General features: G+C 46.7%; 2 protein-coding genes across 4 annotated transcripts in view; one reads left to right on the top strand and one right to left on the bottom strand.

Moving 5' to 3' along the window:
* Nucleotides 1-7,633, top strand: part of LOC146220292 (putative flavin-containing monoamine oxidase A) — an 18,981-nt gene extending 11,348 nt beyond the window's left edge. For all 3 annotated transcript variants that reach the window (XM_084694210.1, XM_084694212.1, XM_084694211.1), the window contains 4 exons: nucleotides 1,474-1,632; nucleotides 3,234-3,320; nucleotides 4,486-4,586; nucleotides 7,107-7,633. In XM_084694210.1, coding sequence (XP_084550336.1) covers nucleotides 1,474-1,632; nucleotides 3,234-3,320; nucleotides 4,486-4,586; nucleotides 7,107-7,440 — 681 coding nt within the window. In that variant the 3' untranslated portion in view covers nucleotides 7,441-7,633. The remainder of the gene's footprint in view (nucleotides 1-1,473; nucleotides 1,633-3,233; nucleotides 3,321-4,485; nucleotides 4,587-7,106) is intronic.
* A 7,925-nt stretch (nucleotides 7,634-15,558) lies between these two features.
* lrrtm4l1 (leucine rich repeat transmembrane neuronal 4 like 1) lies at nucleotides 15,559-38,564 on the bottom strand. The gene is made up of 3 exons (XM_084694252.1): nucleotides 38,561-38,564; nucleotides 30,225-31,870; nucleotides 15,559-15,624 (listed from the first exon to the last, which is right to left on the bottom strand). Exons 1-3 carry the CDS (start codon nucleotides 38,562-38,564, stop codon nucleotides 15,559-15,561), a joined length of 1,716 nt encoding a protein of 571 aa, XP_084550378.1.
* Nucleotides 38,565-64,030: the final 25,466 nt, after the last annotated feature.

The raw sequence follows: 64,030 nt of genomic DNA on the forward strand, positions 1-64,030 counted from the left end.
TCTGGTTTATCGTCCTCTGTCCTCAATGTCACTGGATTTGTGGCGGGTCCCTTTCCCCCGGGCTGCCCAGATGGAAATGTGACTTTATAGATCTGACTCCCTTGTCTTACCGAGAACAGTTTCCCGCCAGTTCCCTCACTTCCTTTCAGAGCTCAAACGTTTCCTTGTTAATGAGAGCACTCGCCTTGATACAACAGCGAGCGCTCTCAGCACCTGTCGGTGGGATTGAATGAACGACATGACCGACATGAAAGACATGATGAACGACAGCCATATCCTCAGACTGAACCTCCAGCAACAGCCTGCCCAGCGATGCCATCCACCAAGATGTGTCGTTTATTTTTAATTTTTTTAAAAAATCTTGGCGTGCTCTAATTGTTCTGGCTGTGTAGGGGAAGCCATTTCTCTCCATTACAGTCACTTTTGATTACATGGAGCGCTACAGCTGGGAGACCACATATTCATGAGGCGGATGGTTATTTAATGAGACGTTTGCGGTGTATGTGCTGTGTTTTGTAAAGGAGCGGACAGTACAAGGAAGCTGCTGCCAGGATGAGTTAGCGAGTACGGACAATATCTTTTCTCGTACTTCCTGTAGAGTACGCCAGGGACGTCAACAACAAGGACACTGTTCTGATGCTCGTGTTTGGTATCGACCCGCACATTAACAGGGTTAGTGTTTACACTCTTACGCATAGGACAGTTGGATGACTGCACTTACAGCATCAATATTGGATATTCGGTACTTCGTGGCGCATGCAGTGCCCTGAGCTCCCTGGATCAGGTGCACCTGGAGGGCTTTTGCTGGGGGATCCACCCCAGTGAACCTCCTCCTGGGCTCAGATGATGGGAGGAGGGGTCCGATGATGTGAGGAGGGCTCAGATGATGTGAGGAGGGGTCAGATGATGTGAGGAGGGGTCTGATGATGTGAGGAGGGCTCAGATGATGTGAGGAGGGGTCAGATGATGTGAGGAGGGGTCAGATGATGTGAGGAGGGGTCAGATGATGTGAGGAGGGCTCAGATGATGTGAGGAGGGGTCAGATGATGTGAGGAGGGGTCAGATGATGTGAGGAGGGGTCAGATGATGTGAGGAGGGCTCAGATGATGTGAGGAGGGCTCAGATGATGTGAGGAGGGCTCAGATGATGTGAGGAGGGGTCAGATGATGTGAGGAGGGGTCAGATGATGTGAGGAGGGGTCTGATGATGTGAGGAGGGGTCTGATGATGTGAGGAGGGGTCAGATGATGTGAGGAGGGGTCAGATGATGTGAGGAGGGCTCAGATGATGTGAGGAGGGGTCAGATGATGTGAGGAGGGGTCAGATGATGTGAGGAGGGGTCAGATGATGTGAGGAGGGCTCAGTGGGGTGTAAGAGCTCCTGTGGGGATTCTGCTGCGGGGTGCTTTTTTGCAAGGCTGTGTCTTTTGCTGATTCAGCTGTCAGACTCTGTTTTTGTCTCTGTGTGTGTGTAGGCTTTTTGGCGGAAGAAGGGCTTCTCCGGGGAGATTGTGGCCCAGCCCTCGGAGGTCTGTCCTCTCTGCGTCACCTTCGACGGCACCACGCCCCGCGGAAGCCCTGCCCTGGTGGGGTTCATCGCCGGCCTGCAGGCCTATCACTGGAGCAGCAGAGAGGTAGGAGGGAGGGAGGGAGGGAGGGAGGGAGGGAGGGAGGGAGGGAGGGAGGGAGGGAGGGAGGGAGGGAGGGAGGGAGGGAGGGAGGGAGGGAGGGAGGGAGGGAGGGAGGGAGGGAGGGAGGGAGGGACTGTTCGAGTTGGGGGACATCGTCCTGTCTGTGTGCTCAGTGGATCATCCTATATTCTGCTTGTCAGTCTTCCTGGTGTTGACTGACCTCATCAAACATCCTCTTCTCCTATCCGTATGCACATACTGCCTGGCCACACACACACACACACTCCAGTCAGCCCTCACACTAACACAGGCCCGTCCGTGATGTGTGTGAGGGGTGAGAACGAGGTGAGGAAATGAGTGTTGAGAAGTCGGGAAGACTATTAAATTCCAGAAGAATAGCAAGTCTCTCTCTATATTAGAAGCTGATACCGTCCCCCAAGGCAACAGCTTCATCACAACCTTCTGCCTCCTGATGAAAGCCTTCATTTTGGAAGAAAACATCAAAATGCTTTTAAACTGAGATTTAAAAAAAAAAACGACTTGAGTCTTTTCTATGACCTAGAATAAAGAACAGAGGGAAGACAGAGAGAGGTCGTTCACACTTTCATGCAATGTACAGTTAAAACATTTAAACCCTGCTTGTGTGTGTGTATAGTTAAGCACAGAAGCTGCACAGCCACACTCTTCCAGGTCATTTTAACTGTGAATTGAATAAAACGTACATGGTAGCTCGTCGTCATCAATTATTCAAAAGGAACCTCGCAGATTTCTCTCCCTAATGAAAGTGGAGTTGTCTGTGGCTGGAAGTGATGCATTGTGGGCCTTCCATGACCTGGAGTGTCATATCAAACATTCACGTAGCTTGAAAGTGCCAACAGAACACAAGAAGATTAGGAAGAACACATTAAAGACGTGAGCGAAGCTAAACTATTCCACGCCGTGGCAATCCAGGCATCTCCTTCCTGCCTCTCAGTTTCGATACTGGAGTTTGTCCTCCATAGACAGTGGGACTGCACAGCCTTGTACAGTCCTGTGATGCATGGGATTTTTATGAGATGTCCCTAGCAGTTAGGCCAAAGGGGGCATTACATATTCCCTCATTTGGGGTTGGAGCCTGGCTCAGCAGTGTCCACTCCTCCACCCCAATCTCCTCTCCAGCTCCGGGCTTCCAGTAATTGCGATGCCCCCAGGCTACGGCTACACCTACCTCTGAATTATTGCTCAGGGCTCAGTAATCGCTGAGAGGGTGTGGAAGGAAGCACATGCAGATGGAAGGATCTGATAAAAACTGGCGAACATCTGTCATTCAGCTGCTATGGTAACTGTGAGCGAGTGACCCTACACACGGACTCCTACCTCCCCCCCATCCCCCCCCCCCCCTCCACCGTCCATAATTTACAGAGAGCGCTCACTTAGCGAACGGGAAGACCAGCGTCCTGGCGAGAGTGATTCCCATCGATCGGGCCGGTCGGACCACGCCGCAAGCCCGTTTCTCAGACACGCATCCATATTTTAGCAGCCCAGGTGAGCCCCCCCCCCAGATGGAGATGAATGAGGGCGATGTGAGGGCCGGATGAATGCCGGAATGTTCCCTGTGTCCCCAGGCGGAGGAAAGGAGGGAGGCGGTGGTGTCCAGCCTGGTGAGGTACCTGGGTCCTGAGGCGTCCAGCTACATCCACTACCGGGAGAAGGTAAGACATCTGATCGGTCCATCTGCTTGTGTTACGCTGGTCTTGTGGTAAATGGTAAACCTGCACTTCATATAGTGATTTTTCGACCTTCACGGTACGCAAAGAGCTTGTTAAAATTTTGGGTGGGAGGGGGGAAGGGGGGTGGTTTGGAGGTCAGTGTCATGCTCAAGGACACATGCAAAGAAGGTGCAGGGAATCGAACCTCCGACCTTGAGCTTAGCGGTTAGCTACTCCTGAGCTGCACCAGATCTGTCACACGGCTCAGCGGCGCGCGCGCCAGCTCCTTAAACACCTCGCTGAACCACTTCCTCTCCAGACAGAAACAGACACTCAGCCCTGCAGCTCTCTCCGTTCCGCCCCATCATTGTGCCGTGACAAGTCTGAGAAAACTGTGGTGCCGTGGGGAAGCAATAATCTGCATGTTAGGCTTTTGTGTACAGCGCCCAGGTATCATTTTCATCAACCGGTGCCTACATAATGACACCCATCAGAGTCTCTCTTACCTATGATTGGATGATGATTTCCCATGTGGATAAAATCACTAGGTGTCGCTCAACCGTGGCGCGTCATTCTAACTCCATTACAAGCAGTTGTCAATTGTGCCCTGGAGGTCTCCAGTCGACGGGCCAACACACACATATGTCGTTTACCCGCCTTGCTCCACTCCACAAAGGAGATTGACAAAGAAGCACATTGGTCTGACAGGCATAAGCTGGGGCAATATGTTAGCATCCAGCTCCCCGGGCGGTCCGGAGGAGCGCTGAGGAGAAACAGGCCTGGGGGGAGGCAGGCAGAGCGAGTGATGACGATCTCTTCTGCTCCACTCAGCTCCAGCCTCTGGAGGAACCGAGGGGGTGGAATCAACAAGTGTGAACTTGTTGGGGAGGGAGGGAGGGAAGGAGGGAAGGAGGGAGGGAGGGAAGGAGGGAGGGAGGGAGGTGATAGAGAGATCTACAACACTGGGGGTGTGGAATGGTTTGCCTTGCCCTGACCGGGTTTGTGTCACTCTGCGGTGTGTGTGTGTGTGGGGGGGGGCTTGTTGTGGTGCAGGAGACAGGCAGGTGGAGCTGACTGTGTTCTGGGTGGTGTTGGCGGGTGGAGCTGACTGTGTTCTGGCTGGTGTTGGTGGGTGGAGCTAACTGTGTTCTGGGTGGTGTTGGTGCAGGACTGGGCCACAGAGGAGTTCAGTGGAGGCTGTCCTGTCAGTGTCATGACCCCCGGCCTGCTGTCCTACCACCACCCCAGCCTGCGGAGACCCTGCGGCAGGTAGGCTGGTCCCCGAGGACCCATCACCTCTCTTCCACCACCTCCACCCCCTCCTTTGCACAGGCCTCTCCATCACCACCATCCTCCCCCATACCTCCCCTCTGCACAGGCCTCTCCATCAGCCTCCCATCTTAACAACCCCCTCCACTTCCTCCGACTCAGACCTCTTCATCAGCCCTGCTACCACCCTCGTCTCCCGCCCTCCACATCCATCCATCCACCCCCTCCCCTCACCTCCCCCTCACAATCCCCAACCTCTTCCCTGCGTCCAGGCCCCTTCATCACCTCCAACCCCCCACTCACCTCCCCTCTCCCCCTCCCCCCATCCAGGCATCTTCACCACCCACCCTCCCCCTCTCACGACCCCCCTCACAAGCCTCTTCATCAACCTCCCCCCCTTCCCCCACCACCACGGTCCTGTCTCTCTCTCTCCCCCAACACTCTGCCAACACTCGCCCGCTAAAAACACCCCTCCTGTGGGCGCTGCCTCCGCGCTGTTCACCACCATGTCTCCTGTGTGGCTCCTCGCTCCGCTGTGCTGCGTGATCAGCCCTCCCTCAGCCCCGCGCCTCCTGCTGGCGCCCCGGCCTCCAGCCCCCGGCCTCCAGCCCCCGTCGCTCCTGCGAGCCTGCACAGCTGCTCTCACCCCCTCCTTGCGCATTAGTCCGGAAATGGTCAAGTGAACGAGAGGTCGAAGGGACAGCGGTCTCATGGGAGCACGGTCACCTAATGTATTTGTAATGGCCTGTTAGCAGAAGCACACAGCTAAAGCAGACAGACAGGGAGGGAGACAGGGAGGGAGACAGGGAGACAGGGAGGGAGACAGGGAGACAGGGAGACAGGGAGAGAGGGAGACAGGGAGACAGGGAGGGAGACAGGGAGAGAGGGAGACAGGGAGGGAGGGAGGGAGGGAGGGAGGGAGGGAGGGAGGGAGGGAGGGAGGGAGGGAGGGAGGGAGGGAGGGAGGGAGGGAGGGAGGGAGGGAGGGAGGGAGGGAGGGAGGGAGGGAGGGAGGGAGGGAAATAATAGGGAGGGAGGAGAGAGGGAAGGTAGAGAGAGACAGTATGGAGGGAGGGGAAGAGAGAGGGAAGAAGGTAGAGAAACAGAGAGAGAGAGGGAAAGAGGGAGAGAGAGGGAGAGAGGGAAAAGGAGAGATGTGCTCAGGTAATGCATTTCCATAATGGCCTAATTCCATAGGGACCAAGGAGAGCTCATTACGTAACACAGCGAGGAAAGACAGTTCCCTTCTCGTTCTGTGTTTCATCTAGCAGATGGATCCTCAAGGACGCGACCTTGACATACATCCAGCACATGTAGGCAGCACAAGCCCACAGCTGGTACAGGAGCAGACCACCAGGTTTTAGACAACAACAACAGCATCACGTCACCCCCTACGCACGGCGCACATCTCGCCATGGCTGGGCTTGTTAGATCATGTGGAATACGTCTAATGAAACGTCTGTTATAATTCAGCCTAATTAATATAACAAGGCCCCTCAGGGGTCAAGCCCATTGTGAAGCACAAGTGGCGTGCTGTTTGTGGTGGAACGCTGGCTTCTGTGTGTTCTCCTTTCGTACGACCACACTGCGCGATAGACGGAAAACATATGTTCAGAAGCCAACAAGACAGCCAGGCCATCAAATCAAAATCAGATCCTTTTATTGTCACTCATACACACACACACACACACACACAAGTGCAACAGTGGGTGAAAGGTTGCTGCTGTGCAGACGTAGCAGTCTTGGCAAACCAGGAGACTGGAGGTGTTGGACCTCACACCAGTCATGGTGGTTTGTGGCGGCTGGGTTTCCCAGCAACCACAGAGTCTTGGGACTTTGTGTGTCCTGTCCCTCCTGTCCGTCTGACACACACGGCCATGGTGCAATGCACTCTGGGTAAAGCCACCTCAGGGAACACATGCATAAGTAAAGGCCGGGCATCCATAATGTATGAAATATAAACATTGCAAAGAAAACAGAGTGGTACTCACAAAAAAAAAACATAAAATAAAAATCAGCATAAACATTTTAAGTTTTTTCTCCGAAAGAACATCATCATGTAATGTCTTATTTATAGAGCTTTGAAGTTGAAAGCGGTTTGATCGTCGCCCTAACCCTATCCGTTCACAGTTGTCTTTTAGATCCATGTCCCTGTGTTTAGTGAGAGGACACGCCCTCAGGAAGTAGAATGCTCTCGACAAGACCCCTCCCTCCCCCCCCCCCCACTTCACTATACAACTGTTTTCACGTGCTGTTCTCCTCGATACTGCTTTGAACCTTCATTTACAGTATATATTAACTAGCGCTGAACCACAAACGGCGTTCCTTTGTCTGATGTTGCTTTGATGGAGGGGATAATCACTGCTTGTTAGCTGCCAGCACGTTAATGACTGGTGTCTGCTCTCGTATCTCAGCCCTTCTCCTCCAGACAGAAGCTATCACTTAGCCGCTGATAGCTTCGCGCTAATGTGCCAGACATCCTGTCAGCTCCCAGTGTTGACTGTCAACTGTCCCCTCCAGGATCCACTGGGCCGGTACTGAGACTGCTACCCAGTGGAATGGCTACATGAGTGGGGCAATTCAAGCGGGCCAGCGGGCAGCTCTGGAGGTCCTGGCGGAGCTCAGCCCCTCCTCCCTGACGAAGGAGGAGCTGGAGGCCGTCCACAAGGCCCTGGCCTCGCCCCAACACCTCCAGCCTCCGCCCTCCTCCTCCTCCGCCCTCCTCCGCCGAGCTCTGCTCTTCACCACCACCGTCAGCCTGGCCGCTGCTCTCCTATTGGCTCGTCCGCAGCTCTGCCGGCGGTTGATTGGCCAGGCTCTGGACGCGCTGCAGAGGGTGGGACTAAGAATGTAGCAGTCGTGTTAGTCAAGCTCTGTTCCTACACGTGCAATCATATACGTGTTCATTTGAATGTTTGTTTGTTTTTAACGTTGCGTTATATAATCTTTTTTTTTTTCTAACATTGTCGGGTTATGTAATGACAAACCTTTGTTAGTTCAATTTACCGTAAAACATTTGTTTTAATTACAGTACTTGTTTAGATGAAGTGCACCAGTGTTGTTATTATGCATCGTTACTAGGATGAATCCGACCCGCCAGATGTTATGTTACACATATCCATCTGGGAAGTCGTCCTTGGAAACAGTTTGGAAAACAGGGTAGGCACTTTCAATACATAGACAGACACACAGAGACAAAACATACTTGGCAGGTGATTGGATGAACCATCTGTCTATCACCTTCTATCATGGTCTAACTTCAACCACCTGTAGCTTCCAGTAGTTCCTCATAGGACGCTGACTGGTCCAATCCACTGTGGTTTGGGCACAAACGGATAAATCGGAACCTGCCAAGACATATTTTCACTTTGTCCAGCTGTCTGTAACAGCTGTCTGTAACTGAAAATATTAAGGTTATATCCAGACTTGTTATAGAGCCATGTGAGAAATAAACAACTTCACAAATAACACCAAATAACCAACCTCACTGGAAGATCATATAGGTAGTTTCAAATCTCCCTCAGATTGAGTCGTCTGACCGAGCGAAGGGGATAGCCCCAGTGGTGTTTAGCAGGTGAAAGAGCCGAGCGGTGAGTCTAATCCCGCCACGCTTCCCTGGTCCTGCAGCGGCGTGTGTCGTCGAGCAGGAAATAACTTAAGACGGCCGTGGAATTCAATTGGGTCGACTGTATTTTCAATTTGGTGAAATGGAGGAGTCAGTTGGGCTGTCAGTGTGTGTACTTCCTCCTAGGCGTGTAGTGCTGACAGGAGAAACACAGCAGGAGGGCGGGGCCTGGACACACACTCATCTGAGATCACGCTCTCCTAACACACACATTCTTCCGCCCACATGTGCACGCTCACACATAGTTACACACACACACACACACACCTCCCCCCTCCCATACCCAGATGGGTAAAAGACAGATGAGCCAGCCATACAACAACCACATCCCAGAGAAAGTGATTGAATCGTTATCGCTCCGTTGCACAGTTGATCGAGAGGCTTTTTGTCAGGCCAAAGCACCCTCCTGGGGGAGGGGGCTCCTGTACGCCTCACGGCCCCCCGGCTGCCTATCCGGTCCTCTCGCCTGTGGCCCGGCCTGTTATTTGTCTTTGTTATCACTGCCTTGCAGTGGATCAAGCGCTCGTTCTAGCCGGTCTACTTCAAACCAGTCCAGATTACATCGAGTCCGGTGACAGGCGGCAGCAATCAGCTCTAACGTCTTTTTACGTTTCGGTATCGCGGCGCCCTAGAAGAGGGGGAGAGGCCGCAGCCGACCGCTCGCTGGTTTGCTGGTTTTGGATGGTGGCCCACGCAGGACATTCTGGGCCCCCGGTGGCACTGATCATCTGGCAGCCTCTCTCTCTCCTACTCAGGCTGCGTTCCTGTTGAGGCTCGCCCAGTGGCGGCCTCCACAGAGAGGTAGAGAGGCAATGAGAGGTAGAGAGAGGCAATGAGAGGTAGAGAGAGGCAATGAGAGGTAGAGAGAGGCAATGAGAGGTAGAGAGAGGCAATGAGAGGTAGAGAGAGGCAATGAGAGGTAGAGAGAGGCAATGAGAGGTAAAGAGAGGCAATGAGAGGTAGAGAGAGGCAATGAGAGGTAGAAAGAGGCAATGAGAGGTACAGAGAGGCAATGAGAGGTAGAGAGAGGCAATGAGAGGTAGAGAGAGGCAATGAGAGGTAGAGAGAGGCAATGAGAGGTAGAGAGGCAATGAGAGGTAGAGAGAGGCAATGAGAGGTAGAGAGAGGCAATGAGAGGTAGAGAGAGGCAATGAGAGGTAGAGAGAGGCAATGAGAGGTAGAGAGAGGCAATGAGAGGTAGAGAGAGGCAATGAGAGGTAGAGAGAGGCAATGAGAGGTAGAGAGAGGCAATGAGAGGTAGAGAGAGGCAATGAGAGGTAGAAAGAGGCAATGAGAGGTAGAAAGAGGCAATGAGAGGTAGAGAGGCAATGAGAGGTAGAGAGGCAATGAGAGGTAGAGAGAGGCAATGAGAGGTAGAGAGAGGCAATGAGAGGTAGAAAGAGGCAATGAGAGGTACAGAGAGGCAATGAGAGGTAGAGAGAGGCAATACGAGGTAGAGAGAGGCAATGAGAGGTAGAGAGAGGCAATGAGAGGTAGAGAGAGGCAATGAGAGATAGAGAGAGGCAATGAGAGGCAGAGAGAGGCAATGAGAGGCTGTGGGCCATTCCACCAAATGGGTGACATTTGCCTGTAGTAATTTTAAAAAATTAAAACATTTTTTATCTTTTTTTGAACACTGAATCTAATAACACACCGATTCACTGTTCAAAATGTATATTGGTCAATCTCAGGTAACGTTATTTCATTTTCTACAAGGTTTCAAAGTGGGACGTAAAGAGAGTCAGAGAGGCAGTGAGACTCAGCGGTAGAGAGGTCTGTTCAACGTTCTATTTCTGTGGTTCTCTGCGGCGTTCTGAGGTTGATCTGCTACTGACGGTATATATGTCAGACCCAGCTTAAGGCTTGCCTGTGGTAATGCACCGTGTGACAGATTGGCAGCTTGCCTCCCTCGCTATTGGCTTGTGGTCATTTAATGCAAAGTGATTCATGGACCCTGTGCTGGGTGATCCACTCTCAAGCCACGGGCAGATCTCTGTGGCCTGTCGCTGACGAGACGGAGGAAGCTCTGGTGCTTTCTGTCGGTTTCTGTTACTCGTTCCCAGCCTGTCTTCTGTTAGTGTTTGTGGGAGAGGAAAGCTGCGTCGCTACATGGTCCCTCGTACGACAGAGTGCGGACCCAACCGTGAAAATAGCTTTCGAGACTGTTCACCCAGTGCACCCTCTGATGTAGGTAATGGTTCCGATCGCTCCTCACCTTGCAGTAGTGCCCATAATGGCTCAATGCAACTCACTGAAGTATAAGACCCCGCTGAGTGAGTTTCCACCGAAAACCGACTTTTGTGTCATTTTGTTCCACTCTTAAGGGGGATGTGATTCATGACATCGTTAATATCCTTTCAGCTGCTACAAGAGATTCATTTCATCCGTCCAATCGTGTGTTTTTTTTTGTTGCTGCAGTTTTTTGGAGGCTCGTTGCCGACTGTGGAGGCTAGAATCTGACCCAAATGAAATGTCTTTCTTTATGCAGTTAAGGGTGTGAATGAGTGTGTTTGTTATGGAAATTCATTCAAATGAGCACTCTACTTAGCTTTCGGTGCTTTGCTTTTGCATTTATCCCTACAGTCATAGGGATAAATGGCAATATTTGTCAGGTTTGTCAGACACTGTTAATGGGGTAGTTAGCTAGCAGCAGTGCTGCAGTAACCAGCCCACAAACCCAGTCATGGACGCTTGTCAGGGTGCCATTGACCTGAGGTAAAATGCCTGGATCAACATGCAAGACTGGTCCCCAGGACTGCAGACAAATAATATGAAATGAATCAGAATGAATGTATACACTTTAGCAGGTTCAGACGGGAGACAACTGACTGCACAATCAACTCTCCTTCATTACCTCTCTCTCTCTCTCTCTCTCTCTTTCTCCCTCTCTCTCTCTCTCTCTCTCTCTCTCTCTCTCTCTCTCTCTCTCTGTCCCTCCCTATCTCTTTTCTTGATCACAGCCTCTCCTCTCTCTCACTCAATATCAGCCCCCTCTCTCTCTCTGTATCTCACCCTCTCTCTTTGTGACAAGTCCTATCAGATTGAAATTACAGTCATCGGTATTTCACTTCAGTACTTGACGTTTAGCACCTGAGAATATACATTTAGCATCATTATGTTCTTTCACATTTCAGAAAACACACACTGATTTAGATGGAGGCAGAATTCAATGTATTATTTCACAGCACATGGAGAGACTGTAGAATAGCTATTCACGAAATAACACACACTGTGTGTTTCACCTGTTTCTCTGTGTCATCACAGGGTTAATAAAACACACACTGTGTGTTTCACCTGTTTCTCTGTGTCATCACAGGGTTAATAAAACACACACTGTGTGTTTCACCTGTTTCTCTGTGTCATCACAGGGTTAATAAAACACACACTGTGTGTTTCACCTGTTTCTCTGTGTCATCACAGGGTTAATAAAACACACACTGTGTGTTTCACCTGTTTCTCTGTGTCATCACAGGGTTAATAAAACACACACTGTGTGTTTTCCTCCAATTGAAGGCGTCCCCCCCAGGGCCTTCTTGGGGAAATGCTACAGCCTGTTAGATGTCTGCAACCTGGTCAGCACAGGGCAGAACCCGGCATGAATTATTAACGCTGTGTGTCTGGTAGGAATACTGCTGCTCTCTGTGTGTCTGGTAGGACTACTGCTGCTCTCTGTGTGTCTGGTAGGACTGCTGCTGCTCTCTGTGTGTCTGGTAGGACTGCTGCTGCTCTCTGTGTGTCTGATAGGACTACTGCTGCTCTCTGTGTGTCTGGTAGGACTCCTGCTGCTCTCTGTGTGTCTGGTAGGACTGCTGCTGCTCTCTGTGTGTCTGGTAGGACTACTGCTGCTCTCTGTGTGTCTGGTAGGACTCCTGCTGCTCTCTGTGTGTCTGGTAGGACTGCTGCTGCTCTCTGTTTGTCTGGTAGGACTACTGCTGCTCTCTGTGTGTCTGGTAGGACTCCTGCTGCTCTCTGTGTGTCTGGTAGGACTGCTGCTGCTCTCTGTGTGTCTGGTAGGACTACTGCTGCTCTCTGTGTGTCTGGTAGGACTCCTGCTGCTCTCTGTGTGTCTGGTAGGACTGCTGCTGCTCTCTGTGTGTCTGGTAGGACTGCTGCTGCTCTCTGTGTGTCTGGTAGGACTACTGCTGCTCTCTGTGTGTCTGGTAGGACTGCTGCTGCTCTCTGTATGTCTGGTAGGACTCCTGCTGCTCTCTGTGTGTCTGGTAGGAATACTGCTGCTCTCTGTGTGTCTGGTAGGACTGCTGCTGCTCTCTGTGTGTCTGGTAGGACTGCTGCTGCTCTCTGTATGTCGACACCACCACAGGTCGGAGGGAGTATGGCTAGGTGAGAGAGGGGAAGGGGTGGAGGGATGGGTGGAGGGAGGGAGGGAAGGGTGGAGGAACTGATTATCTCAAGGATAAACTCCTTGAGATAAACCCCATCTTTGTTTCAAAGTTGTCCTTAACACAAAAATGCTAAAAATACAAGACATTCATAACATGTAGATGTATTACAGGCAAAACGACACACATACATCCAGACACACACAGAAGCTCTCCCGGGAGAGGATGAGGCAGGCAGGCAGAGAGAACGAGAGGGAGGGAGAGAGAAGAGAGTTAGACAAGCAGGGAGAAAGACTGGGACAGAGGCAGAGGAACAGACAGGGAGAGAGAGACAGGGAGGGAGGGAGAGACAGGGAGAGAGACAGGGAGAGAGAGAGACAGGGAGGGAGAGAGAGACAGGGAGGGAGGGAGAGAGACAGGGAGAGAGAGAGAGAGACAGGGAGAGAGACAGGAGTAGGCACCGAGGGGATGACCAGACTGATTTACCATCTGGACCTCTGAGCAGACAGCTTGACACGTTCCAAGAGCAGCGAATGAATGCAGAGCAAATTCACTTACTGGGCTCCCTCTTGAGAGATGCAAGGCGCCGTATGAGGAGGGTAATTAGAGGGGAGGGTGCAGCGAAGCGTTGCCCATGGCGAGTGTCACCATGCAACTGTACGCTTGGACAGAGATCAATGCTCCGTCCTCTGAATTAATGGAGCTAATGTGAACGTGGCAGAGACATCAGGGAAACGGTGGGGGAACCAGACCCTCTGCATGCACTCACACACGGAGCAGATGTATACAAACAAACACATCAGTAAACACCCAACAACACACACGGTCTCTGACTCTTGTCATGCACAAACCCCTCTCTTTTTCTCTCTCCCGCACAATCTATCTCTTTAGCGCTGTCTCTCCCTCCCTCGCTCTCTTTCTCTCTGTCTCTCTCTCTCCCTCGCTCGCTCTCTCTCTCTCTCTCTCTCTCTCTGTGTCAATACCTCCCACTCAATCACTTTTTATCTTTCTCTACACATCGATGTCTCTCAGAGATCACACAGACTGTCCTTCGGTGTGCTCATGCTCATGTTCATTGATTTTATTTTGTTCATGTACACCCTGAAAATATGTTATAAATTGAAACGATATCCTTCGAAATATGATAAAAAATATGACAAATTCATATTGCTCACTATTCATTTAGACACTCCTTTTTTTTTTATAAAACAGAATTTACTTTTTTTTTGTCAACATAAAATAGTATATAATTAGAAAAATGCAGTTGCTTTAGGGGGAAAGCAGAATTATCCAGTATAAAATAGTCCTCTTTTTCATTAGTATAGAAATCCAATAGTAATTTAAAGCAAGCATTCACTGTTTAAACTCTTATTTATAGTACCTAGACCTTTACTTTAATATATTTCTTTAAAAGTACTTCCCACAACCATTCTTCCCAACTAACCACCATAAAATGTACCTGTATAACTAGAAATATGAGTTTAAACAGGGAATGACCCCAAATACCTGTTTTGCTGTTTAGAGACACACATGCTCACAAAACCTTTTGTACAGAAGTACTCACTACTAAGATGTTTCATTTCAATGGTGTTTGACCCTTGTGTATTCAGCACACGCGTCTCTCAACACTTTAAAAAGTAATACGGAATACAGTCATCCTCCTGCACAAACACACAGACTCGGCAAACGAGCAGTCTAGTTCTGAGGACAGAGTTCAGGCAGAGTCGAGTCCAGGTTGAAAAGCAAAGGGAACTAAAGTAGATTGAAGGTATCCTCTATGGAGAAGCTGGAACTCTTACACACTTGACCACAACAAACAAACACACACACACACAAACACACACAAACAGCCAGAGATGAAGCTGTGAAGTTATCCAGCTCCTTCCTTTGTCCCCGTGGCAACAGGCACTGTCTCATGTCTCAGAATTGTCCCCAAGGCAACCGCTCCGCCTTCAAAGCATCCTTCAGTAAAGAGCCCCTGGTCCTGCAGTCCTCTTCCCAGTACACAAACACCACCACAGCTTCCAACACTGTCTTGGTACTAGAGACCCCAAACACCATCCTAAACAGCCCATCTTATTTGGCGTTGGAGATGGTCGGAAACAAATAGCACATATTCAAAACATACAATTTAGAAACAACCGAACAGTTACATCATTGTGTCCAGGTGTCCCTTTTGTTTCCTCCTGTTGTGATAACGCAGTGTTTTCGTCTTGCCACAGCAAAGGAGAAATGGGTGAGTTTCTTTTAAGATTGGTTTCCTTGAAGAGAAGCCTGAGGAATACTTCAGACAGGTGATTGGGTTTAAGGACATCTCCAGCTGTTAAACCAAATCCTCTGAAGCTTCCAGAAAAAAAGGTATAAAAATTGTTGTCCCCCCCCACCCCTACCAGCAAGTACAGGGTGATGGCATAAGGAAATGAAAGTCAGAGTTTTTTAAATTACACAAAGTTGTAAACAACGTTTACCAGGCAAGTCATTTCTACCTGTTGGAGGAGAGATTATCATGTTTACCACCCTGGTTCACTGGTCCTCAGCGGGTTGTGGGTTTATGACTGTGATTCTGTCTGTGATTCTGTCTGTAATTCTGTTTGTGATTCTGTCTGTTCCTTCTAGCACTAGCTCATCCCGCCCACCGCTTCTCTCAGGTGACTGACAGCCGTCCCCATGACAGCCGTCCCCATGACACCGAGCCCCATCACCATGGCAGCCGGCAGAAAGGAAGCGAGGAAGTCCGTTCCCAGCCCGAGTCTCAGAGGTGTCGAACGAGGGCCGCTTTTGGCGCCGCCGTTAGCAGCCAAGTCTAAAAGCATCACACGGAGAGAGAGAACGAAAAAGACAAAGAAAACACACGACGACGACGAGAGCGAAGGAGAGTTTGTGGGAGTCTCTCGAGCGCCCCTCTCCGATGGTCTCCGGACCTGTGGAGGGGTACGAGTCCAGTCTCATGTCCACTGGGGGATCGGGAGGAGAGAGGCTGCGGAGGGGATCCTGCTGGGCTGGTGCTCTAGTGGATGGTTGGGATGTCTCCGGGCCAGGCTCCAGGCAGGGGACGGGGGCATATGTATTCATTCTGAAGGAGGGGGGGGAAAATGAAGATGGGTGAGTTAGGACAATGTGACAGCTGGCCCACGCGGCACAAGCAGTGGTGATTACGACGTCGACTGTAATTACGGTGCCTGGTAATCTGATCATGCTACAATGGGGCCGCGACAATGCAAGCAAAGCAAATTAGGGTGGGCAATTAAGCAGACAATGAAAACCCTGGGCCTGGATGGTTCTGAAGTTTGAAAAGCTTCTTTAACGTCGGTGCAAACGGAAGCAAAACTCCTGTAAATTGAAATACTGATTTTCTGTCCGTGTTCATTTGGGAAAAGAAGAAAAAATTAATAATGTTGTGAATCAAATCAGTAAATCCCATTGTGTTCAACTGACCTTGCCTACACTTTAATGTTAACTAAATCAAAAGTCCTTCCAGGATAATAATGGCTTTGTGTCTTGTTGTCAATGATTGTTATCTCTGTTATCTCAGTTGCCATGCAGTTCAAGTAAGAAAGAATTGAAAATTAGAGCAAGCACAGACCTGTGCTATCCTGTTTCTCACGACCGTGGTAATTATATGACAAATCAGAGAAGGCAGGTATTTTTTTCTGAGAGAATATTAATAAATTAGACAATTTTCCTTAACCACGGTGCCGCTTTTTACATTACCGTGTGACTTGGGGGTTGAACGCTCCTCTAAAGTGTTGCTGAATAAAGCTGTAGTCAGGTTTATAATGAAGTAGGCAAACTTTAACTGGCACCAGTTGTGAATTAATCTCAACACGTTAAGTAGTAACGGACGGAGACTACATCACGGATGAAGGGGTGCCTCTTTGAAACGTTCCTTGCAAAATCCCTAGTCTGCAATTTAACCTTAAAAAATGTGAGGCTTGGCTCTAGGTAAATCCACATTTCTTAATAACGTTGAGCAAATCACCAAGATGATTAGGATTTTGTGAGTCTAAGCAATTTCTGCAGCTCCCTGATATCTGGATGGAATTATGAAGATAGAGCGCGCCGCTGGCACAGAAAATTCTGGAAGGTAGCGCGAGGTCTGAGCTCACCTATGACGCAAGGCTCTGTCTAGGAAGCCCAAAGCTAAACTCTGATTCAACCATATTATCAAACAGGGTGACGGATAACTGCAGCTAACACAACGGAGGTTATCTTTCGGATTCAGTCGTACACGAGTCGATACAAAATACCTATGAACTAGTTCACCCTGTGGCGAAGAGCGTGCCCTTTTTAGCGGCTATCGTCTGCACGGCTAGTGCCTTCGAAATCGGTTATTGGTAGCCTCGACTCTCTAAAGTAACATGATTTGGTTGTTTGAGGAAGTGTTCAAATCTAAGGTCTGTTATCGTTTGAACTTCACAGCGTTAAGAGCCGTTTGTCAAACTCAAGCTGTTGGAGTGGACTGCAAGCCAAACATTTGTAGAATTAACATTTTCCGGAGTGCATAGAACTGACTGTACTGCTTTTCCAGTAAGGAGCAAGGTGTCCACCCTTAAATGAGTTTGGCGCTGTCTTCAACCGCGGCGGCGTGTTTTTTAATTAGGCCGTCAGTGTATGGGCTAATTAGTTGGTTATAAACATGATGTCATTAGTTAGCTCTCTGTCAGGGGATTGGAAGCTAGCAAAGACATGTCAGCATCTCTTTCTCTCTCTCTGGGAGCAGAGCCTCCCTCCGTCTCTCTACTTCTCTTTCTCTATGTCCCTCTCTCTCCGTCCCTCTCTCCGCCTTCTCTATCCCCCCTCTCATCCTTCTCTCTCTCCCTCTCTCCCCTCCTCTCTCTCCCAGCCTCCCTCTCTCCCCTCCTCTCTCTCTGTCCCAGCCTCTCTCTCTCCCCTCCTCTCTCTCTGTCCCAGCCTCTCCCCCTCTCCCCTCCTCTCTCTCTGTCCCAGCCTCTCCCTCTCTCCTCTCCCTCTCTCCCCTCCTTTCTCTCTGTCCCAGCCTCTCCCACCCACCCAGGGCTCCAGTTATCCTCTCCCATCTCCACGCCCAGCATTTGGGTCTCTCCAGCAGAGAGTTCTGTCTGCTCGTATTGCGTTAACACAGGAGAACAGAAGAGACAAAAGAGCAAAAGCAACAAAGAGGAAACGATTTGAATATGAGCTAAATGCTGCTTCGTTAACCTCGAACGGTCGAAGACGACTGCGTGCCGGGAGACGGACGGACACACTGCCCACGCTCAGACCAGGAGAGCCATGTGACTTCTCTGACAATGTTTGGCGGGAAACGGGGTGGGGGGTGAGAGTGTGGAGCTAATGGGATCATGACGAAGGCTTGGCGCAGTGTGGCTAATCTGCCCTGAGGAAAGGAGCGGTCGCAGGGAGGCGGCTGGGTAGGCCCCGGTCTGAAGGCTGGGTAGGCCCCGCTCTGAAGGCTTGGAACAAAGAGTGGCTCATGTTTTGGGGTGGCATTTCCTAACCCCGGTCCCCAGGGGCCCCCTGCCCTTCATGTTCCAGATCAGTGGTTCTCAAACCTGTCCTCAAGTACCACCTGTCCTGCATGTTTTAGATGTTTCCCTGCTCCAGCACACCTGTTTCAAATGAATGGTCGTTAGCAGGTTTCTGCATAACTAGATAACGACCCATTCTTTGGAATCAGGTGTGTTGGAACAAGGAAACATCTAGAACATGCAGGGCAGGGAGGCCCGAGGACCAGGATTGGGAACCCTGATCTACAAAATGGGTTGGGAACCACTGTGGAATGCCTAGAGAACAGTGTTGTGTTGGTGACAGGTGACATCTAACCCTTTGATGTGGCTGGCTTTGTGGCTGGCTCGCAGTCACTCATTCTGATTCACATTCTGACCAGCCCACTCGTCCTTGCTCACTCATTCTGTTGGTGGCGATAACGAATCTCTTTGTGTGTGTTCATACCACACACACTATGGATCTTCAAACCAAATATTTTGAGACCTCGATAAATGAGACCTTTCATCTGCTGCGATCTACCATGCATGCCTGAGAAAGATTTAAAACAAATGGATGTTTCTAACCCCTTGGAACTGTAAATCACTGTCCCTCGACAAAGATGTGATACGCACAGAAAAACCTGTTGCTTTTCTGATGCAAATCAGCGACTAACACTTCAAACTGTTATTATTTCAGTTTAATGAGTGTTTCACATTCTTTCATAAATCATGAGACAATATTCTGACAGAATAACTTAGACCAGTGGTTCCCAACCCTGGTCCTTGGGACCCCCTGTCCTGCATGTTTTAGATGTTTCCCTGCTCCAACACACCTGATTCAAATGAATGGGCCTGATAACGACTCATTAATTTGAATCAGGTGTGTTTGAGGAGGGAAACATCTAAAACATGCAGGACAGGGGGTCCCCGAGGACCAGGATTGAGAACCACTGGAATAGCAAACCTCTGTCTTCAAGGGCGTGTTATATTCTCTGAGGGCTCAGGCTGCTTATCCATGCTGCTGCGTAACCATCTAAATATGAGAGGGATTCAAATGAATGTTTGTTACCAGGCTTCTGGTGAGCTAGATAACGACCAACTCATTTGAATCAGGTGTGTTGGAGCAGGGAAACATTCTAAAACATGCAGGACAGGGTGTCCCTGAGGGCCAGGGTTGAACACCTCTGTTCTAAAACATGCAGGACAGGGGGTCCCTGAGGGCCAGGGTTGAACACCTCTGTTCTAAAACATGCAGGACAGGGGGACCCTGAGGGCCAGGGTTGAACACCTCTGTTCTAAAACATGCAGGACAGGGGGTCCCTGAGGGCCAGGGTTGAACACCTCTGTTCTAAAACATGCAGGACAGGGGGTCCCTGAGGGCCAGGGTTGAACACCTCTGTTCTAAAACATGCAGGACAGGGGGACCCTGAGGGCCAGGGTTGAACACCTCTGTTCTAAAACATGCAGGACAGGGGGTCCCTGAGGGCCAGGGTTGAACACCTCTGTTCTAAAACATGCAGGACAGGGGGACCCTGAGGGCCAGGGTTGAACACCTCTGTTCTAAAACATGCAGGACAGGGGGTCCCTGAGGGCCAGGGTTGAACACCTCTGTTCTAAAACATGCAGGACAGGGGGACCCTGAGGGCCAGGGTTGAACACCTCTGTTCTAAAACATGCAGGACAGGGGGTCCCTGAGGGCCAGGGTTGAACACCTCTGTTCTAAAACATGCAGGACAGGGGGACCCTGAGGGCCAGGGTTGAACACCTCTGTTCTAAAACATGCAGGACAGGGGGACCCTGAGGGCCAGGGTTGAACACCTCTGTCTTAGTTGTTTGTGTTTTGTATTATCACTTCACACTGTTGCTTCATTCATTTCATCTCTTATAATCAGCGGTTAAATGTGTAATATTGTGTGACCTTCTCTTGATTGAGCCCATTTCGGCTTTGCAAACAATCATCATTTCAGTGATACTCGCTCTAGATTAGCCCTTGTGTGTGCAATTAAATATATGTGGTATTAACCCAGACAGTACTGTAATTGGCCTTTTGTTGCCTTGTTGCTGTTTTCTGATAATTAGTTAATTTAATTAGTAATTATCAACACAGGGCACAGACCGAAAAATTATGTTTCCTGATCCTTCATTAATCTGAAGATGCATTGTGATTAGGCATGTCCCATGTTTGACTTGCAACTGGACAACTAAATAAAACACGTTTTATTAAAATTATTCTTTAAAACCAAATTCCCCTCAAACTACAAGTGTTCCTGGACTATTACTAGGCTTTATAAAACATATTTATCAGCCTGAATATGTATTTTATGAATACAATGTCTTTATTTCTACTTCTCGGTTCGACGCCTGCATTTAAGCAGTTCTGATAAGAAAAACAGATTAATGGTACAGCTGAAAGCATGAATGCATGAATACATTAGTCTTGACAGCAAGAGTAATATTTTGCCTCCAAACGGCCTTATGACTCAGACTGAAAGTTAAACTTTATACTGCCATTTCTCAAAGATACTAACCCTATACATGTAGCTACATATAAACTGTGGTTTTAACTACAGTTTATGGACACAATTGGCCTCACATAAAAGCAAGGAGGGCCCGCCTATACATATGTATCGTGGCTGAATGTCAGCATATCATTTATATTAGCTTTTCTATTTTTTGGGGCCCCTGTCAGTCAGGGTCCCTTGGAATTGTCCTAACTTCCCCCCCCCATACGACACCCCTGTTGAATGTATAGCTTCGCCTGGAAAAATATGGTGTGCAAATCAATCACAGAGTTAGAAATACAATCCATGCTCCAGGAGAAGGTATGTCCTTTACACCTGCATGTTTCCAGAATGGAAATGTGATTCAATGAGTCTGTGGCTGAGAAGCCAACCGAGCGATGAGATGTGTGTTTGAGTGCGGAGTGTGTGTGAGGGTGGATGTGTGTGTGTGTTTGAGTGTGGATCGTCTGAGTGTGTGTGCGTGCGCCACGATTTGTGATAATGATTTACGTCAGTGATGGATTACCACATTACGAGCGGCAGGTTAGTTTCAGAACACTCTCTCCCTCTCTATCTCTATTTCATACATAGGTAGGTAAGCATGGATGCATGTAAACTCAAACCAACCACACACACACTCTCACACACACTCTCACACACACATACACACAGCAGTATGGTGTTTAGGGTTTTCCTTAAAGTTCAATTTCTTTCTGTCCTTATAAGTTTAAATGTATCTTTTTATTCCTTGTTTACCAAACAAATGACATCTTCTATGTGCAGCACTTTTTACTAACCACAGAGGACTTCACATACTGCACGCCCACTGAAACGCCTTCAAAGTCCCTCAAACCATAGTCTGCAGTTTTCGCACAAAGCTAAAAGATTTTCTTGAATCTTTCAAAGTCTTTTTACATTTACATTTAGCAGATGCTCTTGTCCAGTGCGACGTACAGTAAGTACAGGGACATTCTCCTCAAGGCAAGTAGGGTGAAGTGCCTTGCCCAAGGACACAACGTCATTTGGCACAGCCGGAATTTGAACCAACAACCTTCTGATTAATAGCCCGACTCCCTAACTGCTCAGCCATCTGACCCCTTGTCGGTTAGTTTTACCTGATTTAACTACTTACTGTGAATTATATTGTTGCTTGCTTTCCTCATGGGAAACTAGCACTTTCTAGGATCATGTTGTTTAATTGTAATTTGTTTAACCACATGCTCTTCTGGTTCCACCTATTGGCACCTATTTGCTTTTCACAATGTATGCTTCATGTTTTGGCTGCCCGCAATGTTTTTGGGGTGCAGTTGTTTATGATCATCGACCTGTGCACTTCTTTGTAAAGCTCTTTCTTGTAAGTCGCTTTGGATAAAAGCGTCTACTAAATGAATACATGAAATGATGTTTTATGAGAGGCAGAGAAGTCCCAGCAATCTGTTCTCTGCTCGGGTAGGGATGAGATCGTTGTCAGGACAACGCTGACTGTGGTCATGTTCAAGCAGAAAACAAATGTCTACAGGGCACAATTTAAAATATGTGGTCCCCCCCCCAAAAAAAGTATCTGCAGCCAAATAAAAACACCCTTTAATTATTCATACATTTGCTGAGAACAGGAGCCCAAGCGATGTAAATTAAAATTCATGTGACAAGAAAAAAGTACGAGAAAGAAAGAGTGAAAAAGAAACCTGAACTTAAAAACTATTTAAAAAAATTTGCGCCTGAGTGCAGTTGCTGTGCATCCTCTGCTGTTATTGACTGTAACACCACAAAGAAATCAACTTCTGTTTCCCTGAAATGTTTTCCTCGCCTAAGAAACCCCACAGAAAAACACTTGAGTACAGCCGAAGGTTCCGGGTTTTATATTGTCCTTGGAGGTACAACAGAACACTTGGTTTTGTACTTGACCTCAGGCCAAGAGAAGTGTTCTCTTTGTGGGGTTGCTTTGTGGTTTTGAGGGTCGGTCCGTCCCTTCCCGTTCTCCGGCTCAGGAGAACCTCAGGCTGAGGAGAGCCTCCGGCTGAGGAGGGTCTGTCTTGCATCTCCAGTAGATGCACCCATTTCCCCATGATTAGGCAGAGTTGATTTCATACCATCTCCAGGCTGATTGCACATTATCCTCCTACCTCATCGTGATATAAATAGACCCTGGTGTTCACCCCCCCCCCCCTCTCCTCCACCCCCTCCTCTTCCCCCTCCATCCCTGCTGGATTCCAGCAGGCAATTTCTTCCCTCCTTCCTTAAGCCCATTTAATTGACCTCTCCTTCGTTGAGACACTAGAAATTGGCGAGCGGAAAGAAGCCAAACGAAAGGACTAGAGATTTCTAATAAGATAAATGGCCTAAACGAAACGCCCGGGGGCGAGGTTCCTGGACAATACTGGAGGTTAGCTTTTGTCTGCTTGAAGAGATTGCATGCACACAGTCACCAAGGTGTGTGTGTGTGTGTGTGTTTGTGTGTGTGTCCTGAGGCGACAGCGTGCATCTGCAAATACATGTTTGAATCCCTTCAAGTGCAATGATTGGTGGATTTTCATTTAATGAATTGTGTGTGTGTTTGTCGGTGTGAGAGAGAGAGAACGGGTGGGTGGAATGGTGGATATTCATGAAATGAATTGTGTGTGCGTGCGTGTGATAGAGAGCGAACGAGAAAAAGAGAGGGGGGGTGTGTGGGTGCTATCCGAGGAAGCGGTACAAAGTGTCTCTCTGCGCCCAGGGCCAAGGATAGAGTGAAGCAGGTAGTAGATTACGAAACTCAATTTGGGCCATTGGAGAGGGCGTCTCTTTTGTATAACCTGCCAGTGAGCTTGTTCCTTTGCGCGGCTGCAGCAGAGGTGGTTCAGAATCCTTCCCCACTGCCGCATGTAAAACATGCAGACTTTTGGCTTCGACTATTTGTCTTAGCTGCAGGGGGTGAATACCATGCCAGCTGCTGCTATTAATAAACATCCTGGAGGAGTGCTGGGGGAAACAGGATAATTCCCCAGGCCTGGGTTAGACACTCAGGAAGACGGAAACCAGGAGAAGCAGCACAGGAGAACCCTCTAGCCTGGGGTAGACACTCAAAGATAAAAACCAGGAGAACCCCAGCAGAACCCCCCAGGCTGGCAGGATAGACACTCGGGAACAGAGGAACCATCCATGATATCCTAGTCAGAGTGCAGACGGGAACCCCCTTTGAGAATCGGGGCAGCTGCTTCACGGATGAGACACAGTTGAACAGTTCATGCTCTGGATAACAAGACGTAAGGGTAGTCTGGAGGGTCATTTCTCCTGCTTCACTGGGCACATCCAGCTTTGCTTTTCATCCTTCCTCCACTTGCTATGATTTGGTAGGCCGGTGCTTTAGGATGCAAGCGGCAGTCTGAAATACTTCATAACACGAGAGGAAAAAAAATCACTCATCTCTAATTATTTGTACTTACTAATTACCCAAGTGTATCCCCAAGTGTACTAAAAACAATTACATTCGATTCAACAATCATCATGAGGCCAATTTAGGATTCGTTCACAGCGTAAGCATTTACAACAGTTCAATGAAAACGTTTTCGTATGACAGAGCTAAAAAGGTGTCCTTGTCATCTTCTCAGACTAATGGAGAGAGGCACCAGCAGGAAGACAGGAGTCATGGGACCAGTTCATCTTCCACATTCAGCCACAAGTGTACCGTAAAACACCCCAGATCAGCCTCGCCATTAGAGACTCTCTCCGTATCATCGCCTATAGATGATTAATGAGTTAATGTATGGCCGCAAAATCCGATGACGCACATAACTCGCCCTCCTGCCAAACAGAAATCCCTTAAAAGGAAGAGATCTGAGAAAGGCCGAAGAAAAAACATCATTCCGGAAACGTCAGCGTGCGCCGCAAACGCCCCACAGTGCGTTCATGGCACTTTGAGGAGAGAGGCAGACTAGAGAGACAGAGGCAAGAGGCAGAGGAGAGAGGCAGAGGGGAGGAAGAGGCAGAGAGGAGGAGGGAGAGGGGAGGGGAGAGGCAGAGGGAAGAGGCAGAGGGAAAGCAGAGGGGAGAGGTAGAGGGGAGAGGCAGAGGGGAGAGGCAGAGGCAGAGGAGAGAGGCAGAGCCAGAGGAGAGGGGCAGAGGGGAGGGGAGAGGCAGAGCCAGAGGGGAGGGGAGAGGCAGAGGAGGCAGAGAGCCAGTGTAAACGGTTTTTAGAGACAGGCCTTTCAGGCGGAACGGGACTTGATGGGGGTGGGGTGGGAATTATCCAGGGGACAGACGAACCGTGTGACATCCCCACTGTCTTCAAAGCGGGGTGAGGATGAAGGGGGACAGGGAGAGTATCTCGGAGACTCAGAGATGCCCCGAGGCTACAGCAGAGGTAACAGCACCACCAGTTGAGTTGTCCCTCTGGCAGTCAGCCTGCACTGCAAAAAAGCCCTTTCGAATTTGAGCGACACACAATATAGTTATGAGCCTGCTTATGTTTAAAAGAAGTACATTTGGCTGCCAGTGCGGTGAGAAATATTTAAGATAAAATGTATTAAAATAACGTGTCAGTTACTTACATTAAGTCACTAGATAAGACATGTATGCTAGAAACAAGTCCAGCTGGATTTGAAATCTAAAAAACGAGATTATCACACCGAGTTCGATGAACACTTGCAGTGGGTCCTGACATAGCACTGCAGCCAACCCTGAATCAAGCCTTCGTGTGACTCAACGTACATAATGAAACACACTGCGAGCCATGCGACACTCTGAATGCACGCGACGATATGAATAATGTCCTTGAGATGTTAAACAGGAAACAGCTGGACAGGAGATAAACACTGGAGTTGTGTGTGGCGTGCTGGGAAAAGCGAGTAGTGACTGCACTTGGTCTTTAAAAGGCAACATGAAAAAATCGACTTACATCTGAGATCCTTTGACATGGAAACCTGGCATGAAAAACAGACCACGGTTCATTTAAACTGGGACTTTCCGTAACCCCCGAAGCAGTCGGATCATATCCATCACACCAGGGATGTAGGGATAAAAACATCTTTTTTGGGATTCAGTCATCAAAGTCGTAAAATGTACAGCTAAGCGCTACACAGTGAGGATGAGGACTAGCCCTGAATCCTACGGTGAAGCTGCTATGCCCAGGTGTTTGACTCAAGGCAGGCTTTGTCCACCATTGTCTCTTAGTCCTCCTGCTAACTAGCAGTGGGTGGATAAACAGTCTGTGGCATCGCTGTCACAGGTTTGTAGGAACCGGAGGACAAAGCAGACGCAAGGCACACACTCAGTCTTGGTATAAATGCAGAATTATTTTGTAATTGGCAGTTGGGTGGAAGCTTTCAAACTCAAAGGGAATCTATACATAACACGGGCAAGCATCGGCACAGCTGCCGCAATCATTTGCAGCCCTTCACGATAAGCACACTTGCGATAATGCGTCGTACTCATCCTCGGAGATTCATTTGCTCCAATTATGACACACGGAGAAGGTGCTCTCGCGTGCATTCTCGGACATCCAAGACTGTGACTCAGCGCGACAGTTTAAATTAGCCGCTTCTTTCTCTGGGGAAGCAAGGCCAGAGATCTAAATCGTATCCAATTTTATTTGTGTGGCGTTTTTCCAAGTAATGTCACAGAGGATATTCACAAATACCCATAGAGCTGCACCTAAACTAACCTATGGAATACAAGGAATTCCTTGTAGTGTTTAAACACTCCAAAAAAGATTATTGCTTTGTTAGGCTGCGATAGTTAGGTGTTACAGGAAGGGCAGGGCAGGGCAGGGGAATACATGTAGCAAAGGGTCCAGGCAGGATTCGAACCACAAAAAAAACATTTTAGCTACATTGTTGTTTAAAATACCTCAGATGTTATCTTGCAAACCACAAACATAGCCACCTGTCTTCTCTTACTGTACACTGTTGACACAACGCCTATCAACTCTGAGACTCCCTCATTCTGAATCTACCTCATCAAACTCGAACAACATTTCAGTTTTACCAGACGACCAGACGGTCGCCATGAATTTTACTCTTTGGTCTTAATGCCCCTGGCGATAAAGCGGTAGGCAGCAAGCTACAGTCCCCTACGGGGGCCCTGCTAAATGGGACATATTTAATGTATTCCTGTCTTTGATGACCAGGCTGAAACGGCCATGAAGGAAAAAGTGAGATCTTTCATCCTCCTTCGCTCCCAGGGCGCTCTGCACGCACAGGCCCCAGCCTGCGCGACTTCCTGTTGCTAACAGCTTGTGTCATCACACACACACCACTGTAGAAAACGTGCTAGCAGTGGCTCTCTCCTTTCCTTCAGTAAGGTCTTCCGCTGGGAACGGATACCCTGCGTTTCACACAGCCGTAACGAAAGGCAAAACTTGCCGCGCCGACCAACAGTATGGCGCGTTCATCAAGCTAAACCAAGCTGACGCTTGCTCCTCAATTATTAAACGGCGCCTGCGACAAGATTATAAAACCTCCCAGCTCACAACCTTATGAGTTGCAGAGGACGGACAGAATCGAGTCGCTGTGTGTGAGTTGATGAGGTTCAATTAGCATGGTGAGCGCATTACCGCTGGTCATACACTGTAGGCTATAGCATTGCCAAGCTTTTGTGATTTTTAAAGATTTTTTTCTTTCTTTCATTTTGTCCTTGGGGAGCTGGACTTTAGGGCGTGCAGAGTTTTACCGATCGGGGAGATCCATCGAGTTTCCAGCCAGAGCTATCAGGCAGACATTCAAAGTTAAGTTAATCACATCTCAGGTAATAGAAGGTTTTGGTGTCTCCGCGTAATAAGGGTATAGTAGGCTATACGACAGACAGCCAAAGAACCAGTCACGCTATCCCTGTCATAGGACAGCTTAGCCAGTCATAGGATTTTAATGACTCGCCGCTACTTGCCCCATGACGTAGGCCTAGCCTACTTTCAGAAACTCTTGCTAAAGGTGAAGCATACAAAAAATAATTAGATAAGGTTTAGAACAGACTGAATATTTGACATGGGCACCAGAGGTGTTCTAAAATAAAATAAATGTCAAACTCCTTCATAAAAATTAATGATGCTAAAGTTCACTCGCTAGGCCAGCACAAGGTAGACAGAGGCGAAAATCAAAAGCAGCCTGATTAAAAATGTAGCTTGCTGAAGTCAGCTGAAACAACAGTTGTCTGGGTGCTTTAATATTCATATATAACTATGGGCTGTGTGTTACCTTCATTCATTTTTCGTCTCATACTACGCATCATTATCTTAACCTGTAAACACAGAGTTCCTCAATTAATTTCCTCATTATCCAGACCCAATATTTACACGCTTTTGGTTTTCCTTTCCTGTGATCTTTAGTTCCCTCCAGAGCTGGGTTTCATAAACAGATTACTCTCTCTCTCCCCCCCCTTTCCGCCTCCCTCTCTCTCTCCCCCCTTTCCGCCTCCCTCTCTCTCCCCCCCCCTTTCCGCCTCCCTCTCTATCCCCCTCTCTCTCCCCCCCCTTTCCGCCTCCCTCTCTATCCCCCTCTCTCCCCAACTACCTTTCAGAACTCTGATAATCCCCTTTTGATACATCACTCCAGGTGCATAACCATTGATAAAATAGTGCATCTAAGCAAGGAGGCACGTTTTCTGAGATCAAACGAAGTCGATTCTCAGTGTTGGGCAGGCTGATTGTAATTACCCCAGTGCAGGAATAAATACACCCCTCATCCTGGTGGGGAGATCCGCATTAAACCCATATCATAGGCTTTAGAATTACGCATTTGATTTGAGCTCTTCTACAGATTATCATAAAAAATTCATAAACAGATGGGAGGGGGTCTAACCCCTCCCTCCCTGCCTCCTTCTCCCCAGTCTGTTGCCCTCCCTCCTCAGTTCCTTAACCCTTTCTCTCATCCCTCCCTCCACCTCCCTCCCCAGTCCTCTACCTCCTTCTCTCCCCAGTTCTCTACCCCCCTCCCTCCTCCTCCCCTCCCTCCCCAGTCCTCCACCCCCTCCCCTCCCTCCCCACTCCACTCCCTCCCTCCCCAGTCCTCTACCTCCCTCCCTCCCCTCCCCAGTCCTCCACTCCCTCCCTCAACAGTCCCCTCCCTCCCCTCACCAGTCCTCCACCCCCTCCATCCCCAGTCCTCTGCCTCCTTCTCTCCTCCCCTCTCTCCCCTCCTCCCGCTGGGGGGTGTAGAGGTTAGAGAGGACCGCTGGAGCATGGCAGTGGAGACAGGGAAGCACAGGGAGAGGGGAGAAGGCACAGGGAGAGGGGAGAAGGCACAGGGTTAAAAAGGCAGACAGCTACTGTTTACTAGGCAGTAATGAGCAACCAGGCTTGCAGGCTTTGGGCAGGAGGATCTCCATCACTCCTACTTCTACCACTCCCATTAAACGAGAGGTCTGCCAGCAACATTCACTCCATCACGTTGATTCCAAACCAACGCTGATAGATTCGTTGTTAATCCGTGTTGTGATTTTGCCTGAAATCGATTTTATGTTGTAGTTAGCCCCCCTCTCCCCTTCCAGGTGGAACCCTATCTGTAAAAATCTGTTCCTAACTTCCCAGCGATAATGCTTCTTTACCTTGCCTTCACTGTGATACACACATTACACAAAGAAACCCTGGCACCAAGCCTGTCGATCACACATGCCCGTATGTGCAGCCAGGCAGACAGGAACTCGCATTACTCAGACATTTCACACAATTTCTGTACATTCACTGTAGTTAAACTAGTTGGCCCCAGACATACACCATAGTTACACACCATGGCAACAGAGTCAGTGAGGCGGGAAGGAACAGCAGCACCATGGAAAGCACCTCTTTATGATCTGTATGATCAGAAGCACTGAACATTGTTATAGTTTTGTCTTTCTTCATGCATTTTTAGGTACCAGATATATTTTTGGGCCCTTTTCATGAAATCTACAGCCTACACACTGTGTAAGCTACCAGGGTGCTCAAATACCATTTAAAAAATAAAACGCACTTGCTGTGCTTAAATCTTTCTCCGGTTTGCATAACCGTTTCTCGACTGTGTGCTGCTCACTTGGTTGCCACAACACACACAAACTCACGACACAACAGCACACAGCACAGTTCACAACAAGTGTTTCCTAAGTGTGACTATTCTACCATCCGTGTAACAATTAGCGTTCCGCTGCATGCCACTGTGGAGAAAAGACTTAGGTGACTCTTCACTGTGCCTGTGACAGTCTGTGTTTGTGACCAAGTTCTCCTTCGCTACACAAACAAGCTTTTAATGACTGTGTTAGCAATACCCGACACAATGTGGCTGAAAACACGGCACAAATTAGAAAGAAGAAAAAACTGAAATAGAAAAAGCAGTCCGCTCTCGAGACCTTTTAGAAAAAAAAAAACACTTTTGAAAAAACAAGCAGTGCTGTTAGAGGCATGAAAGAAAGAAAGAAAGACAGAAGTGTGTTTGTGTTTTTATCGTTCGGGCTCTGGACACGAGGTAAGCGCCGTCGCCTCCTGGTTCTCAACCCCACATTTTCAGTCCCCGGTTGGTGTCTGTGAATCCAAACCAATCGACCTCTATAAAAACCTCTCAGACCTGGGGAGAGGATGGTCTGTCCTACGAACCAAGAGATGAGGGTGCTTACCCCTGATCCAAGGCCTGTCCTGGGGGCTCCATGCCTGAAGACATGCCTACCAGGGGTGCAAGAAGCATTGGAAAATTTACCTCTCTCCCTGGAGCCTTTGTTTTTTTTTTGAGGGGGTGGGAGTTTGTTAAATCGTCTGATGCGAAGGGTCATACCTCGCATTCCCTGGAGCCTGAGATGGTGCAGGTGCACGCCCCAGAGCCGTTGCCTAGCACCTCCAGAACCTCCGGGTTGGCAGCCGGGTTATAACTCATGTAGTACTCCTGTAGCTGGGAGCTCAAGTTCTGCTCCGGCTCAGGGCTCTTTTTCCGACGCTTGCGCCCAACCATGGAGCGCTGCTGCAGCAGGCGGGCGGCGCCCGGGTAACGCCTCCACGCCACGTACAGGACGGTGAGGACGAGCGACGCGGAGAAGAAGAGCGCCACGCTGCCCACAACCACCTTGTGGAAGGACATGTGCTGCAGTTCAGGGGACGGGGTGAGCGGGGGGCTGTCGATGGAGGGCGGTGCGCGAGGAGGGGCGTCGCGGGGGTCCATCCCTCCTTGGCTGGGGAAGGTGGGGCCTGGGAGAGGCTGGGGTTGGGGCGGCGGCAGGGGCGACAGGGTGGTTGGTGGGGGGAGGGGCGGAGGCGGGTGGGTGGGAGCGAAGGTGGGGTCGGGGGTGGTCTCGGGAATGAGTTCTGGCGTCGGTGAGGGGGTTTCTGTTTGGAAATACTCACTCTCGTCACAGATGGCGCTGTTCCTGGTCGCCTCCATGATTTTCTCGCCCTGCAGGTACTTAGGGCTGCTGCAGATCATGGTGGTGTCTTTGGTGCCTCTGAAGTTCCTCAACCAGGCCACCAGGGGGCAGATGCCAGTCCCACAGTCCCACATGTTCCCCGCCAGGCTGATGGAGGTCAGGGAGATCCAGGCAGACACTGCCTCCTGGGAGACATTGGCCAGCTTGTTGGACTCCAGGTTGAGGACCTGGAGGTTGGGCAGGCAGTGGAACACGGCTGGATCCAGGGTCTGGATCTCATTCCCAGAGAGGTCGAGCTTCTGCAGGGTGTGCCAGGTCCAGGGAAGGCCTTGGTTGACCGCTCGGATGCGGTTCCACTGCAGGTAGAGAGACCGCAGATTGGCCAGGCGCGGAAACAGAAAGAAGTTGATCCTGGAGAACTGGTTGTGCTCGAGGTGCAACTCCATGAGCCTCTGGAGGCCCAGGAAGGTGGTCCGGGTCAGCACCTTGATGCGGTTGTAGCCCAGGTCCAGAAACTCCAAACTCCGGCACTCCAGGAAGGCTCGGATGGGGACGTTGGTGAGCCCGTTGGAGCGCAGGTGGAGGTTCTGCAGCTTGCGGAGCCCGTGGAACTGTCCAGCCTGCAGCACCTCCAGCTTATTGTAGCTGAGATCCAGGCTGCGCAGGTTGGGCACCCCATGGAAGGTGGCGTTGTGGAGCGACGTGATCCGGTTGGAGCTCAGGATCAGCTCCTTCAGCCGGCGGACCCCCTGGAAGGCTCGGCTGTCCAAGGCGGAGATCTGGTTGTGGTCCAGGTAAAGCCACAGCAGTTGGTTGAGGTGGGCAAACTGGTAAGGCAGCAGAGTGTGTAGGTCGTTGTAGCGCAGAGAAAGGCCCTGGCACCCCACCGAGATATTCTCGGGGACGTCCTGGAAGCCGGCCGATTCGCAGTGGACGATCTTCCCCTCGCAGCGGCAGCTGTTGGGGCAGGTGCGCTCGGCAGAGCAGAGCAGGAGCAGAGCCGGCAGGAGGAGGAGGAGGAGGAGGAGGAGGTGCGGCGGCCGTCCGTCAAAAAGAACTGAACCTTCCGAGACAGAGGGGAGAGGAAGGGGGGAGGGAGAGAACAGGAAGACATATTAGAGTGGAACAGCCTGAACATTTACATATTCATGGATGAGATGGAAAACGATGTCTCTCTTTTACAGCACCTGCCTGTGACCCATGTAGTATCCATTATCCTCCACTACAGCAAGCTGTGTCATCTCACCCTCTGTATTTTAAGAATTTAAATGAAAGAAAAACAGTAGTTTTTCTCATTGTCTTGTCATGTGATGTTCTCCTTCAGCCCAGGCATAATAGTTTTCACATAATCTTATCTGTGTCATCTGTGATCTGCGTGCTCAGTTTACAGGGTGCGGTCCATGTCACTAATCCTCATGCAGACGGATCACAGGGGAGGTTTTATTAATCAGGGTAGGAGAAACACCAAGGCTCTGCTCCGCACAAGCCTTCAACAAATCCAAGCTTTGATCGTCCTGTCTAGATGCATCTTGCACAGGAGACAATCAAATCTTATCCTCATTTCAAATATTTCCCACACAGAGAATTTGTATTGCTCTCTAATGGAGATGTTGCCTGTTGTGAGTTAACCCCCCCCCCCCCCCCCCGCCTTTCCCTCCCTCCACACACAAACAATCACACTCGCACACGGTTTGTAACAGGAAACTAGCAGATGCTAGCCCTTCAGGGTCAGAGTCAAAGATAATCGTTCTTGCGAACGATAACTGGGATGGATGGTAGGAAGCAACATTAGCCTTTATTACTATGCTAATCCCAATATATAAATAACCCACCTCTTGAGTGAGCATAGTTTGATAGCCCACAACTTCTTCTAGCAAAGACTTATTTAAAAAAATTGGGAGTCAGATGTCTGAGTGGTTAGGGAATCGGGCAACTAATCAGAAGGTTGCCCGTTTGATTCTCGGCTATGCCAAAAATGATGTTGTGTCCTTGGGCAAGGCACTTCACTCTACTTGCCTCAGCGGAATGTCCCTGTACTTACTGTAAATCGCTCTGGATAAGAGCGTTTGCTAAATGACTAAATGTTTGCTAAATGACGAAATGTAAAAAATCAGTTTCGACATCTGACCGTAGGCATCAACAGTACCATGACTGGAATGAGGCAACCCAACTCAGCGTCACAGTGGGACATTCTTAATCTCACGTGTGACTGAAATTGATTGGATCGAGCTGTTGGGACAGTTTTATTGTGGAATGATTCCCATAACCATTTAGTTTAGGCAAGCTTTAATACGGTATCATCATACTATCCCCACGCTACAGACCGCCTAGCGAGCACAAGACCGCCTCGTGAGCTACTGACACTCAATAACCGGTGTGACTCAGTCTCCTTTGCAACGTTTTGACAACTCGCTTGGAACTCCTGTGTAGGCTTCGGCTTTGAATAAAGAGAAATTCGTTTCAGGGGTTTCCTAGATTAGCTTGTGTTCGTTTTCACTGAAAATAGGGGGCTGTGTAAGATTATTGTTTGCCTCCTGGGTAGGTTAGCCTATCTATTCCTTCATGTCAATCCATGTTTCATAACTTGTTTTGGGACAATCAGAATAGCCCCTGTAGGCCTACTAAGGTAAACAAACAGGCTTTGCCCCCACAAATACTGTTTTGGGAATCTAGGGAATCTCTGTGAAAACATCCATCTTGCGCAATTTTCAAGCTGTCTTCAGTGATAAATCAGAAGTTTTGTGTGAGTGTAGTGTCGAGTTGCGAGGAGTCGCGCAAGCCAAACAGCAGGCCTAACAAAGCCATCACCTTCATTGCGAATGCCACAACGACAGCCAACTAAGCATCCCCGTAAATCTACCGAGTCATCAGTTTAACCTAAATGCTAATCCCATTGGAACAATTAGAAGTTTCCTCTGAAAGACTCTGAGAGAACCCCACTCATCCGCCTCTTAGCAACCAGCGTCCTGTCTTGACACGCATGCTCAGACGTCAAAGGGGAATGTGGTAAAACCGTAGATTTGTCTCCTGCTGGTATTCTCGTGAGCTTGTGGCTCGCTCAGCTTCTGGCTCATTCACGCCCCCACGAGACGACTGAGCTAATTAGCACGCATCCTCTCAACATAGATCTCTGAGAGGACGTGAAGCGATAAAAACCCACTAGAAGTGTCTATATAACGCACCCAGGGGGCTCTTTGAGGAACATGAGGCACGTTGCTTAGTATCTCTGATTGATCACCCGGTCATTACCGGTCATTAAATGTGACGCATCGTTCGTTCGGCCATAAACTGATTTCCCATGTATCAGGGACTTAATGCAGCGTCCATCTAAAGTCTTTACATCACAAGGTGGACTAATGTTCTGTACACCACTAGCCTAAGACAGGATTAATCAACAATGCTCTGAAGATAAATAGTGTATAGACACATCGGAATGCCAAAGCCTCTCTCTGAAGGGATACAAATGGGGTTGGAAATAACAGCGGAAGGGCAAAGCCAGACGTCAATTACTTACTACAGGGACAACTGCACACAGGGCTCATGAGACATACATAGAGCACTGAACATACATCCAAACCTTGGGGAAGGAACACCAATTAACATTTCTATGGAGTTAAATCAGTTGGGGCTGCTTTCATAACGTCTCTTTTTTTTCCATCAGTAATGGGACCTGTATACTTCACCTATGGTGTTTGGGGAATGCAGTCCAGCTCTTGATTCACTTCAATGTCTCTTTCCTTCTTTGTTTTATTTCAAAGGCCCAAGGGCAGGCATAGCTGCTAGTACATGGATACCTCAAGACATTCTCAAAACTGTCAGATTTGAAAGCGCTGGCATCTACAAAAGCAAACATGTGATGGGTCACCTTCGGTGCAGAAATCCTTTGAGCCTGTATTCTTGTTGCTTTGAAATCACCGCACAGGGCATCTTCTGACGCCGGCCAGTTCATTTAAAAGCAAGACATTGGAAATTATTTAAGATTGAGGCTTCCCATTTCATAAGAAAGGTTAGATTCTGGCAGCCATATCCCAGTCAGCTGTCTTCCTCTTTGGCCCAACGACAAGTTGATATTTCATCCGAATGCAAAGCGCTCCACTGGACTGACGCAAAGGCTATTACACAGAGTGGCCGAGTGGGAGGCCAGCTCAGCCAGAGAGAGAGGAGAGAAGGAAGGAGGGAGGGATAGAGGGAGGGAGGAGGAGAGAGAGGGAGGAAAGGAGAGAGAGAGAAAGAGGGGTGCGATGGAGCACTTCTAAGAATTGAAAGTGTAGGGTACCTTGGAACTGGGTAATGTGTGTGTTTGATGTTTGAGGCTCACCAGAGCTGACAAGGTAAAATACATCCCACTTCGGAAAAGTGGAAGACTCGCTTGGATTCCTTCTGAGCTTGTCAGTTCAAGACTTGCTTTCTCACTCCGCAGGACAAAGTTGATTAGGTAAAACAAGGAACCGCGGAAATGTTTACAAGTCGTGTTGTCCTCTGATATTGCTTCATAATAAAGCGTAACGTTCTTTGATGGAACGATTCCTAAACTGAATTATCTTCAAACTGTATCATCTTTAATAAAAAAACATGAATAACACGTTACATTTAATGGAACTGAGGTGGTTCACACAGTGATGGAGAAAACAGTAAGACTGACACAGAAGTTAGACGGCGATATCAAGACCACCGGTAAGTGGCTTTGACCGGAGTATCGGACTAAACTTCACGGAGGGTTCCATAAATGTCAGGAGTTTAAAGGGTTGTTAGTTTCAAAGAGGAGTAATGCAGAGATTCAATGTACAAAGTGTTTTCCTCTAACACTGAGGGTTTTAAAACTATGATACTGCTTAGACAAGCTCTGTCCCAGCACAGTATGTTTAATCTATTGCATTATTGAGTGTGTTCACTCAGATTTAAGACATATAAAATGTAAAAGACTTTTTAGCCAAAGGACTGTGACATATTATCAATGTGAGTCAGCCATCATGCAACAGAGATTAATTGGTCGCACTGAAATTGCAATATTGAAATGAAGTACCTTTTACACACTTAAAACCCATTATTTTACGCCCATTAATTTGAAAATTGGAACAAGCTGTAATTTCAATTCACAGCAGAGGCAAGAGTCAGTATAAATCCACTGATTTATGATAAAAGCTTCTTTTATAGGTATAGCTGAGCCAGTTTAACAGCAGAGGAACCGTAGAAACAGCTCCCTTTAGATTCCACGACTCTGGTTATCATCACAGAGACATACATTTGTCGGCGGGGTAAAAGAAAAACACCCACTAGAATAAGTGGGCATGTACTAAACTTTCAGCTAAATCGGCGGACACACTTTATAACCTCAATTATTTGGCGTTCATTTGCGTGTCTGGACTGAGGGAGACGTGAGATTGGCCTGGCGTAGAAGACCTGCATGTCAGGTCTCCCCCGCCTTCCTGGGATGATCTGAGGAGGAGGGCAGGGATTTGCACAGTACATACATTTATTAAGAAGAAAAAGCGTTGGAAACGCCGAAAAAGAGAAGAAGAAAATTCATTAAATTTGCTCTCGAGCTCTTTCTGTGTGACTCCAATGAGGAAATATCTTACTGTAGCCTGCCCTTGCTACTGTGTCTGAAATATGGCCTCCACGAGGGATAATGCTGATACCAGATAGGGAGGGAGGATGACCAGATTCACGGAAAATAGTGCTTTGTTACACCTACACATTTCAGATTTAACGCAGCACCAAGATCACGGGTGTCAAATGCTGTCTAATGTGTCTGCATGAATATTCCAAATCTACTGAATTAAAGAAAGGTCTGAAATCCACAGTTCTCTGCACACATTGAGTGAAGAACATCCTTTTCCTTCACCCTGCAAACCCCACACAGCACAGAGTGGAGCCGATAGAAGGGAATTCAGGCACGTGGGACAAGTCAACATGAAACTGTGTTAAACATAGTTTTGGCTGCCGAAACGTGTACAGTTACATTGTTCTTTAAACTTCCCGTGAACAAGTTACAGTACAGAGGTTGAACTGTAGTAATGACATCCAGAAAACCAACCTACACGCTATTCACGGTCTCCTGATCGTAGAAATCACACAGCTTGATCTGAATCTCTCTTCACAGTTCACGTGTTAACGAATGTCGCGCGTGACACAGTTGGCAGACTAAAAAGTCAGGTTCCTGCAAATCTGAGAGGATCTGCTCAGCGTCGTCTTACAAGTTCTGGTGCGTTTGGCTGATTACCATGTTCGAGGCGAGGAACAGACTGTAGATTAGTCAGACAACAAGACAGCCCCAGCAGTGGAGCAAAAGAGCCCAGCTGGGTGCTGGACCACGGCTTATACATCCTCATTATCTTGGGTGCTTGGTAACAATTGCAGATCCCTAATAAAACAACATAATTGGTTGTCTCTTCAACATCATTGTATTGCTCTTGTCCCCAAAGAAGCATAATGAACCTGGAAACTGGATCAGCCACTCAACAGCAATTCTGTCAGGATCATTTGAGACAATATGTTTCTCTGGACTCACAGATTGTCGTTCTTTGCCCATTTTACAGGAACCTGTCCGTGTTAAGATCATGCCTGAGCGAACTTTGGCACTAAATCTCATCTGCTGTTTCGTGCCATCGCATCAATTAACAGCTCGTGCTGTGTGACTGTGCCTTTGTGGCTGCACCTTGACATCACATTTTCCCCCTCAGTAACCAACAACTCAGAGTAAATACAGTGTTTTGAGTCCCTGCCCAGGGAAAACACATCACTCAGCGAACAGGTCGCATCAAATGTGAATGCCCTGCTCCCATTCACCACCTCGATAGCTCTGCAGGGGGAGAGAGGCGGTGACATGACCGTTAAAGTACGTGGCAGTAAAAGTGACACAGAGGACAGCTCATTACCGCGTCCTTTACTTGGCCAAGAGTGTCGCCCTAGCAGGGCGTCCTCAGACCCAGACTAGGACTTGTCCCAGGGATACTGCCCCTGGGAGCAGGCAGGAAGACTGGGGTGGACAGAGGTCATGCCACTGGAGACACAACCAGACCCTCCACTCCATCAGAGCAGGTGATGAGCATTACTCTGGGCAACGGGGGTGCTCAGTGGACCGTGGCAAGGATGAATTCAGAAGAAGAATGTCCACTAATTAGCGGCGTCGGTCGGCGCGAGTTCTTCTTCACTGTTTTTGTCAGGAGAACCAGACGGAATGAGGCTTGATTTATCGTGATTGATGGGCCCTAACTAGTCACCATCTTTGAGTCAACGGGGGAATGAGCCACTGAGAGAGGTGGACCACGAACGTTGTTTCATCTTCTCCTGCAGTTACCTTGAAATCTTGCTGACATCTTGTCTGTTCTGCTCAGTATCATAAGCACATAAGCAACAAATATTTGGTTTGTATTATGCCAACCAAAACTTAAACCGTTAATGACTCAACATAAAAATTTGCATATTGACACAGATCATTGCATACCTAAACACAAACCAACGAGTTTTCGGTATGGAAGGTGGAGGAAATTATGTTTAAAAATGCACGCAATAATAAATAATTGTCAGATATTGTTTTTTTTATCCATTTACAGACGTGTCATGATGAGAACCTTTATGATATTGTAGCATACTCCTATCAGCAATATACCTGCAAACGCAGTCTACTGACTGGAAGGGCAACAAAGAGTTTTTCCCATATGTAAAAAGAACATGTGTGCTCCAATTGAAATGGAACCGTGCTCACTAATCTCCGGAGAGAGTCGCTTTTAATTAGGACGTTTTCACTTACCCATGTCGGTGTACCTCGTCCTTCCTCAGTGTTGGGCAGCTTAATCCTCGATTAAAATCACGATGCGCAGCACCGCTCGACAACAGTGCTTTGCACTGTCTGCGGACGATGCGCGCTCGGTGTCACTAGACTAAGGCGACTGGCTCACCTGGCGTCGTCATAATAAAACATTTAGATTTACATCCATGACTTAAAGACACGTTTTCTATATTGGAGGCTCAGCTAGTCTAAATAGCGAGTAACACGTCTTGAAAGAATCACCCAACGCTCAAAACTCATCTTTCCTGGATAGCCTACGTGAGGCAACTATTAAAAACCAAAACCGAATAAATTCAAGATCAAAAGTTAGAAAACAAGTCATTAGACACTGCGACGGACATTATACGTGCCGTTTTTCAAGGATTCACGGCACAAGGTCGCTACTTATCCCTGGCTGGTATTGTGCGTAGCCTGTGTGCAGTTACGAGCGGTGAGACTCTCTCCCTCTGTCTGGTGTGTGCGTGTGTGTGTGTGCGTGTGTGTGTGCGCGTGTTTGGGGAGAGAGGAGAGAATGGGGCCGCAGCAGCCGTGCAGCGTTGCCAGTAATTGCGTGTGGCTCAAACTGGAAGCCACGGTTGTGCAACGGTCAAAGAGAGATGGATATTTAATAACCCCCTTTTCGACTATCTGAAACGGTTTACACATTAGGCCTATTAAATGCCATTACATGTAGAAGTTACAATGGTCCGATAGTCAAATGTAAAAATGGCTATGGTGGAGACGCGACTGATTGTTTTTGAATATGTCTTGACTGCATGCTGTCTGGTAGGATGTAATTTGGCGAATGTACTGGATCCGAAAAATATAGGTTACTCGATCATCACCCCTACTTAATGGGGATTACTGGTCGAAATCAACATGCTGTTTGACAAAGACAAGATGCAAAATTATTCCCAATTATCGTGTTAGTCAAGACAAGCGGACAGCTTGTTTTTCTTTTTTTGATTGGAGTGCATGTCAAAGATGATCCAAACTCTAGTTGAAAAGGTTATCAGAAGCGGAGGTCAGGAACCGGAATTTATGGCAGACATGACCTTAATTGGATATAAGCTACAGTATATCAAACCCCATGTTGTTAGGATTTCATAAGCTATAACCCTTAAAGGATACATCATATTCATGAGCAGGGAGCTGAAAGGGAAAGTAGTCATTTTCAATCTTTTCAGATTTTACAGTTCGAGGACATATTCGTGTCATACACGAGCAGTCGAAATGGTCACGAGATTACGTTTAATACCAATTAACTGCTTCTTGTAAATCGTGTTTTCTCGCGTCATTCTTTCACCTTTTCCGAGAGGACCTGCATAAACTCCCACAGTAAGTTATTATAACTTTAACTAAACTTAAATGTTCATTGGTGAGCATATGATTCTTCAGTGAAATCGGCGGGAAGGAATGTCAGCTATATCTACATTTACGTTTATGCATTTTGCAGACGCCTTTATCCAAAGCGACTTCCAAAAGAGAGCTTTACAAAAGTGCATAGGTTACTGATCATAACAACGAGATAGCCCCAAACATTGCGGGTAACCAAAACATGAAGCATAGGCCTACATTGTGAAGAGTCCCAAATGAAAGAACCATTGAGCATGTAGTTAAACAAGACACAATTAAACAACATGAACCTTGAAAAGTTCAAGGATGTACCTGTGAAGAAAAAAAAGCAAGTAACAAAATTATATTACACGGCTTGTTTCTCCAATTACACATATTATTTACACATAATCAACATGTAAGTACCCTTCCAGCAAAAACATAATAAACAACTTTATCTACGATTAAATCAGCTACTACAGCATCAACTTTTTTCTTCAAATCAAATCAAATGTATTTGTATAGCCCTTTTTACACGCAAGCATGTCACAGAGGGCTTCACATACGCCCATAGAACTGCCCCTCAACCAACCTAAACCTTCAAGGAGGGCTTATTTAAGCTTTGAGCATAGCTTAAAAAGCATACCTGGAAACCCACATTTATCTTATATAACCAATTTTATATTTACTCTTCAACCATGTTAGGCAAGAGTCAGTCAAGTAGATAAGGTCATATTTCCATAATTGAGTGTTGATGGTTTATCTACAACTAGAAGTTCCATTACATCATTCTGCTCTGTGATTAAATACATCTGACATCGATTGTCTATCTGTACCAGGGAAATCATGTTTGTTTAATCCTCCTCTCTACCTGGGAGTGTGCAAATATATTTTTGTTACGTCTTTGTTTAATTATGCAGATCAACTGAGAACTGTTTTTTTGTCTTCTCCTGGTAATGAGTTGGGGCTTACATGCAGAACATCCGAAAAAGTATGCCTCAGGAAACATCTGTGATGATCCATATAGTATTCATGAATGCACAGAGTGGGATTGACTGTGTGTGTGTGTGTGTGTGTGTGACAGAGAGACAACATTGTTTCAGTTTGTCATATTTCTGGTTTCTTCCAGGTTGGAAGGTTGGTGTGTGCTTAAAATGACCAGATTGGTGTGTGCTAAAAATCTTCTGTGGATACATTTTCTAGGAACCTGAAATGAGAGAGAACAGAAATGAGAGATGTGGAATGAAGTTATAGTGAATTAAACGACATCGTCCTTGACGTCCTTGAAAGGATGTTTTCATCCTTTGACTGTTAATTTGACAGTCAGTCAGAGAGAAAGAAAGAAGAGAGTGAGACAGCAAGCGAGCAATATACGTTGCATGTTTTGTACCACTGTTATGTAAATTGTAACATGTATAAATGACATATTGAGCCATAATGTCTCTGTCTCTTCCGACGAAGAGATAACAAAGAAGATGTGTAAAGGCAGATGTAGAACTTTATTTGAACCCCGATTTGTCGCTTCCAAGCAACCGATGGAAAAAAAAACTGTCTTTGTGACCGACTGAAGAGAAAATATACCTCAGCCTTCAACAAACAGACCCCACGTTTACCGTGACGCCGCGGAAGCGACAGCAAGGACAGACTCGCAGACAGAAGGATAGATTCGGTGGTTTGCTTTAAAACAATCATGGGGGACAGCACTGTACTAAATCCCAACTGTCACCTGCCACAGTGACACATCAGGGATGGTGTCTCCGAGGGTCTGCTCCGGGTTGAAGGCTGCATCATTAAAGACAACACACATGTTATATTAATGCTCTTAACACAAGAGACAAGAGGGTTTTCAACAGGTGACCTTTTAACCAGCAAGCAGGCGGAGCACTGTAGACTTGGGAGGATCTCTCATATCTGTGTGTTTCAACTACTGACAAAGTTGAGAAGTGACTTTGCAGGGGGGGGGGGGGGGGGGGGGGGGGGGGGGGGCAACCAGGATATGCATCTGAAATTGTGTGTGGTTTTAATCAGGTTTTTTTTAAATCCTGCTTTCATATGTAAAACAGAGAATAGCCTTGATTTAAAAAACTTTGCTGGCTAATAAATTGAACTCGTTTTTAAATGTAAAACAGAAAACTGAAACCCAATTTATCATGCAACACCAGTAGACAATTCAATGATCATTACAATTTAAATCAAGCCTTCAATGGAAAAATGCAAAAATGAAATATGAGTTATTTTTCCAACTGCACAATATTCAATATCTGGAAAAGTAGATTTATTATTAATCAGATCTTTGACAAGGGTGCAGTATAATAGACACATTTTAATCTGCAGTGAAATTGCCTAGTGAGAACTACAAGAACTGAAATGAGAAAAAAAGGCGATTTTCTTTTCCACATTGATGAACAATTAATGGTTTTAAGGGTCTATGGCCGTAGGGGGGGTGTTTTAGTGGTGAAATGGGCTAATTGCACTAACAGATGGGGTCTTGTGTCTTGTCTCAGCTGCGTATTTCACACGGACTGTAGTAAAGAACGTAATCTCGGGATTCTTGTGATGATATGTTGGAGTAAAGGGCTTGACCCCCTGTACAGTACTGCGTATCACTCCGTGTGTTTATACGCCCCCTGCTTCCATATGGTCACAATCGCGGCTCCGTATTCAGCAGGAGAGAAACTAGTATAGCAGGCCTACAAGGATGGTAATGGGCTTTTAGTGACTACTTAAAATAAATACGTACGAACTGCAATAAATTGTGCCTTTGTGTTACCTGGAGGAAAAACGTGAATCTGATCGAGAGTTTCCACGTCGACGAGATTGATCGTGTTCTCTGTATCGCTCGTGTCAATCGCGGCCACCAACGCAGGGTTCACTGCCCTTCCTGTTAGGGAATCTGTTCCCATGACAGCTGATGGCTTTCCTGTTCTCCACAACCAGAGCTCTCTCTTTCTCTCACTGCCGAGCACAGCTCCGCGAGGGGCCTGGCTTCATCAGCTGTCACCCTGACCCAAGTGGCTCCTCTGTGGTCTTCACGTCCTCCTCCCCCCCCCCCCCCGACTAACACGAGACGCAGAATTGCGATGGCCTAACAGGAAGTGATGTTTCTGTCTCCCCTGGTGAGGAGCAGAGGCTGCTGGATGTGTGGGTGCTGGGGGAGGTGTTCTGGTGGTTGCAAGGGGTAAACAGCACCCTGGGGTATATTTTCCCTCTAGCACACACACACACATGCATGCACACACACACACACACACACACACAACTACACACACAACCACACACGTACACCAGAGGCGTGACTCACGCTCAGTTTCTATTCCACGCGTCGCGATTAAAACTGAAATAGCAAATCCTTCAGCGTTTTCTTTTGAAACTGTTAATCAATGGGACAAAGCTTTTTCTGTAGCTTTTTGTACTATTGACTCAATTTATTTGCAGACATTTTATTTTCCCAAATCGATCCCAACCCAGATGCACGCAAACCTTCTGTTTGTTGTCTCAGCAGAGCTGGGTCAGTAACTCTACATGAGGTCAATAACTCTACATGAGGTAAACATGCACAGATGGTCAGGCCTTTGACACTGTTTGGTAGAATTCTTTTGAGCTGGATTAAGGTTGTGTTTTGGTCTCTCAGCCGTCCAGTCGCATTTACTGTAAACAGAAAACGGAGGTGGGTTCTGTTCAGAAAGATTTAGCACAAGGCGAGTAACACAGGTTGACCTCAACCTGGTTCCTGACCCACTCTCCCCTCTGCCTGCTTCTGACTCAAAGGCACGCAGATGTCAAACCGAACGAAAAACATTTTCCGGAAAGTAGCGGAATCCCTGCTGATGTTTGGAGCGGAAAGACTCAACACCGTAGTCAATAGAGGACTTCTCATGCTAGACCCGCCTGATTAAGAAAGATGGGAGCTAGTCTTTCAGGATCATCCAGTTTCTTAGTTTTGATGCAACTATTTCAAAACGACTCCTCTCTCCAGACATGCAAACTCCTCACCTTTAGGTGAGACTCACCTTTTTCAAACCAAAATGGGTCACCTACGTGATTTGTGCAGATCCGATGAGAAAATATTTTATTTATTTTCTTTTTTTGGGGGGGGGGGGGTGTGAGTGAGTCGCAACTTTACAACTGGCTCTGGAACCAATCGTCACTCATAATGCCTCAGCCAATCAGGGGCAGAGTCGGGAGAGGTTTTATACATTGATCTGCCCTCTTAATTTTCAAGACATTTTCTTCCGGGAAGCATGCCACCGGACTCCCCTACAGGGTTTGGGGTTCGCCGTATCATTCTCACCTTTTTTTTTTTTTTTTACCCCTGACCTGTTTGCATGCCTGTCTATCTCAAGGTAGGTCTACTTCTTCCACTCAGGATGATAGGAGTACCTTGTTTTCATTCTATACTTTCACTCTGAGTATTTGTAAGTGTAAACAAGAAGCAAACTATTGATTTTGTATGCTTTTTAATCAATGCAATCTTTACAAATAGTAAGTATAACGTTGTAAAAGATACAGAAATATTAGATGCGAAATGTAAGTAGGCCTACACCCTTAAAAACTCTTGTCTTTATTAAATTTCTTTGGATATTTGATATTAGTTTAAGCAACAAGTTTGGCAGTGATGTAGAGCTACAGAGGCTGCAAGCACACCTCACAATTTCCCCAGAAATTGTAGCCTGCCCTATCTAGTTTTTTCACGTTTATGTTTGCTTTCACTGATGCTGTTTACAGTAATCTGTAGGGAATGTGACTGCGTTCAAACAGCATCACAACTCAAGCACATGGTACAGGAAAGCAGGGACAATGAAAGCAGTGACAATGAGAGAGACCGAGACCAGCACTTCTATAACGGCTACCCACCTGCGCTCGGTAAGTGTTTTGATGAGCAGGAAAGGGCGTTCTCACTGGCGAGATCCTGGCAGCCCAACTGACGTTACCCATGGCAACGTCAGCTACGAAGAAGCTCATTTCTATCGCTAAGATCACAGCACCAGAATCTTCAGGTAGGGTTTAGATGAGAAGATTGGGTTAGTAGAAGTCCTTTCAGTAGGAGGGCTCTACTGCACTGTTGTGTGCCCCGAAAATAAACTTTTTTTGCGGGTTGTGTTACGAAAAACCAGTTCGAACCAGTTTTGCTGAACTCTTTTTGAGTCTGAATATTCATGTTCTCCGTGTTGTGGCCTCAGGATCCAAACACGTCCACTCAGCAACGCCCCGCTCGACAGAGTTAACGTTCCAGGCCCAATCTCACGACACGTATTATTACGATCCACTGTATCTTGGCAGTGGACACATGCCCTGGGAACACTAGCAGAGAGATATGCGCCACTGGCTCGCTGGCGTTTTACCAGGATGTTGTTTGACTCTAAAAGATAACTGAACATGATGCACTCCGGCTAACCAAGGCTGTGGTGGTCTGCCAAGGACTAAGAGGAGATGCTTTCTTCCGGCTCATCTATTGGACCTGTCACCGCGACGACCCAGAGAGAAACCTATCCAGAGAGAAAGGCTGCTGGAGAATGGAGGCTTGGGCTGGATGGTTGGTTATTCTGCACTGACTACACTTAAGCTTCAGTAAACAGTTTTTTAATAACCTTAGTCTCCAAGTAAACAGTTTCAGAATGTTGCTGTTGTCTTCAGCAGTTTCTGTATTCACAATATACTCTTGTTTCAGTCACTGCTCAGTTGAAAAGTCCTTGTGGACACCTTGAACTTCTAGAACGTCCACGTTGCTGGCTCAATCTCTTAAAAATGTACAGTTCTACTCACAACACAGCCAGAGGGAGTTTGTGTTATTATGTAGCTTAAAGAATAATAATAACACTTAAAAAAAAAACTTTGACTTTCTATTCGATCTTGCCTGGAAGCAAGCGGTGCATTTTTTCACTTGTGATAAAAGTATGAAGACTTACTAGAAGAGTCCACTCTGCTCTATATTTTTATCACTCGAGCCGTTTGAGAGAGAGCGTGCAAAGTGATCGTTTTGTCAAGCGGAACGTTTTTTTTTGTCTAATCTTTATTCTATCTGGGCCTCACATCAAGGGAAACAACCCATGGGCTGTCAAATCTCTCCAACAAAATGTCATCAAAATGAGTTATTACCATTCATTTAGAAAGTGTTACTTATCATAAAGTCCATCCCCCAATCCGTACATCAACAGCAAAAAGACACATTCAGAGTAACCGTAGCAACCTAATGAAAATCAAGAAATGGGATCTGATTCATAAACTATTTATCGTGCTTTTACATGTAAGATCACCTCGGTCATAAATACATTATGAGGTCCCTGAAGAATTATTTTTGTTTTACATTTAGGCTACTTACATTTGAGAAGATCTGATAAAGAAAGCATGGAGAGTGTTTGTTAACATGGACCGACTATGAACCACCTCTACTACTGATATTCCCTCTGGGATTTGAACCCCGATCTCCATGTCAGAGACAGGCATTCTTGTCTCCATTAAACTTGAACATCATCTCTCTCACTCTCTCTTTCTCATTCTCACACTCATTCTTTCTCTCAATCTCTTTCTCTCCCTTTCAATCTCTCCCTCCCCCTCGCTCTCTCAGTTCCGACCCTGACTTGGCTCAGAGTTACTGGGCTACATGACTAAGGATCTCCTTTCCCTTTCATGCAGAGCGCACCGTTTCAGGCAACCAAACAAACTCCAAACCCCTCTCCCTCTGCGTCGAGGACCGGGAGCCACCTTGCCTCTCGCCGTGCCCCCGGAGCGTGGGAGGAGAGGTTGACAAGCGCGAAGTGTGGGAGAAGCCCTTTTCCCCATGTATTAACTCTTATCTTTGAAATAATTGTGGTAGGTCTTAACACAGCAAGCATGGGTGACGCAGGGTAGGAGAACAGCTCCGGCGGTTTGTCTCCGCGGTGGAGGGATATACTTAGCAAGCAGGTAGGCTGTGAAGCGCCTACTATCGCTGCCTATCTGACTCATCATCTGTCTGTGTTCTCTCCACAGTCTTCATTCCAGATATATTCTATTAAAAAGATTCCTGCACTATCTATGTTTTTGCACCGCAACAAGGAATTGTATCTCTACCTATCCTATGTTGGCTTAGTTATCAGCTATATAGTAGATACATCCAGATATTCAACGAACGAAATGCATGTAACTTGACCAAAATCACACATTTTACGTGCTTTACGTAACATGGGAATGTGTGTCCAGCAACTGCAGAGAATTCAGCTTAGCTGTTTGGAGTTTTTATGAGTTTTATTTATGAGGCGCACAACAGCAGCATGGACCTTTATGGTGCTTTAACGAGACAGAAAACGGACTGAATTATGTATTTCACTGCTCATCATAGACCTGTGCCCCACTGCCCCTCCACCTGGAGAGGGGTGGTTAACCAGGCATGACAAAGGCAGGAACAGAGACAGCAGTAGAGGTAGGGTGGGGCATTGCATGACGAGGTGAGGCAGGGCAGGGCAGGGCAGAAGAGCGGAGGGGCAGTAACAGAGGCAGTGGTAGGGCAGGGCGGGGCAGGGAAGAGGCAGTGGAGGACAGGGCAGATGCAGTCTCCCCAGTGTGTAAAGAACCAGGTCACCCTGTGCTTCACCATGGCAACTTAGCTCTGGCTCGAGAGATGTTGACTTCTGGGAGAAAGAGGGAGGGAGATAGGGAAAGAGGGAGGGAGAAAATTGAGATTTAGACGACTCAAATTACCGTCTGCAAACACAGAGAGAATCCTGTCCATCCAACCCTGTTGACCATGTTACTCTGCCAAATGACTCCCAACCCTCTACTGAGCACACAGGGGGTTCCTTTTTGATGTTCTGTTATCACTTGTCTTCCTATCAGGGTTCAGCAGAAGAGCCAGTCCTCAGGATGGTTCCTTCCACTCCAGCCCCCCTGGCTTGCTCACAAGCTCACGGTGTCAGTGGAGCACAGGAAAGTGCCAAAATATCAGAAAGCAACAACATGGAAAAACATTGGAAACAGCAACCCATGGAAGCGGTTTGAATGTTAGTTGGTAAAGAGACAGATTCCGGTTTCTCTCATCGAGCCTCTTTAGGTGTTTTCTAATCTCCTTTCAGCTCCTGCCTCTCCTGTACTGCCAGCGATGGAGCTACTGTTCAGCTCCCACACAGTCCTGAGGGAACTGCTGGATCAGGGTCCAGATATTAGACTCTGCTCCACCTGCTGCATCAGGCATGTCTTGTGTTTGTGTTTCCACATCATTTCCGTACAAGATTCAGAGAAGGCTAGATTCGCCGTACGCTCTCACAAACAGGGAATTTGATTTTACGGAAGCTCTGTGAATTTACATGTTACAACAAGGCACAGCGTGAGTGGGATATGTGGATGCATATTTATATAGTTTTCCATCAATGCACAAGATGATGCATGCAGTCACTCGATGTATGATTATGTTCAGCCTGTGTTCTGAACCTCTTTGTGTCACTGGCAGGCCCTGGAAGAGGGGATCCCTCGCTGAACTGCTCCTCCCAAGGTTGCTTCCATTTTTTTCTCAAATTAGTTTTCTTTGATGGTTTAGGTTGGCTGAGGGGCAGTTCTGTGGGCATATGTGAAGCCCTCTGTGACAATGCTTGTAAATAGGGCTATACAAATATATTTAGATTTGATTAGATTGTTGGTAGACTTGTTTCGCCTGCTCGACTGAGTAGATTGAGAAGATGTCCACACTATGACCCACATTGTCAGCAGACGTGAGTCGTATTTTGAACTGTCTTGTTTACAGTGAAACCTCCAGAAGTCTCCTAATGCTTCCCCGGGATCATCCTCACACTTCTCATAACACACATGGTTATTGCCTCAACGCAATTGAGGAATCTTGTTGTTAGGAATCTAAAACAGACAGAAAGAAGGAAGGAAGGAAGGAAGGAAGGAAGGAAGGAAGGAAGTGAGAAAAAAAGAAAGACAGACAGAAAGAAAACGAAAGAAAGAAGAAAAGTTTTTACCAGGATTTGAGTTCATCAGATGAGCAGGTATAAATATACTCTCAGCCTCAGGTCTAACACCATCTGGCTTCAAACATGCTGCCAATGAAGACTTGATCAACCTCCTGTCCATTACTTGAGGCATCTCCTTCCCAGTAGTCAATATAGGATTAGGAGTTATTTATCAAATGTTTAGATTAGATTCACCAGGTCGCTAGGGAAACGGTCCAGCACTCCGCAGGACCAAAGAATTCCAAAGGACCTGCACATGGACTCGTTAGGAACAGCTAGTCAATTAGAGAAATCCTCCCGAACGAGGAGCTGTTGAATGTCAGATAGTCGAAACAGGATGACAATGCAGTTCATGAGGTTGCAATCAGGTCTGAGGTGTTTTTCCAAGACTTCCGCAAGCAGACAAACACAAGTCACAGCTTCTGAAATGCGGAGAATTTGTTTGTGTGATTTTCATGTTTTGTTCCTGATAGCGTTGCATGCCTAAATGTTTTTAATTTTAGCTGGTTCCTCCCCTGCTGTTTGACCGCCTGAAGGATCAAGAGTGTGTATTGGTCAAATGTTCACTCTGCTGTGTTGTTTTGAATAACAGATTAACAGCAAATGTTGTATGTGTTGGTGGACTGCACACATTTTTCTTTGATATTTTTTTCGAGGCAGCAACAATTTAAATTTTGGACCCTATTTACTGGAACTTCAAAGATCAAAATAATTTAATTTTTCAGTGTCTTGTAAAACTGCCTGCTTGCCTGCCTGCCTGCCTGCCTTCCTTACTGTCTGTCTGTCTGTCTGTCTGTCTGCCTGACTTACTGCCTGTCTGTCTGTCTGTCTGTCTGTCTTTCTGCCTGCCTGCCTTACTGTCTGTCTCTCTGTCTGTCTGCCTGCCTGCCTTACTGTCTGCCTGCCTTACTGCCTGCCTGCCTGCCTGCCTCACTGTCTGCCTGCCTGCCTGCTCTTTCTTGGTACAGTGTATCGGCACATTACTGGTGTAACTTCAAATTCCTCACTTAAAAAATGTGAACACGTACATTTCACTTAAATTCTCAATCACGTTTTGCGTTTTAATTGCTTGTGCAAGGTGGTATAATCTACCTTGAAGTCCAATCAAGGTGAATCGGTCTCTAGAAAAGCCCAGTATTATACTTTCATTAGAGAAGGCTGATATTTGTTATGAGAGTTTATATCAAAAAAGAGCTTTGGGCTGTTCTCCAAGTGCTGCATGGCACATAATAACAGAGAGACAAATCTCTTCTACGTTATCTTAATAAAAAACATGCATGCGGTTTCCAACTTAAATGTGCGCTAACCACATGACTCACATACATATACAGTATGCACACTCATATTCACACAAGGTTTGTCAGAGAGCTGTATTTCTGAAGTCCAATCGCAGTGTGGATTGTGATCATTCAAATTGCAGGACACTAAGAGTTCCATAGGCTCGCATGTTTAAAGCCTTCTGCTCATTCTCTGGCCTCGGTCTCATATCAATATTCATGGTGGCGGTTCAGAGAGAGCCTGTTATTTTAACGAATTATGTTGATCCTCTCTTTCTCTCTCTCGTTGTTCCTCTGTCGCTTTCTCTCCCTCAAGGTCTCTCTACCTCCTTCTTTCTCTCTGTCTGTTCCTCTCTGTCTTTATTTTCCCTCCCTCCCTCCCTCCCTCCCTCCCTCCCTCCCTCCCTCCCTCCCTCCCTCCCTCCCTCCCTCCCTCCCTCCCTCCCTCCCTCCCTCCCTCCCTCCCTCCCTCCCTCCCTCCCTCCCTCCCTCCCTCTAGTCTTCACCCTCTACACAGATACTGTGGGCAGTGTACTGTATCCCCTGTCATCTCATTCTGCCTCTCAGCCCCCTCAATGCTTGTGTCTGTAGGAGGACTGTGTGGATGTGCATGTTTTTGTTGCTGTGTAGATGGAATGAATATCAATGTGTGTGTGTGTGTGTATGTATGTGTGTGTGTGTGTTTCTGTCCGTGTGTACATGTGCCAACACACATGTTTGTCCCCCACACCTGCATGTGGGTTTCCAGACCCATGCAGTAGAGAATGAGAGAAGAGGAGGAGAGGGAGAAGGAGGAGGAGGAGGAGAAGGAGGAGGAGAAGGAGGAGGAGAAGGAGGTAACAGACCAGATAGGCTTAGTGGTGTGTTGGTGAGGCGATGCCTTTGTTGCTCTCTACTTTATTTTGGGCTGTTGCTGTGGTAAACCGTCCAAAAGCTGAATGTGGGAAGGCAGACACAGGGTGTCCATCTCCAACTGTGGATTTTGTACGACAGCAACACAGCAGCACACGAGGGACAGGCAAGCACGACACCCTTCCTCGCCTGAGGTGTAAAGAAAAAAAACAGAGAGGGCAGGTTTGGTCTGGCTGACTGGTAACTGGAGCGTGTCATTTGTCAAGGTAATAGGCATTTATATGACCAGATATCTCACATTATATGGCAAACAATAAATGCCTTGGTCAGTGCTCCCAAACCCTGTCTAATGTGTGTGTGTGTGGGGGTGTTTTGTGTGTATTCAAAAACCCAAAGGTGATTTTTCATCTACGGTCACTGTGGTAAAGCTCTTGCTGCACTTATGCTTCTGAGCGGGACTCGTTTGGTGCCAGAGCGAATCTTAATGAGCACTGCTGTTTGTTTCTCAGGGAGAAAGCACCCACTGTTTTCCCTCTCAAAGGGAACTGGATGCGTTTAAAATCCCAGACACTGAATGTATAGAGTTCCATCGCTCTGTCTCCTGGGGATTCGTGTATTTCAAGAGCCAATTAATGGTAGGCAAAAGTTTAAACTGAGGCAAGTAAATAGCTGAGAGCCACTCTAGTTATTCGAATCCGTGTTTTTTGTTTTTGCCTAATTAAATCATGTAACGTAAAAGGGAACAATTACTGGGGTACTGGAGGCCACTGAAGATGAAGAGAACAAACATATTCTCTCTGACCAAGCCGTGTTGAGCTCTCTCTTTCACCACACTTTCAACACGTTCTTATCCACCTTTCCCACTGCACAATTGTATTAGAAATCCTAAGAAGCCCATTCAAAATGTCGCTGGTTAATTTGTGGAAGGTGAATAGATTTCTGAAAGGAAAACCGGGGACATTTCCAGTTTGGCAGTAAATATATCACAAAAATACCAAATGTCAATATAAAAATGTTGTATTCTGGAGATATCCTTTATCATATCTGAGTTGCTGGATGAAGTATTTGATTTATAGTTCCTCATTGTGTTACTCACTGTTGTATTGGTAGTCACATATTAATAAAGGTCCAAGGCAACTGCCAAGGTTACCTAAGTTACCTATGCTTAGAGAAACTCCACTGATTAACCGGTATTTCCTTTGGTTCTAACCGGTTAGGAATGATAATAGGTGAAATGTAAAACCGGAAACGTTAAAAGACAGAGTCTGCTCGGAATGAACTGATGGTTAACAAATCTTATTTGAAGCCCTCCTTTCAACACATTCTTATGTTGCCTTCCTCACTGTACAATGGAATTAGAAATGTTTGGAATCCAATTCAAAATGTCACTGGTTTATTTACAGCCTGGACACATCAAGACTACAATGAGCAGAGTTGTGTTTGCTTCGTGCCTGTCAAGCACTGTTCGAATTAGACTCAAATGTGAGTAGGCCTACGACACATTCTTAACAATCTTCTTAGTTAAAAATGCACGTCACATTTGGAGCAGAAACTGTAGGCCTAATCGGTTTTAACGTTCTCTTCCCCTCATTCTTGTCGAGTAAGTTTGAACGCATTGGGTAAAGTCACAAACAATTAGTTTGAGAGATCCTCATCAAATTCAATTACCATTAACTAATCCCTAAGAGGCAGCATATACAAGGCTCTCTGAAGAAATGCAGAGCAATTAGTTGTTGTGATTTAACTTACATTGAAAGAAACATGCTGTGCATTAGCTGTGCGTTTTAATTTTAGGGGTAGGTAAAAATTACAGGAAGATGTCAACAAGAATATATTAGAAGAACACAGAGAAGCCTAATGTATCTTAAAGGTCCCATGACATGCTGTTTTTGGAATGTTTTTATTTAGGCCTTAGTGGTCCACTAATACTGTATCTGAAGTTTCTTTCCCGAAATTCAGCCTTGGTGCAGAATTACAGCCACTACGAGCAGTCCCACAATGAACCTTACTGAGGACCTGCCGTTTCTGTGGCTTTAAATGCTATGAGGAAGAAAGAGGCGGGGCTAACTGCCATGCTTCGATCGTTTGCAAGCCATGAAGTCTCAAGGAAAACCAATATCCCGCTCGCACGGTCGTAGCTCATTTTCTCATTGGTGGGCCAAATTGTCTGTACGTGCAAAGCAGAGAAAGGGGAGGTAACCTTCGGTTTTATGACGTCATAAAACCAGCATTTTTTTTTTACAGAGTGTATGAGCTTTCATTTCCTCAAAGGAGGAGAAAAATACCCAGGCTTTGGTTTACACCTATTGAAATTTCTAGCCACTGGGGGACCAAAGGCAGACTAGGGGAACTCATATTAATGTTAAATAACCTCCTAAAGTGAACATTTCATGTCATGGGATGTTTAATGAGCTCAGTGACGGTTGCTAAAACATGCTATCATTGTGGTAGCCTAGAACAGAGCTAGCTGCACAATCGCACCAGGTCACTGGAGCCAGATGTGGCATGTTCTGTCCAGATGGTAAACTATCCTACTTGGAAAACAGCAAAGCATTATTATGGGATAGACGTTTTGTGTGAGTCAGCACTAACTGTTTAGCTCAACAAACCATCTATTTATACAATGCAGTTCAACAAATGCTTATTTATTATAATTTTTTACCAATTATGGACTTCGAGATGAGTCGAGTTGATGTGACAATGAGGTAAGTCCACAAATGGTGGTAATGCATGCATGTATTTGAACAACAGGAGCTTATGGTTTAGTTTTCTCTTCTGATTCAGTGCATCTCTGAAGAATGTTAGGTTAATTGGAGTCACTGTTAGTTTGTTTATGCCTTTTCAACCAGGCCAGGCAAGGCCGAACAGACTGCAATTGTCGGCTACACGTTGTGTTTAAGGGCGTTTTCAGAGTTTGAAGAGACTGGAGACTTAGCCCAGACTCCAGGCACAGCGCCACGCACACGGCGCCACGCACGCAGCGCGTGAAATGTTTCTCATGGCAGAATGTTCCTGGGATTGACCACACAGCCTTAAGTCTTAAGCATGACCACTACAAATGATTCTAAGGAAAGCTAGATGGTAACAGGAGTCGGTGGCCTTTAACCGATCTATCAACGTAACAGGGAGGTCACATATTATGTTGACAAGAAGTCTTTTTTGTTGTTGTTGAAAAGACTGAAAAATGTAACAAAAGACAATTTAACAATACAAACAAAAGGTTTAGAAATGTTGAACAAACACTTTGGAAACTTTTTTTTAAATTAGCTATCAAAATATGTGATCTCTTGTTTCCAGGTCCAGATCTTAACTAGATGGATGATCTTCATCAAGTTATTCATGACAAGGACAGATAAGTCACCTGGTTTGGTTGGTGTGTCAGACTTTTTCAGCCATGTATCAGGGAGGTCTGTATATAATTGCGAAGCATAGCTGTTATGCTAAATAATCGGAGGACAATTCTATTATTGGCATTGGATCAAAAGATTCGGGGTTAGTACAAAAGCACTCCCTCTTGACACCATCTTGACATCCTCACCCTCTATGGCTACTTATATTTGATTTTTTATTCCCCTTAGTATTAGCTAGACCCCCCTTGGTATTTGCTAGACTTTGCTCCTTTTGTATAGTTAGTCCACATATTTAAGTTTCACTATTCCTATATGTTTAATGTATGCACCTCCCTCCTCCATGCCAAAGTAAATTCCTTGTTTGTGCAAACATTCATGGCGGACAAAATCCCTTCTGATTCTGATTGTGCCTGTGATGCATGCAGACCGCACTTCTTGTGCCTGTGATGCATGCAGACAGCACCTCTTGTGCCTGTGATGAGGTTGTATCTCTGTACTTTAGACGGTACGCGCTCCTCAACTCACTTACAAAGACAGATTTACATGAGTCATTTATTTGAGCTGTAGCCTACTTCCTTTTGGCGTTTTATCTAAGTAGCAACCCTTTTTTTTTTTTTTTTTTTAAACAAGGATCATCCATTGAAGATAGTGGATTAATTTTCTTTGGCTATTGGCTTTCTGAGAAGTTTTATAATCACTTTAAAGTCTGCAGGCTATTAAGTGATTACATGTAGATTTAAAATCCCTTAGGGGGCTGTTAGGAGTATTTGAACAAATTATTGAAGCTTGCCTTTAGTTCTACTCAACGGTATCTTGCTCACTGAAAATCGTTAGTCTTTGTCTTGTACATATTGAAATGATGTTCTACTTTAGATGGCTAATGAACGCATCTTATGATAAAGATCAAAGAAAAAACACAGCTTATTTCAGTATCGTTCAGATATGCAGAATATATGCATCTAAAAGCAATAATGGTCAAGGTTCATATATTTATAGAATTTCTGTAGCATGTTTCAAACCTCCGACACTCTTGCTAATCCTATTGCTGCATTTCCAACTTCCTAACTTTAGCAAGCAGAGAAACCGGTTTATAGAAGGCACTTACTACACACTTGAAATTTTAACATTTCATATGTGCCTGTTAAATGTTCCACAACTGACGGGTGGCTAAGTGCTTTTACTTTGCTATCCCAGTTGGTAGAGCAGCTCGACTTTTGTGAAGTTCGATTTTGGTTTGACTCATGGAGTTTGTGGCGTAAGCTTTCACTGAGCAGGTGTGGGTGCTGTGTTATAAGTAGATATAAGTGGTTTCTCCTTTGAATTGTCCTGTGAGTTTAACTGCCGACATTACCAGTCAGGTGGCTGAACGGTGAGGGAATCGGGCTAGTAATCAGAAGGTTGCCAGTTCGATTCCCGGCTGTGCAAAATGACGTTGTGTGCTTGGCCAAGGCACTTCACCCTACTTACATCGGGGGGGGAATGTCCCTGTACTTACTGTAAGTCGCTCCAGTGCGTCTGCTAAATGTAAAATTTACAAAAAGTACATTTTTCTAAGGTAGAATGACAAAGGTTTGTGGCACAGCCGCGACAGGTTCAAACCAAACCTCCAGTATTCCGTAGACAAAGTATTTATCTGGCACGTGTAAACATTCAAGCCTTGGGTGTTTCGGGTACTTCAGAAAGCTTTCTGCGTGACAGTGACCTACATTAGCTGCACGCCTTGCTTTCTGGTCAAACAGGACAGGAAGTTGCATCACTCATCCTCAGCGTAACAGGCTCTTCTACAGGGTAGGACGCCTGGGGCTTTTGGCTTTTCACATTAGGACTGTGGACAGTAGCCTGCCTGCGGTGATGTGCTTGCAGAACGAGAGTACAATGAAAGCATAATCAACTGATTTATTGTTCATAAAAGACAAAGCAAAGTTCTTATCAATGTTTTTGTTATTGTTATACATGTTGGCCTTGCTGGGAAAACATGAACAGGACATAGAGGGAAGAGAGAGAGGGGAAGACATGCCGAAATGACCCGAGCTGGACTCCAACCTGGGCCTTTGCAACCTCAGCCGAAAGTGCCTTTGGGTAATGACTTAACTTGTGCGGATTTTTGAGTTGTTGCCATTGTACATGCTCAAGGCTTTGCAGACACACTTTGCATTACAACAGCAGTTGTGCTTTGTCCGTGCGGACACACAAACAAAATACGTCACCTCTAAGAACTCGACACAATCTCCCTTGTGAGTTACTCTGGCAGAAAGACCTTGAGCTGGCACAATGACTGACTTCTGAATACCCAGGGAGAAGTTGAGAGATTTCTCTTAGGTTTCTTCAATAAAAAGTATGATTCCAGGCCACACGTCTTTCAGCAAAATACTGCAAATCTGTGACCGCAAATAGCGAACATTTTGGCAGGGTGGTGGGATTGCAACTGCAATTTATTTGGAACGGTCGGAGACCTTGTGTGACTTTTGGAGGCACTCCTGTCTGCAGAGCATCGCTCAAGGGACGGGACAGATATTCAAGCAGCCGAGAGAGGGAGAGGGAGAGGGAGAGAGAGAGATGGAGAGGGAGAGAGAGAGAGAGAGGGAGAGGGGGAGGGGGAGGGGGAGGGGGAGGGGGAGAGGGAGAGGGAGAGGGAGAGGGAGAGGGAGAGGGAGAGGGAGAGGGAGGGGGAGGGAGAGAGGGAGAGAGAACGTGGCTGTCTTTAGCAGGGCACAGTCAGTGCTGCGCCAAGCACAAGTCATGTTTTAAAGGAAGCCTAACCAGGCTGACCTGTATTCGTGTAAAGACGCTGCAAGCCTGACGGCACACACACACACACACACATCACTTATGCCCAGACGTTTCGCTTTTGATAATCCCTGGTCTGAAACCCAGCCCCCTGCTCTTCTCGTTTGTCTTCGAGAACGTGAAACGCCATGTGGTGAGGGCCCCAGTGACTGTTGTCTAGGCAACAGTCAACAAGGAGTCATCTGGATGTAGGTTAATACCCGTGGCGAGCCAATCCACTCCGCTGTGGCGTTGTCACCGGTCGGGGACAGCAGTGAGTCTCAGACAGGTGAGCACCAGTGTCTCAGGAGCAGTGTGACGATAATGTGACACACCAGGTCTCTCCGGGCTTCGATCACAGAACCAGGTTCTCACAGGTGCTCAAAAAGTAATGAGGTCTGAGTGCATTGTCTTGTTGTGCATGCTGTGAGCTGGTGCTCCGTGGTACACCGGGCTGTTTGGAACAAAGCCCAAGCCAGCCTTTCTCTTTCTCTTCCTTTCCCCCCTAAGACAAACAACAACATTTGAAGTGTGCCAATCGTCTCTCCGTTCCTCTCTGAATCTCCCTCATCAAGAAGCAGTCTGCAAATGATTGTGTACTTAGATTTCATCGTTAGCAGTCAGTGAGAAACAAACGGTAAGATTAGAGTGTACTCACCCTTTAATAAACTCTTCATTAATATGTCCTGTGATTATGTTTTAAGAACCAACAGAGGTACTTCATTTATTCAGTGAGTGCACAAACACGATCGAAAAAGCTTTCCCTCTGCCAGTTTTCATTTCGTCTGAGATTGATAGGTCAGATTAAGCGTCTTAATTGCCTTCTGAATAAAATCGAAAATTCTCATCTCGATCATGATCTTGTAAATGGTGTGCTCAGATTTCCCTGCAAGAGCATGAGTGTCATAAGTGGAAAGCCACTGTTTCAAGAACATTTCATCAATCGATACGTGGAACATTTCACAGTCAGAGAAACGATCGTCGCAATTAACTCAAAGGTCATTTCAAATTGGACGAGGAAAAACACTGACGTTCGCATAGTGGGAGTTCGACAATGACACCACAATGGTTTCCATGACAAAAGCGAAACAGCACCATCACTCCGCAGTGGCCTTGAACAATGTGCTGTGCTGCGGTTGCGAGAACGTAGCCTGCCTATGGCCATAACTTTTTAATTTCTAGTCATTTAATAAATCATTACCGTCTTAACATCAAAATATACTGTTCATGGAAGTATGGAGTAAATCCATATCACATGCTGTTTGCCCAGAGTCATGTGTAATTGACGGCTGGAAGCTTTGTTTCCCAGTTGCTCTGAGGAACATGGGGGTAAAGTGACGGCTTGTTTGAGACCCCTCAGGCAACGAGAACAGCCGTTGGAGAAGACGCAGGAATACTGTGCCTGCAAGTTTAAAACGTGAACAGATTGAATGTATGTGACACCAGGCAGACTAAACTAATGAAGCATCTGAATGGGGGTTCATAAATGTTCTAAAAACAAATACATTTTTAACATACACTCGTATACACCCAAAACAATATAACCGATCGGGGGCATCTAACTTTCTGACATTTAGTCATTTAGCAGACGCTTTTATCCAGAGCAACTTACAGTAAGTACAGGGACATTCCCCCCCAAGGCAAATAGGGTGAAGTGCCTTGCCCAAGGACACAACGTAACGATTCCCCAACTGCTCAGCCATCTCACCCCCACATCTGGGAGCCATCTGACCTTCATAAACTATGTGAGAGGCTTTGCACAATCTAATGCTGGGGAACATTGGGTCCTGCCATTCATGTGGATGTTACTTTGACGCGTAACACCTACTTAAGCCTTGTTGCAGACCGTGTACACCCTTGCAGATAAACGGTATTCCCTGATGACAGTGGCATTTTCAGCAGGATAATGTGCCCTGCTAACAAGCAAAAACATTTCAGGAACGGTTTGAGGAACAAACCACACTCTATATACACTAGTGTGTGTATATATATATATGTTTTTGAAGGTGTCCTAAAGTGTTACAGTAGCTTTAAAGGACTCGAATCGCTGTCATCTCCAGCCTCCTACATATCTCAGATGCAGCCATGAGTACACACTCGCACAGATGCACAAAACAAACAAACATCCACACACAGGAAGTAGACAGATGACTGCTCAAAGTTCAACCACGGTTGAGAAACTATTTCAAACATTACTAAGAAGTTCCCAGCGGTCTGCGGAAGATGGTATAGTAGGCACAGTCAAAAAAGGACATCTTACATAGAGAATCTTGGCTGGGAATCCCAACTTCCTGCCAAACAAGGCCAGGGGAACTGTGTTGTGAAACCATCAAGCCAACTCGCAATCCCTGCTCATGAATTAGTGTGTGTGTGTGTGTGTGTGTGTGTCAAAACATAGTTAGCTTCAACCTCTCTAAGGCCAAGTCCTTTATTTCAACATCAGCCAAATGCATTTCTTACAACCTATTTGCTTACCACAGCATGTCACAAATGACAAATCTGGTCTTGTTTTTCGTTTTTGATGGCCGACCCAGGCCAAGCTAGGTAGGAAAAATGAAATCACTTGAATTGTTGTGAATAGTTTTGTGTCAGAATGAGCTCATTAACTTAAAATGAAGGGAACACAAATTATATATATATATATATAGTCTTCTGTATTTGTACTACAGTGTAAAATTTCAATTTTGCTGGGCCCCCCCAGGGCCCCTCGTGACTATGCTACCACTCTGGGGGATGAGGGAAGGTGCACATGTCATGTACCGTCAGGTTCTTGGTTCAATTCCCATGAAATATGCATGGCTAAATGTGCAGATGACAAACGGATAACACAAATGTTGCTGAGGAATTCTTTTCGGTAAACAATTCTTGTCTTACAGCGACAGAAATCTTGACTGCTCTCCCTGGGATCCAGGAGAGCTGTACTGTACATGGACCTTGCATGAGGACAGAGTAATTACATTTTAATGCTTTCAAAATTAGCATAACTGCCTAAGGTTACAAACACAATACAATGAAGTGTTGGGAGAGTCAAAGAGGTTGTAGTTGTTGTTGTGCAGAAATTATTATCTTGTAAGAACTGGAAGAAAAACAAGCAAGCAAATGTAAGAATGTTGCCCTGGGAACCAAACGAATGTGTCAGCTTATCATTTTTTTGCGTCTCGCAGATTGGTCTGGTCACCCTCCCATTCAGACTTTCAGTCTTTCCTCTGACCAGAATCTGGGCTGGTCAATGACAGCCGTTTAGGGGCGGGTTTCATTCGATGAGTAAGGCATTTTTTGTTAATGACCAAGATTACCTTTTGCTGCTCTGATTGGTTGTATCGGCTTCTGTCCAATTTCGTCCACAGGCATATTCGTCTGCTCACATTGGTAACACTGCCTGGAAATTGAATATGAATCTAATGGTTCCAAAGAAAAATACGCATTTGGGAAATGAAAAAGACAATGCCAGGCTACAAGAAGGCTACAGTGTGTCGAAAATATGCGACTGTGTTGAAAAATGTTTGGCCTTGGCATTTGCCTGTTGCTGGCTTAGAAATGTTTATACAAGAAAAGGTAGTCTACCGGCTCAGTGGGTCGCGGAAGAAACACCACGTTGGGAAATTACGGAGATGTCTGAGAACCGGAATTCGTTATTTCAGAGTAAATGAAAACCACTCCCGGTAAACCTCCAGAGACATTTCCAGTTTACTGTAGAAAATGTACTCCACAAAGGCAGTGCCCTTTTCATGGCTACACAGATGAAATAACAGTGGCAGTGCTACGGATTTCATTTTAGAAGACCCCAGGCGGGCCAACGAACAAGTACAGGATAGAAAGATGGCCACAAGTTACCGCAGATGGAAGGAATTATTTCAACAATGTGATTGATTTTGTATCTTCAACCTGGTGATGCCAACATTTTTCTCCTTTTTTTTTTCCATCTCACTATTTAAATATGTATTTTTATATTCGCTATTCCAAGTTAACAGATGGTAGTGTATGTGGACCTGTGAAAGATAACTCAGCTTGTTGACAGCTGTAACTCAGTGGTATAGATCCCTCTACTCTAATTGTGTTTGAGGAAATGACATCAGTTAACAGATATGTACCGTGTGAACATGGGACAGGTATATTCGGGAGGCCAACTCCTTCATATCCCTTCCGCTTCACGACTGCATAACACACTTAATGACTGTTGAAGCAGGGAATAGCCTATTGAAACGGCCTCAAAGGCCTGTTGAACTCCTAATCCTTTGTCCATTCGACGCAGGCAGTGTAAAACTCTGCCCGAGACTAAGGGTCTCAGCACGGGCCTCTAGAAAGACTACGAGACTGAGGGTAAACGGCTGATTTTGATCTGAAGTAGCAGCGACTTGAACAAACATGAATGCGTTCGCACGGAAAGCATCGTAGCTAAGATGGCCAGCGTCGCACTGCGCATTGCCATACATCCATCCATGCACGAGAGACGTGACTGTTCTCATATTGTCAACATTTGAAGGACGAAAAACGAAAGTAGACATGTTTCACTCCTGGCAGAGTGCCATGAACAGAGCAGGACAAGAGGAGGCCGAACGGTTGCTTCGTTAAGTTACATTCCATCTGTGTGCACATCAAAGTCGTTCCCCTGGGGAGAGAATCGTGGTCTACCGAATCAAATCACTGCATGATCTGATGTTGAGCTAGCGCGTAGCATACCAATATGCTTTCAAACATGGCAACTCATTTTCAGAGAGAGAGAGGGAGAGAGAAAGTGAAAGATGGGAAGAAAGAGAGAGAGAGAGAGAGAGAGAGAGAGAGAGAGAGAGAGGGGAAGGGATAGAGAAGGATGGAGGGAGAGAGAAAAGGAGAGAGGGAGGGAGAGGGATGGAGGGAGAGAGAAAAGGAGAGAGGGATGGAGGGGTGGATGGAGGCAGCAGGAGTCATGGAGCGGATACACCACCCACGGGAGTCCGCTGCCAGCGCCCCCTGTGGGTCAAAGCCGGCGCACCATGTGGCGTGGAGGAAGAAGGACGGCTGGCTGCTTACGTAACAGATCAGCCCTCTCGCCACGGAAACAGGACAGCAGTTGAGGGGAGTGTGTGTGTGTGTGTGTGTGTGTGTGTGGGGTGTTAAGGTGACAACACAAGCGTGCTTCGCAGCAGCTGTCACAAACCAGGACTGCAGAGTTACGGGAGGATGAAACAGGTTGCCCTACCGCACAACGTTCTGTTTTGTTCGCAGGCTGTTTACTTGGCTTTGAGGACTTCGCTCCTCTCCCACGTTACTCGTAGAAGTGTGGGCTTTCGGCGGCTTGTGCATAAGAAAACTGAGAAGTAAACGACAGAGGCATATCTTATCCTCCGGCAGTCATCTGGCAACATCAGCGCTCCTGGTTCTGGATGACTTGATGAGGCCTGGAAGTGGTAGTTTCTCTTCCGCTTCAAACACACTGTGTTCCAAAGGAAAATAATGGAGGGTTGAACGTTTTTCGAAAGTGGTGGTGGATTCTGGGAAACGTCTATGAGTTGGGTTTGGGCAGTTTGCTGAGCGAGCTATCCAACACTGTATCGAACCATTCTCAAGCTTGAGAATAAACACCAGTCAACTTCTTCTCGATATATCTTCAATTCTCAACTCTTTCCCTTTCTGTTCTCTCACTGAACGAACACGTGTCAAAACCTGTTTGAAAAAGTAACCTAGACACCCATTCAAAAAACAGATCATGTTCTGCTTTTTGACCGTTCATGAGCAAAAATGAGTTAATACACTTCACCTGCTTGCTTTTCTAACTAGCTTTCACTGCATTTTCTCTGATACTGCTTATCTTAGGCTATACTACTGTAGATGTCAGCAAAAGCCTATTTTAATAGCACAAGGCTGTTTAATTCATTGCAGAATTTAAAATATGCCCTCGGGAGAAGCCAGGAGAGCTAGGGGTAAATTAGAGAGTTAATTCTACACCACTAATTACTGTGTAAATTCAAAGGCCCCATGGGAAAAGACAGCACAGTCAAATACATTTGCATTCCGTTAAACTACCTTTAGAGTGCAGACATAACATTATGATTTTCCATTTTCTCCCCCGCGCCAAAACATATTTCCATGACTTGAAAATAGCTTTTATTTCGCGTGTATCAATACATCAGTTTCAGATGTTCAAGGAATACAGTACTATGTTCTGCCCAAAGAGCAGGAAACACAAGTAATCAGATGATTTCTGGACTACTGCTGCTTTGCTGAGTCAAGCTGCCTAACATTGGTGTTAACCAGCCAAACCACACAGACCGAGTAAAAGTAGGCCACAATATCCTATCTTTGCTCAATGTTTCACATTGTCACTCTTGAGGATTATGTCTACAACGTCAACATTCAGCCTGTGAAGACAGAAACAAAGCTCTCATACTCAACTGTCAGTCAGCCAGCCCTGGCAACAAGCAGCAGTTGGTGTCACTCTGCCAGAGAGCTGTGCTGTAGCATCCAGGCTGGTGTGGGAGCAGGGGAGCTCTCTCAGACAGGTCTCCAGAGCAGCACACCTGCTTGTCACACCTCTGCCTCCAGCCCTCCCTGGATCTCCTCCGCTCACAGGAGCAGGATGGTTCAGTGTCACACAACGGCCCCTCCCACCTGGTCCGAGCTGTCACCCTGGCAGTCAGCACACACACACACACTTACACACTTAGACACACACACATTCACACACACAGACACACACATTCTCTCACACACCGGTACATATCCGATAAACACCTTTGTGTGTCTAACACACACACTCACACACTCTCTCACACACACGCACACACAGTCTTAAACACACATGCACACTGTCTCACAAACACACACAGACACACACAATCTCTCGCACACAAGTACAAATCCGATAAACACCTGTGTGTGTCCAACACACCCACACACACATTCTCTCACACACAAGCACTCTCTCTCACACACTCTCTCACAGACACTCTCTAACAGACTCTCACAAAT

Source organism: Hypomesus nipponensis, chromosome 27 (genome assembly GCF_054491055.1).
Source record: "Hypomesus nipponensis isolate SF chromosome 27, ASM5449105v1, whole genome shotgun sequence".
In the NCBI taxonomy this organism is placed as follows: domain Eukaryota; kingdom Metazoa; phylum Chordata; class Actinopteri; order Osmeriformes; family Osmeridae; genus Hypomesus; species Hypomesus nipponensis.

Coding starts and splice junctions, on each gene's coding strand:
- lrrtm4l1 (XM_084694252.1), bottom strand. Junction 15,625..30,224: donor CAGGCTCCAGGGAATGCGAG/GTATGACCCTTC, acceptor CCCCTCCTTCAG/AATGAATACATATGCCCCCG.